The following is a 51,196-nucleotide window of genomic DNA, read 5'->3' as shown; positions in this document are numbered from 1 at the left end:
ATCTCAGCTCACTGCAAGCTCCGCCTCCCGGGTTCACGCCATTCTCCGGCCTCAGCCTCCCGAGTAGCTGGGACTGCAGACGCCCGCCACCTCGCCCGGCTAGTTTTTTGTATTTCTTAATAGAGACGGGGTTTCACCATGTTAGCCAGGATGGTCTCGATCTCCTGACCTCGTGATCCGCCCGTCTCGGCCTCCCAAAGTGCTGGGATTACAGGCTTGAGCCACCGCGCCCGGCCTTTTTTTTTTTTTGAGACTGAGTCTGGCTCTGTCGCCCAGGCTGGAGTGCAGTGGCCGGATCTCAGCTCACTGCAAGCTCCGCCTCCCGGGTTTACGCCATTCTCCTGCCTCAGCCTCCGGAGTAGCTGGGACCACAGGCGCCCGCCACCTCGCCCGGCTAGTTTTTTGTATTTTTTAGTAGAGACGGGGTTTCACCGTGTTAGCCAGGATGGTCTCGATCTCCTGACCTTGTGATCCGCCCGTCTCAGCCTCCCAAAGTGCTGGGATTCTCTTTGGATTTAACTTTCCTAGTCCATATTCTGGCCCATGAGGACATGGAAATCAGGTTCATCCAAAAGGGACTACCCACAGGACAATGAGGTGAAATCTAGAACTAGAAGCAGTTATTTCAAGCCTCTCCGTAGATTGTCTGGATTGGTACTTTCTAGGACACAGATTTCAGGTGAGCTGGCTTATGGCTCTGGCTTAGTTTGCGTATTTCGTGGCCCTGGGTGGCTTGACCAGGAGAGGTTTTTTTTTGTTTTTTTGTTTTTGTTTGTTTCTTTGGAGACAGAGTCTCTCTCCGTCACCCAGACTGGAGTGCTGTGGTGCGATCTCGGCCCACTGCAACCTCTGCCTCCTGGGTTCAAACAATTCTCCTGCCTCAGCCTCCCGAGTAGCTGGAACTACAGGTGCATACCACCACACCTGGCTAATTTCTGTATTTTTATTAGAGATGGGGTTTCACCATATTTGTCAGGTTGGTCGAACTCCTGGCCTCAGGTGATCCACCTGCCTTGGCCTCCTAAAGTGTTGAGATTACAGGGTGAGCCACCACGCCTGGCCTGTTTTTGTTTTTTTGAGATAAGATATTGCTTCACCCTCCAGGTTGGAGTGCAGTGGCTCAGTCGTGGCCGACTGTAGCCTCGACCTCCCGAGCTCAAGTAATCCTCCCTTTCAGTCTCCCAAGTAGCTGGGACTACAGGCATGTATTAGTACTCTGGCAAATTTTTTATTTTTTATCTTATTTATTTATTTATTTATTTATTAGACGGAGTCTTGGTCTTTCGCCCAGGCTGGAGTGCAATGGCACGATCTCAGCTTACTGCAACCTCCGCCTCCGGGGTTCAAGCGACTCTCCTGCCTCAGCCTCCCGAGTAGCTGGGACTACAGGGGCACGCCACCATGCCTGGCTATTTTTGTAATTTTAATAGAGATGAGGTTTCACCATATTGGTCAGGCTAGTCTTGAACTCCTGACCTCAGGTGATCCACCTGCCTTGGCCTCCCCAAAGTGCTGGGATTACGGGCGTGAGCCACTGATCCCAGCCTAATTTTATTTTTATTTTTATTTTTTGTAGTGATGTGATCTCCATATATTGCCCAGGCTGGTCTCAAACTCCTGAGTTCAAGTGATACTCCCACCTCAGCCTCCCAAAGTGCTGGGATTACAGACATGAACAATTGCCCAGTGATCACAAGGGTTTTCTTCAGGGTGAAAAAGATACTTTTCCTTCTCCGAGGTTACTCAAGAGTAGGAGGAATCCAGGTGCCTCCCTCTCATTCCAACCTCTAGAAGTTCCCTGTAACTTCTTTGTCTGAGGTCAGCTAGCCATCGCTAGGCATCCTGATCCTGATAATTTGTTAACGTTTCTGGAACTTGGCAGGCCATCTAGGTCTCAGATATAAGAGAAGTACCCTGAGGTTCTCGGGGATCTATCTGCATCCTCTGTTCATGTAAGGCTGACTTGGAAGTGGGACCTGGCATGCGGTGGTTGGGATTTGGCTGCACAAGGATGAGGCGGGATATTAAGATGCTTCAGTTCTCAATTAGCTCAAAATTATGTCCTTTCATGTGTAGAGGCCTATCTGCGTATCAGTTTTTTTTGAGCCAGAGTCTTGCTCTGTTGCCCAGGCTGGAGTGCAGTGGCGCCTTCTTGGCTCACTGCAATCTCCGCCTCCTGGGTTCAAGCGATTCTCCTGCCTCAGCCTCCCAAGTAGCTGGGGTTACAGGTACCTACCACCACACCCGGCTAATTTTTGTATTCTTAGTAGAGATGGGGTTTTACCATATTGGCCAGGCTGGTCTTGAACTCCTGACCTCAAGTGACCCACTCGCCTCGGCTGCCTAAAGTGCTAGGATTACAGGTGTGAGCCACCGCACCTGGCTGAGCCCATCTCTTCTCTCCAAGCCATGTCTTGTTTTATTCTGCTGCCTTTGGAGTTGGTAGTTTGGGAGGGGAAGAATTACTTAAGAGAGACAGACTAGTCAAGGTGCGGTGACTCACACCTGTAATTCCAGCACTTTGGGAGGCTAAGGCGGGCGGATCAGGAGGTCAGGAGTTCGAGACTAGCCTGGCCAATATAGTGAAACTCTGTTTCTATTAAAAATACAAAAATTAGCCGAGCATGGTGGCGGTTGCCTGTAATCCCAGCTACTTAGGAGGCTGAGGCAGGAGAATTGCTTGAACCCGGGAGGAGGCTGCAGTGAGCCAAGATTGTGCCACTGCACTCCAGCCTGGCAACAGAGTGAGACTCTGTCTCAAAAAATAAAAGGAGACACAGAATTTTTTTTTTTTTTAATACTTTAAGTGCTAGGGTACATGTTCACAACGTGCAGATTTGTTACATATGTATACATGTGCCATGTTGGTGTGCTGCACCCATTAACTCCTCATTTACATTAGGTGTATCTCCTAATGCTATCCCTCCCCACTCCCCCCACCCCACAGCAGGCCCGGTGTTTGATGTTCCCCACCCTGGAGACACAGAATTTTCAAATTTCGGAACTAGGCCGGACGCAGTGGCTCAAAACGCCTGTAATCCCAACACTTTGGGAGGCTGAGGAGGGTGGACCACTTGAGGTCAGGAGTTCGAAATCAGCCTGACCAACATGGAGAAACCCTGTCTCTACTAAAAATACAAAAATTAGCTGGGCGTGGTGGTAGATGCCTATAATCCCAGCTACTCTGGAGACTGAGGCAGGAGAATCGCTTGAACCTGGGAGGTAGAGTTTGCAGTGAGCTGAGATGGTGCCATTGTACTCCAGCCTGGGCAACAACAGCGAAACTCCGTCTCGGGAAAAAAAAAATTCATAACTAGAAGCCACCTTATATCAAAAATTCTAGGATTCAGCACCAGCTCCGAAGCTGGAGTATCGCTTGAGGCCAGGAGTTCAAAACCAGCCTTGTCAACATTGCAATACCCATTTCTACAAAAGAAAAATAAAAAAATAGCTAGTGTGGTTATGGTGTTGTATACCTGTAGTTTCAGCTGCTCAAGAGGCTGCAGGAGGTCAAGGTTCCGTGAGCTATGATCATGCCACTGCACTGTAGACTGGGGACACTCTACAAGACCCTGTCTCTAAAAAAAAAAAAAAAAAGCTAGGATTCCCTTAATGAAACACTGGTATCTTTTTTCTTTTCTTTTTTTTTTTTTTCACCCAGGCTGGAGTGAAGTGTCACTCTTGCCCAGGCTGGAGTGTAGTGGCACAATCTCGGCTCACTGCAACCCCCGCCCCCCAGGTTCAAGCGTTTCTCCTGTGTCAGCCTCCCGAGTGGCTGGGATTATACCCGCCTGCCATCACACCTGGCTAATTTTTATATTTCTAGTAGAGATGGGGTATTGCCATGTTGGCCACGCTGGTCTCAAACTCCTGACCTCAGGTGATCTGCCCACCTTGGCTTCCCAAAGTGCTGGGTTTAGAAGCGTGAGCCACCGTGCCTGGCCATTTTTCCTTTCTTTCTATTTATTTATTTATTTATTTGAGACGGAGTTTTGCTCTTGTTGCCCAGGCTGGAGTGCAATGGCGTGATCTTGGCTCACTGCAACCTCCGCCTCCTGGATTCAAGCGATTCTTCTCCCTCAGCCTCCCTAGTAGCTGGGATTACAGGCATGTGCCACCATGCCTGGCTGATTTTATATTTTTAGTAGAAACGGGGTTTCTCCATGTTGGTGAGGCTGGTCTCGAACTCCTGACCTCAGGTAATCCACCCACCTTGGCCTCCCAAAGTGCTGGGATTGCAGGCATGAGCCACCGTGCCTGGCCCTTTTTTCTCTCTTTTTAAAATTTTTCTTAGTGTACATCAGCAGCCTTTTTATTTTATTTTAATGAGATAGGGTCTCACTCTTTCACCAACAGTGAGACCCTGTCTTTATTTATTTATTTAATTTATTTATTTTTATTTTTTTTTGAGATGGAGTCTCCCTCTGTCGCCCAGGCTGGAGTGCAGTGGCGTGATCTCAGCTCACTACAAGCTCCGCCTCCTGGGTTCATGCCATTCTCCTGCCTCAGCCTCTCAAGTAGCTGGGACTCCAAGTGCCCGCCACCACGCCCGACTAATTTTTTGTATTTTTAGTAGAGACGGGGTTTCACCGTGTTAGCCAGGATGGTCTCAATCTTCTGACCTCGTGATCCGCCCACCTCAGCCTCCCAAAGTGCTGGGATTACAGGCGTGAGCCACCGCACCCAGCGCTAGATGCTGTCTTTCAAATAAATTAAATAAATAAAAACTAGCCAGATATGGTGCTGGGTGCCTATAGTCTCAGCTACTTGGGAGGTGAGGCAAAAGGATCACTTCAGCCGGGAAGTTCAAGTCTGCAGTGAGCTGTGATTGTGTCACTGCTGAAGTGCAGTGGTGCCATCTCAGCTCACTGCAGCCTTGACCTCCTGGGCTCAAGCAGTCCTCCCACCTCAGCCTCCTGAGTAGATGGGATTACAGGTGCTCACCATCACACCCAGCTAATTATTATTATTTTTGAGACGGAGTCTCACTCTTGCCCAGGCCGGAGTGCAGTGGCACAATCTCAGCTCACAGCAACCTCTGCCTTCCAGGTTCAAGTGATTCTCCTGTCTCAGCTTCCTGAGTAGTTGGGACTACAGGCTCCCACCACCATGCTTGGCTAATTTTTGTATTTTTAGTATAGACAGGGTTTCACCATATTGGCCAGGCTGGTCTCGAACTCCTGACCTTGTGGTCCGCCTGCTCAGCCTCCCAAAGTTCTGGGATTACAGGCGTGAGCCATTGCGCCTGGCCACACCTGCTAAGCTTTATATTTTATTTTTTAGTTTTTGTGGAGACAGAAGTCTCACTATCTTGCCCAGGCTGGTCTTGAACTCTGGGCTCAAGTAATCCTCCCAAAGTCCTGGGATTACAGATGTGAGCCACCATGCCCGGCCAAGTTATACAACTTTTTGTAGAGACGGGATCTCACTGTGTTGCCCAGGCTGGTCTCAGAATTCTTGAGCTCAGGTGATCCTCCTTTCTCAACCTCCCAAGTACTGGGATTATAGAGAACAGCCACCACGCCTTGTCTGTTGTGCGTGACCTTCTTTTTGAGATGGAGTCTCACTCTGTCACCCAGGCTAGAGTGCAGTGGCACGATCTCGGCTCACTGCAACCTCTGCCTCCCGGGTTCAAGCGGTTCTCCTGCCTCAGCCTCTCGAGTAGCTGGGACTACAGGCATGCGCCACCATGCCCAGTTAATTTTTGTATTTTTAGTAGAGATGGGGTTTCACCATGTTGGCTATGCGCCACCATGCCCAGTTAATTTTTGTATTTTTAGTAGAGATGGGGTTTCACCATGTTGGCTATGATGATCTCGATCTCTTCAACTCTTGGTCTGCCCACCTCGGACTCCCACAATGCTGGGATTACAGGCATGAGCCACCACGTGCCTGGCCTGTGCGAGACCTTCTAATTCCCTTCCTGGAGCATGGGTTTGTGGCTTCTGCTCCTTTCACTGAGACCCTCTTATGGTCACTTTTTAATTTTTCCTGTGGTAGTACCCATCAGGGCATCTTCCCAGGCGCCAGACAGGAATTCTCCACAGAGGTGGGAGGTTCAGCAGACCTGGTCAAGGAGGCTCCTTGGATCTTCCTTCAACAGATGGCCGTTGCCTGGGGGCTTACAGAGGGAAGCCGGAGACAGCAGGGACTTTGGAAATACCAATAGTGCTTGTTTTAGAATGCAATTCAGACCATTTTCCTTGAGGCCTCCGGGACAGAGGAATAGTCCTTTTGGGGTAAGGGGAGTGAATCCAAAAAGCTTTCCACAGAATGGACATTGAAAGTTGGGCATGATTTCTTGGCCGGGCACGAGGCTCACACCTGTAATCCCAGCACTTTGGGAGGCCAAGGTGGGTGGATCATCTGAGGTCAGGAGTTTGAGACCAACCTGGCCAATATGGAAAAACCCCATCTCTACTAAGATTCCAAAAACTTAGCCAGGCATGGTGGCAGGTACCTGTAATCCCAGCTACTCGGGAGGCGAGAGAATCGCTTGAACCTGGGAGACTGAGGTTGCGGTGAGCCAAGGTTGTGCCACTGCACTCCACCGTGGGTGACAAAAGGAGGTCTCTGTCTTAAAAAAAAAAAAAAAAAGTTTGAGCCGAACCTTGTGCTGGGTGCTGGGTTTTTTTTTTTTTTAATGTTTAAATGTTTTGGTAGGGCATTTGAGAATGATGTTTGTGTGTTTGCAGTTCAGTTTGAGTTGGCTACCCCTTTTCTGGCTTTGAGATTCTGTGATTCTCTCTTCCTTTGATCATGTATGGCAGGAATTCTTAAGTCCCTCCCTCGGGGAGCCAGCAGTGTTTGGATTATCCTTGGAGTGATTTAGGCCATGTAATAATATTCACGCTCTTTTTCCTCACCCTGTCAGCTGGAGTGTGCCTTCCTGGGCAGAATGCTTTGCTTGGGTCTCGGTTTGGCTGGGAACGTGTCTTGGTGGCCAAGGGAGAGGGACACGAGGCCCAGGGTGGCCTGCCTAGGGACCCCAGGGCTCCTACTGCAGGGTGACCAGTGGCCAAGAACTTCTTTTCACTGCCTTGGGCGTTACTCACTTGTTGCTGTACCTGCTGTGTGCCAGCTCCCTAAGCCCCCAGGCTGGAGACAGGGCAGCTATGGGGATGGGGAACTTTCCTCATGAGAGAGGGGTTTCTGGGGTACCTGGGAACTGAGGGCTGTTTGCCCCAGTGTCCTCAGTAAACTGGGGTAATTTTGAAATGTTTCTTAAAACCTCGAATGATTCCCTCAGAGCCAGTGGGTCTCCCCAGGGCAGAAACTGGAAAGCTTGCTGCCCCAGGAAGGAACTCTGTGTGGAGATACTGGTTCCACTTGCAGGTGGTTTCAGGACTAGGAGAATGCAAATTCTGATGTCTCTAAGGTATAAAGGTGCTTTGACCTGCTGAGTAGGTGCTCAGGTTCTTCCATTCTAAGGCTCATGGAGCTTGCTGATTTCGTAGGGGAAGACAAGGCCTGGGCTGCATTCCTTGCCACCCGATTTTTTTTTTTCGGGGGGTGGGGGAAATGAGAATAACTTTATTTCATTGCGGGGAGTGGGCAGACGTCCAGCCTTAGAACTTCTGGAACTGCTTCTTGGTGCCAACGGCCTTGGTGACCTTGAACACGATGAAGCGCACTGTCTTGCTCAGGGGCTGGCACTCACCCACTGTTACGATGTGGCCAATGTGGACGTCCCTGAAGCAGGTGGAGAAGTGTATGGACATGTTCTTGTGCTACCTGATTTTGTCACTTAGGTGCTTTCTGCTACTCCACATTGGCTCTCAGCTGTTCGCATCTTGGCCAGTTTTTTTTTTTTTTTTTTTGGAGAGAGTTTCGCTCTGTGGCCCAGGCTGAAGTTCCGTGGTGTGATTTCGGCTCACTGCAACCTCCACCTCCCAGGTTCAAGCAATTATTTGCCTCAGCCTCCTGAGTAGCTGGGATTACAGGCACCCACCACCACGCCCAGCAAATTTTTGTGTGGTTGTTTTTTTTTTTTTTTTTTTTTTTTGAGATGGAGTCTCACTCTGTCGCCCAGGCTGGAGTGCAGTGGTGCAATCTCGGCTCACTGCAAACTCTGCCTCCCGGGTTCACGCCATTCTCCTGCCTCAGCCTCCCGAGTAGCTGGACTACAGGTGCCTGCCACACCTCGCTAATTTTTGTATTTTCAGTAGGTGACGGGGTTTCACCATGTTAGCCAGGATGGTCTCGATCTCCTGACCTCATGACCTGCCCGGCCTAGCCCTCCCAAGGTGAAATTTTATTTTTTTTTGAGACGAGTCTCGCTTCTGTCACCAGGCTGGAGTGCAGTGGCCTGATCTCAGCTCACTCCCAGCTCCACCTCCGGTTCAGCCATTCTCCTGCCTCAGCCTCCCCGAAAGTAACTGGGACTACAGGCTCACCACCTCGCTGTTTTTGTATTTTTTAGTAGAGACGGGGTTTCACTGGTTAGCCAGGATGGTCTCGATTCTCCTGACCTCGCGGATCCGCCTCGGCCTCTCACCTCCCAAAGTGCTGGGATTACAGGCTTGAGTCACCGCTACCTCGCCTTAATTTTTTGTATTTTTATTGTGAGACAGGGTTTTGCTATCTTGGCCGGCTGGTCTTGAACTCCTGACCTCGCGGATCCATCTGCCTCTAGTTTCTCTAAAAGTGTGCTGGGATTACAGGTGTGGGCCACCGGCCAACGCCAGCCCAGTTTGTTTTTTTCTTTGAGCTGGAGTTTTCGCCTCATTGCCCAGGCTGGAGTGCAGTGGCACGATCCTGGCTCACTGCAAACTCTACTTCCCCGGTTCAAACAATTCTCCTGCCTCAGCATCTGGAGTAGCTGGGATTACAGGCGCCTGCCACCACGCATGGCCAATTCTTTGTATTTTTAGTAGGGACAGAGTTTCATCATGTTGGCCAGGCTGGTCTTGAACTCCTGACCTTAGGTGATCCACTTGCTTTGGCCTCCCAAAGTGCTGGGTTTACAAGTGTGAGCCACTGTGCCGGCCCCATCTCGGCCAGTTTTGTGAACATTCTAATGCTAGCTATACCGGTGGCTTTTTGTGGTCTTAAATTCTTTCTTAACCTCTTGGAGTCTTTGTTTCCTTGTCTATAAAGTGAAGATAATCATACCAGCTTCACAGGGCTTGTTGTGAGACTCAAGTGAGAGAACACAGAAGTGTTTGACTCACAGGAGGTGTTCCCTCCACCACCCTGTGGACGCCATGGTCATCCCTTTATTCCCTGCTCTTCTCAATCTCAGCGTGTCACAACAGTATTGGCCAGGTCACAGGAGTGGTCCCTTAGGGGTCTCAAGCCCCATTAGGGGAGCCAAGTCCATATTTACCTGACCATCAAGTTCATAGCCTGAGGCTCAGTTCAGGGATGGGAGCTGGGTAGAAGGAATGGGGCCCCAGAGGTCTTCTGAGTCACTGGGGAAAGGGAGGTTGCATATGGAGTAAGTGCAGAGCAGAGACCAGAATGCAGGTCTTGGGATTCAGCTGGGCCAGTCAGGGAAGCCCAGTGGCTATAGAACCCTCCCTGCAGGTAAAAGAGGAGGAAGGAGCCCTTAGGGTGCTGTGGGCACCTAGACCTCAGGTGACAGCCCCAGGAAAGGATTCTGTCCTGGTCAGCCATCTGGGTTGATTTCACTCCATCCTTCAGGCAGGGGAGTGGCGGGCCACACAGTTTCCATTCCTGGTTCTAGGCCTACTCCATGGTGTGGGTGAGATACCTACCTTCTTCCTAGCTGTTGACCTAGTATTCACCTAGGAACCCGTACTAACTCCTAACAGCTGGGTCCTGCTCCATACCCCATCATTTCCTCCTAACATCCTACAATTACTAATGATAGGACAGAGTCAAAGGGTCACATAACAAGGGAGACGTGGAGCAGGCTAGAGGCTAGGTTTTTGAGGGTGTGGCTGTGCCTGCTGTTCAACCACAGCTGTCTGTCACGTCACTTGGACCTTGGGAATGAGAGAGTATTGGGGCTAAGCCCCACTTGCCACATGCTACAGACAGATAGCTGGGTGGACAAGAAATAATTGTTTCCTCACAGCTTGGACAGAAGGTGTGGGTGGAGGGGAAGTGGGTCAGTAGGCCACTTGAGTGAAGTTTGCACAGAACTCACTCCTCCTCCAGAGAAGAAGGACTGGCCTCTCAGCCCAGACTCTGACACACTCATGCACTTAGTCGACAAATAGTTATTGAGGGCTGGGCCAGGTACCATGGGAACAGGGATGACTAGGGGTGCTTTGTCAAGGAGATAGACCGTAAACAAATACCAAAATGTGACAATGTCATGCAGTGATAAGTGCTAAGAAAACAATACAGGAGGCAAAATGGGTAACTAGACAGCTACTTTATTATTTATTTATTTATAAATTATTTATTTATAATTTATTTATATATTTATTAAAATTATTTATTTATTTATAAATAAATAATAAAGACTGACTCTGTCGCTCAGGCTGGCATGTGGGGTGGCATGATCTCGGCTCACTACAACCTCTGCCTCCCGGGTTCAAGTCATTCTACCACCTCAGCCTCCCGAGTAGCTGGGACTATAGGCACATGTCACCATTTCTGGCTAATTTTTGTATTTTTAGTAGAGACAGGGTTTCGCCATGTTGGCCAGGCTGGTCTCGAACTCCTGACCTAAAGTGATCTGCCTGCTCAGCCTCCCAAAGTGCTGGGATTACAGGCATGAGCCACTGTACCTGGCCACTAGACAGCTACTTTAGACCGAGCCACTAGATAGCTACTTTAGACTGAGTGGTCAGGGAAGGTGTGAATGAGGAGGTGACATTTGAGCTGGCACATATGTGACACAGGAAGGTCTAGGAAGTAGAGTGGTCCAGATAGAAGGAGCAACAGTTACAACGCCCTGTAGTGAGAACAGACTCAGCATGTTCCAGATGGAGGAAAGTGCCTGGTGCGACTGGAGAGGAGGGGAGGGAGTGGCAAGAGATGAGGTTGGACAGCCAGGAGGGCCAGGTCACCTAGGACAGGACAAGTAGTTGATACTTGAAGACAGGATAAGTGGTTGAGACTGTTCCAGTGCTGCTGCCTTGGACTCCCAAAGTGTCCGAGGGATTACATTTATGATTACGGATGTGAGCCACCGTACCCTCAAGATACTTTTTGCACTCTGGCTCCAAGGGTTTGTTTTTGTTTTTGTTTGTTTGTTTGTTTGAGACGGAGTCTCGCTTTGTCCCCCAGGCTGGAGTGCAGTGGCGTGATCTCAGCTTACTGCAAGCTCCGCCTCCAGGTTCACGCCATTCTCCTGCCTCAGCCTCCCGAGTAGCTGGGACTAAAGGTGCCCGCCACCATGCCCGGCTAATTTTTTTGTATTTTTAGTAGAGACGGGGTTTCAGCGTGTTCGCCAGGATGGTCTCCATCTCCTGACCTCGTGATCCACCCGCCTCAGCCTCCCAAAGTGCTGGGAGTACAGGCGTGAGCCACCACGCCCGGCGATTTGTTTGTTTTCTTGAGACAAAGTCTCACTCTGTTGCCCAGGCTGGAGTGCAGTGGAGCGTTCTTGGCACACTGCCACCTCCACCTCTCGGATTCAAGCAGTTCTCCTGCCTAAGCCTCCCAAGTAGCTGGGATTACAGGCGCATGCCACCACACCCAGCTGATTTTGTTTTTTCTTTTTTTTTTTTTTGAGATGGAATTTTGTTCTTGTTTCCCAGGCTGAAGTGCAATGGCACAATCTTGGTTCACCACATCCTCTGCCTCCCGGGTTCAAGCAGTGCTCCTGCCTCAGCCTCCCAAGTAGCTGGGATTACAGGCATGTGCCACCATGCCCAGCTAATTTTTTGTATTTTTAGTAGAGATGGGGTTTCTCTATGTTTCCCAGGCTGGTCTGGAACTCCTGACCTCAGGTAATCCACCAGCCTTGGCCTACCAAAGTGTTGGGATTACGGGCGTGAGCCACTGCTTAGGCCTTTTTTTTTTTTCTTTGAGTTGGAGCCTCGCTCTGTCACCCAGGCTGGAGTGCAGTGGGGTGTTCTCAGCTCACTGCAGCCTCAGCCTCCTGGGTAGCTGGGATTACAGGTGTACCCACCGCGGCCAGCTAATTTAGTTTTATTTTAATTTAATTTAATTTAATTTTACTTTATCGTATTTTATTTTATCTTATTTTGAGATGGAGTCTCACTCTGTTGCCCAGGCTGGAGCGCAGTGGCACAATCTCCACTCACTGCAAGCTCCGCCTCCTGGGTTCACACCATTCTCCTGCCTCAGCCTCCCGAGTAGCTGGGACTACAGGCGCCCGCCACCACGCCCAGCTAATTTTTTGAATTTTCAGTTGTTTTACCGTGTTAGCCAGGATGGTCTCAATCTCCTGACCTCGTGACCCGCCCACCTCGGCCTTCCAAAGTGCTGGAATTACAGGTATGAGCCACCATGCCCAGCCTGTTTGTTTCTTCTGAGGCAGAGTCTTGCCCTGTCACTCAGGGTGGATTGCAGTGGTAAGTTCACAGCTCACTGTAGCTTTTACCTCCTGGACTCAGGTGATCCTCCCACCTCAGCCTCCTGAGTAGCTGACACTACAGGAGTGAACCACCATGCCTGGCTAATTTTTAGAATTTTTTGTAGATATGAGGCTTTGTTGCTGAGGTGCTTCTAGAACTCCTAGACTCAAGTGATCCTCCTGCTTGGGCCTCCCAAAGTGCTGAGATTACAGATGTGAGCTACCATGCTCTGCCTTGGGCCTGAGGGTTTTAAGCCAGGTTGGCTATCAGTCTCCCTGTTGGAAGAGTCCTTTCTGGGCTGTGCTTCAGGGCTGTGTTTTTGGCCTCCATGATAGCATGTGTGGGGGATAGCCACGACTGGTACCGATTTCACGGCCCTCACTGCAGGTCATGCAGATCTACTGGCAATCCCTGTGGCTTCAGACACATGAGAATCTTTCTGTGTGCAATCTGGAAGGAGTGACATGGTCTTCCCAATCACTCTCCTGCCTCGGGCTAGCATCTTTGTCTGCTCTGCTTTGCTGAGATGGTAGAACAGGGTTGTGACTTTGAAGGTTTGAGAAAACTGACATCATCCTCCATGAAAACTCATGTGTTTGGACTTTGGGTTTGATGTGGAACTCTTCTGCCTGAGGCCTTTGTTTGGAGGTGGAAGCCCTGGTTCAGGACTGCCTTGCCCCTTTCTGAGAGAGCCAGGCTCAGAGGAGTGCTCTCACTGATGTGGTCTGTTTGTTTTTGTCTCCAGGCCCAAGTTGTCACTAGGAGTCCTGACTCTGGAGAGGCCTCCAAATCTAGTCAGTCCAATTCCACCACCTATCAGCTGCTGACCTAGAGTGAGTTGGAGTTGGCTAACCTCGCTGAATCTCCTTTTGGTCATCTGTAACGTGGGGGTTGACTCACAGGGTGTGGTTACAAACAAGTGCACATAAGCTCTTTGCACATTTCTATGCCTAATATGCATTGGTGAAGATGAAGTGTTCACAACCAGACACTGTTATTTTGAGTTTTGTTCTTGGAAACACTTAAAATTGGAGGATAAAAATGGGGTTTTTCTGTTGTCTAACGGGATCTCCTGGGTCAGAGGTTTTAACCTGGGATCTATGGCTAAACAGTTGAAAATTATTCACAAGGCTGGGATATCTCTGCCTCTGAGCAAATGTGTTGAGAGAGGGCCACAGTTGCCGAGACATTCTTAGAGGGTCTTTGTGCTCACAGAGACCTAATGGTCAGCGAAGGCTGGTGTTCAGAGGTCATCAGAGTCTTTTCTGCTCCTCAAGGAGCCGGGCCTCAGCCTGCAGACTGTTGGGGTGAAGCAGGAGATGGTGTGGTCAGCGGCCCTCTCACAAGAGCTGTAGGAGAAGCTGTCATGATAGTCAGTTCCCAGTCTAATGTGAGGCTGCCTCTGAGCCCAGGCTTTTTTTGTTTCTTTCCAGCCTATTACTTGTACAGTAAATGTGTTAGAAACAAGATCAGAGCTTGCTGGCTATTTTGGGAAACATCCTCCAGCCTGGCCTGGAGGATGTGAGAAGGGTGGGGATCGCAGGAGGGGACTTGCCTGTGTACAAAACACAGTGAATAGGCTTTCAGTAGGTTCTGTTGTGTCTGTGTATGTAGCTGGATTGATGTAGGAGGGAATGGCTAGAGAGATGGGGATGAGGGTGGAACTTAGGGGGTTTGGCCTTTAAGCCAAAAGCAAGGGTGTTGTAGGGGAGGAGCATGGTCAGCTTTGTGGTTTAGAGCTCAGGGATGCAGAGTTAGCAGAGAAAGAGACGGGCCTTGACCAGAGGACCCAGTGTCAGCACTGATGTACCAGATGAGCTTAGGGCAAGACCCAGCGACATCACTGGATGACGGTGGATTCTGACAATGTGGCTGTTGTGATCACTACGTGGAAATAAACACAAGACGGTGAAGCAGGCCTCAATCCACATAGTTTTGAAGGTTCCTTCTCATTTTCTGGGAGCCCCTGATCTGTCCTCTTCCTCAGAGAGCTTACTCTTCCCCACTCTGCCCTGCCCTACCAGGCCAAAGGATCCTTTTCTTCCTTTATTCCTCCACCCCATTTCCTTCTACCACTACTTCAGTCAAGGAGTTTTTGTATCAGAAAGTTATCACAGGCTGGGTGTGGTGGCGCACGCCTATAGTCCCAGCACTTTGTGAGGCCAAGCTGGGCGGATCACTTGAGCTCAGGAGTTTGAGACCAGTTTGAGCAATATGGCGAAGCCCGGTCTCTGTAGAAAACACAAAAAGGAGCCAGGCGTGGTGGTGCTTGCCTGGAGTCTCATCTCCCTGGGAGGCTGAAGTGGGAGGATTGCTTGAGTCCTGGAGGTTGAAGCTACAGGGAGCTGAGATGGCACCACTGTACCCTGACCTGGGGGACAGAGCGAGACACCCTTTTCATGCCCCAAGACATTTGCTGGTGCTGTTTCTTCTGGTTGGCATATCCTTTCTGAGGACTGCCCAACTTTGCTGTGAGCCAAGGGTAGAAGGAGACATGGCCCTTATCCATTCCTCCAGCTTTTCCCCTACCCTCAGAGCTCTTAGGCACTGGGTATGGCACCTTGGAAGCTGCAACAAGGTCAGGGCATGTTGAGTGACTAAGCATAGCAAATGCTAGGGTGGAAGGGGCAGAAATGCCAGGGGCGGGAGCTGTGCTTTGCCTTAGGTCCTCTAAGTTTGTGTGTGGGTACAGCCAGAGTCTGACCCCTTGGAAATGTGACCAAGACCACAGTGAAGACTAGATGATGGTCCTGTGCTTTCCCCACTTGTTGATTTGTTTCTTGGCAGAATGAACTAGGATACACCTTGTGTTCCTGTGTGGCAGGCATGACTGGATCCAAGCTTTCTCCCCTGCTTGCTTTAGATTTTCCTGGACATTTCTTAGTCATCCCAGCACTGAGCTTCTATTTTTAGTGCCACTACCTCCTAGGGGACCTAAAATAAAGCTGGCTTAGCTTCCTGGTCCCTCATTGGCTTGAGTGTTGGTCACAGAGTGGAGGATTGGCTGTGTTGTCACTCTTCCCCTACATAATTCCTCCCCACTGGCTCCTCTGGCTTTGGGTGAGGTCACAAGGACTGGAGTGAGCTAGCACTTACCATGTTGAGCTGAGGGCTTTATCATGTTCCCTTAGAGAAGCTTCACAACCACTGGCACTGTCAGGTTGCCATCCCCATCTTACAGTGGAGGAGGCTGAGGCCCTAAGAAGGGCAGTGACTTGCATCAGATCCCACCACTGCGAATGCTTGTCTGCTGGGATAGAACCCACGTCCTCACTGCTTTGGTTCAGAGTCCTATTATCAGGACAGAGGGGGTGGACTCCTCTACAGTCGGGGCCAACCACAGAACAACACGTGGGTCTGCAGTCAGGGGATCTGCAGCGAGATGTGGGCTTCCCTACTTGGAAGAAGCCTAGCAAAGCCCAAGCGACTCTCCCATCTGGGGCTTGGGTTTTCCATCCAGTATCCTTGCAGCCATGGTTTCTAGTTGGGCAGGGGCCTCCCCGCTCTCTCAGAGACCCAAGAGAGACAGCTCCTTAGGGTGAAGGCAATGCTGGGATGAGGGGATATATGAAGTGATGACACGTTTCCCCTCACAGCCTTCAGCCCTGCTTTCCACAACCCTCAGCTTTCCCTCTGATACTTAAACTCATGTCCCCAGTTCTGAAGTGGGTAGGAGTTACTCCAGTCAATGAAGAAATATCCTAGAAAGGGCCAGGTCAGGTATCACCTGGCCTCGGGGAAGTAAACTGCCCCCATGAGACTAAGGGGTCACTTGCTGTTTTTGTCAGAAGAGGGGCCTTGACTGGGTGCAGTGGCTCATGCCTGTAATCCCAGCACTTTGGGAGGCCAAGGTGGGTGGATCATCTGAGGTCTAGAGTTCGAGACCAGCCTGGCCAACATGGTGAAATCCAATTTCTACTAAAAATACAAATTAGCTGGGTGTGTTGGAGGGCGCCTGTAATCCCAGCTACTCCCGAGGCTGAGGCAGGAGAATCCCTTGAACCCGGGGAGCGGAGGTTGCAGTGAGCCAAGATCGTGCCATTGCACTCCAGCCTGGGCAACAAGAGTGAAACTCCATCTCAAAAAAAAAAAAAAAAAAGAAGAAGAAGAAGAGGGGCCTTGAGAATCTGCCCCCATCCTCACTGGGTCTTCTTCCATCTGTCAGCATAGCCCTGGGACAGTGTTGGGGGCCTGAGCGCTGTAATACAAAATAGTACACACACACAGATATCAGTTGTTCTGGGCTGTAAAGTGGGAAGAACAGCAATAACTCTGACCTTGCAGTTTGTTGAGAGGATTACATGGAAAGATATTGGAAGAGTGCTTAACTCCTCCCATAAGGACCCTCCCCTTACTGGGCTTTCAAGGGCCTGCTCTGACCTTACTTTGTTGTAGATCCACCCTCAGCATCCCTCCTGTGTGCTCCACGACCCTGTCATCTATGTGTCTCATCAACCAAGAACTCAAAGGAAAAGCTGGGTCTGGTCCACCTCTGGGCTCCCAGCACTGGTCTGACTTGGGAGGGGTCTCCTGCCAGTTCCCCAGGGCCTCTCCGTGTACTCTGAGAGAACAGATCTCAGCAAAGGACTCCAGGAAGGCCAGTGAGGGGTGGGGGTCAGTGGCTGGTCACCTACTTTTGTGGTACCAATGCTTCCCTCCTGGTCTCATTGGTCTTGCAGGTCTCCGTGAGGCCGGGTGACGCTCCAGAATGGGAGACAAGCCAATTTGGGAGCAGATTGGATCCAGCTTCATTCAACATTACTACCAGTTATTTGATAATGATAGAACCCAACTAGGCGCAATTTACGTAAGTTTCCAGCTCTAGGCCAGAATAGGACCTAAGGGAATCAATCTGGATGTTGGGCGAGTATGTCCAGTTCACAAGTTTTGGCAGCCCTATCTGGACTGGCTACACCTCTGTATCTGAGCTTTTCTCCATGGGACGGGTCTGAGGCCTGGCCCAACTAACTACCTGGTCTATACTTTTCCTTTTGTCAACTTCCCACAAGAGTGGGAATCCTGCTATTCTGGGCAGGGTATTCTGGACTTGCCATTCCATGTGGCCAGCACTTGTCATGGCACATGGTTTTGGGTTGGGCAGCAATAGGCAGAGGTTAGGGCTCATGGTGCCCTCTGGAGGCAGCAGCCATGAGCATCCTCAGTGCAAAGCTAAGCTCTCCTGGAGGCCTGGGGTCCAGCTTCCTTTTGGATCCAAAGCTCCTGAATGCTCATGGGAAACAAATGGGGTTAGCCTAAGGGAGGCTGATATGTCATTTGACAAACCCTTCTATGCAGGCATTGTTGACTGCTCCTTTTTTGAGATGGAGTCTTGCTCTTTCACTGGGCTGCAGTGTAATGGCTCGATCTCAGCTCACTGCAACCTCTGCCTCCTGGGTTCAAGTGATTCTCCTGCCTCAGTCTCCTGAGTAGCTGGGATTACAGGTGCCTGCCACCATGGCCAGTTAATTTTTTGTATTTTTAGTAGAGACGGGGTTTCACCAGGCCAGGCTGGTCTCGAACTCCTGACCTCATGATCCACCCACCTTGACCTCCCAAAATGCTAGGATTACAGGCGTGAGCCACCACTCCCGGTGTTTGCTGCTCTTATAGTGGTGTTCATATACACCAAGAACTAATTGTACTTGACTCTGCCTGAGATTCAGTCACAAAAGTGTGATTGATCAGGCAGGTGATCCTGATGGGAGTGATAGGAGTAATCCAGGCACAGTCTCAGAGCCTGACTGGGCTGAGTGTCCATAGTCTTCCGTGTCTGTCTCCAGAAAGTCAGGGTCCATTCAGAAATTTTGGAAAAAATAAGGAAATCTTATTAGTGGAAGACCAATTTCAGCACAGATATTATTTGATTGTCATTATCATAGTAGAGTTTTTTTTGTTGTTGTTGTTGATTTTTGAGACAGAGTCTCACTCTGTCACCAAGGCTGGAGTGCAGTGGGGTGATCTCGGCTCACTGCAGCCTCTGCCTCCTGGATTCAAGCGATTCTTGTGCCTCAACCTCAGGAGTAGCTGAGACTACAGGCATGCACCACCAAGCCTATTTTTTTTTTTTTTTTTTTTTTTTGAGATGTAGTCTCACTCTGTCGCCCAGGCTGGAGTGCAGTGGCGCAATCTCGGCTAACTGCAACGTCTGCCTCCTGGGTTCAAGCTATTCTTCTGTCTCAGCCTCCCAAGTATTTGGGACTACAGGCACATGTCACCACGCCTGGCTAATTTTTGTATTTTTTAGTAAGAGATGGGGTTTCACCATGTTAGCCAGGCTGGTCTTGAACTCCTGACCTCAGGTGATTCGCTTGCCTCAGCTTCCCAAAGTGCTGGGATTACAGGCATGAGCCACCGCGTCCAGCTACGCCTAATTTTTGTATTTTTAGTAGAGGTGACATTTCACCATGTTGGCTAGGCTGGTCTCCAACTCCTGACCTCAGGTGATCCGCCTGCCTTGGCCTCCCAAAGTGCTAGGATTTACAGGTGTGAGTTACCATGCCCAGCATAGAGTTTTTGAAAACTTGAAGTGATCTGACCTGAGATCCTGGCAATTCTGCCTCATTATCTCTCTCTTTTTTTGTGTGTGGGGGGGCGGGGGGGGTGGAGTCTCACTCTGTCACCCAGGCTGGACTGCATTTGTGCAATTTTGGCTCGCTGCATCCTCCACCTCCCAGCTTCAAGCAATTCTCATGCCTCAGCCTCCCAAGTAGCTGGGGTTACAGGTGCGCACCACCATGCCCAGCTAATTTTTATATTTTTAGGAGATGGGGTTTCACCATGTTGGCCAGGCTGGTCTGGAATGCCTGACCGCAAGTGATCTGCCCACTTTGGCCTCCCAAAGTGCTGGGATTACAGGTGTGAACCACTGGCCTCATTATCTCTGTCGCCCAGGCTGGAGTGCAGTGGCGCCATCTTGGCCCACTGCAAGCTCTGCCCCCTGGGTTCATGCCATTCTCCTGCCTCAACCTCCCAAGTAGCTGGGACTACAGGCGCCCGCCACCATGCCCGGCTAATTTTTTGTATTTTTAGTAGAGATGGGGTTTCACCATGTTAGCCAGGATGGTCTCGATCTCCTGACCTCGTGATCCACCTGCCTCGGCCTTCCGAAGTGCTGGGATTACAAGCGTGAGCCACTGTGCCCAGCCTGGCCTCATTATCTCTTAGAGCAGGCCTGAGCCAGAGAGTTAGGAAGGTCCTAAAAGAACAATTTATATTTATTATTTCATAATATTCAGCACATTACCCCTTTGAAGGTTAGGAAACTAAGACTCAGAGAAATAACTTACTAATGTCACAGCTAGTAAGTAGCAGAGGTCCTTTTGAGTTCTGCCCTTGAAAGCTGTGGAAGGGAAAATTTGAGGTGGAACTAAGCTAAGTGGGTTACATGTGAGATATTGCTTCTTGGTGGTAGGGAGGGTCCCAGACTAGGCCTTGGGAGGCCTTGTCAGCCTCTATCTCTCCCTGACCCCAGGGGTATCCAGAAGGCTAGCTAGAAGGTCCACAGTAGAACTGAGCCTGGGCCGTGGAAGGTGATGAATGTGGAATTTTTCCAAGTTATTTCTGATGACTTTTTTTTTTTTTTTTGAGATGGAGTCTCACTCTGTCACCGAGGCTGGAGGGCAGTGGCGCGATTTCGGCTCACTACAACCTCCCCTTCCCAGGTTCAAGCGATTCTCCTGCCTCAGCCTCCTGAGTAGCTGGGATTACAGGCGTGCACCACCACGCCCAGATAATTTTTGTATTTTTTACTAGAGCTGGGGTTTCACCATGTTGGTCAGGCTGGTCTTGATCTCCTGACCTTGTGATCTGCCTGCCTTGGCCTCCCAAAGTTCTGGGATTACAGCCATGAGCCACCGTGCCTGGCCATATTTCCGACACCTTTTGGGGACTGACACCACACAGCAGGATGGCTGAGCTCAGGCCACATATAGCCCTCCCGGGCCTATGCATATCAGTGGCCATATGACTTCTTAAATACAAATGGGAAGTATATTTTATTAAATAGTCTTTCAGAGCCTGGGTCCATGGGACAATGGGGTATACTTGAAGATGTTGACAGTGTAATGTTTGGGGGTTATACTCAGTCTCCCTCTTTAGACAGGGAAACTGAAGTGTGGGCACACTTCTCCAAGCAAGACCCTTTTCAGAGTCTTTCCAGGGCCTTAGAGATACCTGTACTCTGAGGTCCCAACCCTGGGGTTTCCTCTGCATTTTTCAGATTGACGCGTCATGCCTTACGTGGGAAGGACAACAGTTCCAGGGGAAAGCTGCCATTGTGGAGAAGTTGTCTGTAAGTAGGGATGAAAGCCAGGGTGCAGGTGGCTCCTTTCCCACCTCTTCGGGCTTTGGTTCTCCCACCTCCCACTCTCTCTCTTGCAGAGCCTTCCGTTCCAGAAAATCCAGCACAGCATCACCGCGCAGGACCATCAGCCCACTCCAGATAGCTGCATCATCAGCATGGTTGTGGGCCAGCTTAAGGTAATGGTGTTGTCGCAGTGGTAGGGAGGGCTGGGCAGGCAGAGGAGAGTCTTGTGTCCCTGTTTTCCCTGTGGATGTGGCCGGCTTATCTAGGGACACCCAGACAAAGTGACTGTCTAGAGCTGCGTAGTTCAGTATGCTAGCCATTATCCACATATAGGTGGCAATTTTTAAGTTACATTAATTAAGATTAAAACATACTTCTTCGGCTATACTAGCCATATAGAACATTTTTGTGACTGCAGAAAGTCCTATTGGCAGACACTGGTCTAGAGCCTTTATCTGGAAAAGGGAGAAGTATTGGAGCAGGATGGGACTGGGGTGCCAAGCCACTAGGCTCCCACCTGCCCCAAGGTCAAGGTGGACAGGCCAGCTGGGTGCTGAGAGGCAGTCCACTACTGCAGCTCTTGCTACCACTCCTCAGGCTGGCTGCTGGCTCCTCACCTGCTGAGCAAAGCAGATTCCTGGAACTCCCTCCCTCCTTCCCTCCCTCCCTTCCTTCCTTCCCTCCTTCCTTCCTTCCCTCCTTCCCTCCCTCCCTCCCTCCCTCCCTCCTTCCCTCCCTCCCTCCCTCCCTCCCTCCTTCCCTCCCTCCTTCCTTCCTTCCCTCTTTCTTCTCTTTCTTTCTTTCTTTTTCTTTCTTCTCTCTCTTTCTTTCTTTCTTTTTTCTTTTTCTTTTTTTTTTTTTTTTGAAGACAGAGTCTCGCTCTTGTTGCTCAGGCTGGAGTGCAGTGGCACAATCTCAGCTCACTGCACCTCTACCTCCCGGGTTCAAGTGATTCTCCAGCCTCAGCTTCCTGAGTAGCTGGGATTACAGCCACCTGCCACCATGCCCAGCTAATTTTTTGTATTTTCAGTAGAGACAGGGTTTCACCATGTTGGCCAGGCTAGTCTTCAACTCCTTGACCTCAGGTGATCCACCCGCCTTGGCCTCCCAAACTGCTGGGATTATAGGCATGAGCCACCGCCCAGCCTGGAACTCCTATTTCTCTTTGCATTTTCCTTTCTCCTTCTCAAGACCTGTTATTCTCAGAGACTTCCTGTGGTCCCGCAGACCTGCCAGGAACTCTCCAAGGACCTGCTGTGCTTCAGCCTATTAAAGCCAGATTCTGGGCCAGGCGCAGTGGTTCATGCCTGTAATCCCAGCACTTTGGGAGGCCGAGGCAGGTAGATCACCTGAGGTCAGGAGTTCGGGACCAGCCTGACCAACATGGAGAAACCCTGTCTCTACTAAAAATACAAAATTAGCCAGGTGTGGTGGCACATGCCTGTAATCCCAGCTACTCGGGAGTCTGTGGCAGGAGAATTGCTTGAACTCAGGAGGCGGAGGTTGTGGTGAGCCGAGATTGCACCATTGCACTCTAGCCTGGGCAACGAGAGCGAAACTCTGGCTCTAAATAAATAAATAAATAAATAAAGCAAGCCAGATTCTGTTTCCAAAAACACCCTTCTTCCCAAAAATAGCAGGACAAATTGGCTGCCCCTTGGCCTGGGCTTGTGTCTCACAATAACATGGTCACATGCTCGCTCTCTCTAGCCTAGCTGGGACAGGGCTTCCTGAGTCCAGAGTGGGTGTGAAGGTGGTCCTGTTGGCCTCTGCAGTGGACGCAGAGGCACCTGCTTTCTGGCTTGGACTTTCCTGTGTCAGTTTATCCTGCCTGTCCAAGATGTCTTGCTCAGTGCCTGCGCCTGAAGAGGGACAGAATTCAGGAGGTCCCTGTAGGGAGTTCATTGCTCACTTTCTCAGGCAAAGGTAGTAAACACTGCTCCTTCCCACCTGGCTTCACATTCTTCCTGGTGATTCTGTCCAATTTGGAGCTCCCAAACAACTGATTTGCCTCCTTGATGACGATAATTCCCAGAAAGCAGGTGATGTTAGAGACAGTGCTGGTTAGCTAGGCTCCTGTTTCAACTAGGCCTCATCCTAGTTTTCTGCAGTTTGGCTGCAGGTTTCTTGCCTTTTTTTTCATCTCAAATACTGTTTATTACATGACAGGAAACATCATCAGATGGTGAACCTATGTTTTCAATATTGTTTGCAGGTTTTTTTTGATACACTGAGTACTTGGTAAATACTATGGGATTAATTTCAAAATTGTGATCACTTGTGCCTGGAGGTATGTGCTTGGAGGCAGGTACATCCTCTGTCTTTGCTATAGCTAAGGGTGAATTATTGTGCAGTTTAAGCACACATAGCAGTAGGCGTGGCTGATTGTTGACCTCCATGTGCCCAGGGCATTGTTTCATACATTATATCAATTCACATTCACAAGTACCCCTTGGCTATACTGGGATTTGAGTTCAGGACAGTAGGGCCTGATCCTAAAGTCCACATTTTTTTTGCCCTATTCTCCTACCACTGAATTATCTTCCTGTTTCTTGATCCCCTTACTGAATCCTCTTCTCTCTCCTCACAGGCGGATGAAGACCCCATCATGGGGTTCCACCAGATGTTCCTATTAAAGAACATCAACGATGCTTGGGTTTGCACCAATGACATGTTCAGGCTCGCCCTGCACAACTTCGGCTGACCTCCTCTCAACTAGGCACTCACGCTGTTTCCTCCTCCCTCCTCTTCCCAATACTATTCCCACTCCTCCAGATGCTCCAAATATCATGCACAAATGAGCAGGGCCGCGGCGGGAGTGGGCGCAGTGCGCTGCTGCCACCGAGGTGTTGTGCATGATGTTTGGACACTAGACTAGTTGCATCTGATGGGAGAAATTTGTGTTGTACCAGCGCATGCCTTGGAAAGACTTAAGTAATGCAAAAGGTTGTCCTTTTTTTTTTTTTTTTTTTTTTTAATCTACTGACAAGTTGCTCTAGTAACCCAAAGAAGTGAAGGAGAAAGCAGCTGCCTCACCGCCCAGACATTGATTTGTTCAGATGTTTCAATGCCTCATGATACAATAAAACCACAAAAATTTTCTTAACAGTTTAAATTGTTTTAATTAGTTTACTAGTTGGCTGGGCATCGAAAGCCACCTGGACCCATTGTCTGTCTCATGTCTCACCCTCCCACTTCTGCCCCAACTCTGAATACCTGTTTCAGGGAGAAACTGCTGAAGCAGCACTCCCAGCTAGCCTCTCAGAAGCCCTGTAGGGCAGTTCTCTCCCACTCCGCAGGGCGACTGGTCTTGGGAAAGCAGGCAGGAAGAGCTCAGGTCCGACTTGAAGCTTCTCGCACTGAAGCCTGTGCTGTCAGTTCTGATACCTCCTGTGACCTCTACTCTGGCGAGGTTCAGGGCTCTAGTAGCAGGAGAGATGATCCTGAATCCTGCTGAAGCTGGAGAGGCCTTGGCAAAATGGCCCATCGCATTTAGGCCCTGTGGGCTGAGGTCTCAGCAGTATCAAGGGAGGGGTCCGCTGTATCCCCAGAAGGATCAGGATCATATCCAGGGTGCCCCACATACACCAAACCAGGCAGAGGGCAGCTCAGCTCCTGTCCCATCTGCTTTGGATATCATTACCCAAAGGCAGGTAATCCGAAGAGCCAGCCTCCACTGCCCACAGAGCCAGGCCCAGTTGGGTTGGAGTATAGGTCAAGAGCTGTGGAAGGAGGCAGTCTGTGAGGGACTCATAATTTAGGAGTCCTCACCCCTCAGACTGCTGCAGAACATTGCCAGGCCTCTCTCTATTCCCTTCCTCAGAATACAGACTTCATGCTGTCTTCAAATCCCAGGGAGTCTTAGCTATTAGGGCAGTTTCTGCTTCTCCATTTTGGGGACAAACGCCTTGCCCAATACAAATCTAGCCCCCCATCCCACAGACTTCTGGATGGTATAAACCTAGTGGTAACGTAGCAACGATAGGCCAGAACCAAACCCAAGATTTGGGTCAGTGCCCTGTTACGGGTTTTAGGATTGGTAAGGACACCACAGCTAAATCTGACGTGTAAAAGGATACCCTTCCCCCATCCCAGTGTGGGTGGACTGTATCCCCAACTCTTCAGATCCCATAGATTGCCGGGTCACATTGGGCACAGGGCTGGATGGTGTGCTGTTTGAGAGGACAGCATGCTCAGGAGATTTCAGTGGGAATGATCTCTAGACTGATGTGTATTTGGGGAAGTGGGGGTGGGGAAGAGGTAGGTGCCTGCTGCCTCAAACCACCTTGTGTAAAATCTGCAATACAGCTTCTTCCATGTACCTGTGCCTGAACTGTCTGCAATAAAGAAGAATTTGTAAACTGTGGTTTCTTTCTTCTAACCTGAGGGTGCCAGGTGGGACAAGGGGATGCTGGGGGACAGTAGGGAACAATGACTGATCATTGTGGTGGGACCATCTCTGCTCTTGCAATTCCCGAGTTTTATGACCTCGAGCGTCGCCTCAGGCCTTGAGTTATTCCCACCCATTCTCCAAAGGAAACCTGAGGCACCTGCCAATTCAGCATATTCTGGGGGTCTGAAGGACCTTAGCATGGGCGGGTGAGTTGACCCCGTCCTGGGACCATCGGAGCCATGCTCTGGGAGTGGGCAGGGACCTGGCGGCTTCTGAGTCGAGTAGGGTTCTGGGTGGCCCAGTGCGTGGACGTTTACCTCATCCCTGTGGAACTTCCCTGACCTCGCGGGCACAGGGGCGGGGCCGCCGAAGGGGACGGGCTGCGGGAGGGGTTTAGGCTTCCGCCCCCAGCCCGGAACCTTTCTTCTCCGTCCCTGGCAGGTTCCGGGAGCCTCGGCTAGTGGGGGCCGGAAGTGGAGGCGGTTGGTGGGGTTGGCGGGGCTCGGGGACGCTGCGCGGGCGGTGGTTTGCGAACTGCGGGTGGACTGAGTGTAGTGACCGGCGTCCTGCTGTCTCGCCCCGTCGCGGGTGGGCGAGGGTGGGTGGTGCGCGGCGGCGGCGGAACGAACGCGGTGCGGGCGGGGCGCCCGCCGCTGGGCTCATGGCCTCCTGCGCGAGCATCGATATCGAGGACGCCACGCAGCACCTGCGGGACATCCTCAAGCTGGACCGACCCGCGGGCGGTGAGCGGGGGTTGCGGGGGTGGGCCCCAGGCGAGCTGACAAAAGGGCGGCGCGCGTCTGAACCGCCCTTGGGGCCCGCAGCTCCCTTAGGACCAGCTCTGGATCCTCCTGGCGGGTAAGGGTGGACGGGGATTGACTGTGCCCCTCGTTTCCTGGCCCCGAGGTCTCTAGTGTTCCTGGGACTGGCCTAGCTTCTCTTCCCTTTCGCCATGGTTCAGAGGCCTGGTCTGGGCTCCGTATATGGAATTCTGGGCCTAGGCTTAAGCGCGATGCTGAAGAGCCGCCGGTCCCCGCCATAACTTGCCCTTCTCTCTGGAATAAAGACTCCAGGCCTCCCGTTCTGAAACTGATTTCCAGGAGGAAGGTGTCCAGCCTCAATTCCGTGTTCTTTCTGGGATGAAGGCAAACCACAGACCGCACCACCCTGACTGAATTAGGCTACAAATATCTCCAAGCCCTAATTTGTTCCCATTCATTCATATTTCTCTTTGGCTCTTAATGATACCTCAGAACTAATCTTGCCCCCAAAGATTCCCCAAGACACAGCTAACAGGGTTGTAATATACTGTTGTCATTGAAAGAGAGGAGTGTCTCGATACTGTGATGGGCATGGGAAGGGTGGAGGCTGATGAGTGCAGAGTGCAGGTCTGAGAGGGGAGAGTGGGCTAGGTCTGGTAATGTGAACAGGGTCTTGGGTGTCAGGAAAGGCACCCAAGGCATGTATGTAGAAGCCACCTATTAGGAAAAGGAAATAGCACGGGTGGAGGCACTAGTTTACTGACAGGTTTAGGGACCTCTGAAGTGGGCGGTGATGATGGTGTGGGTGTACAGTGGAGGACTGATGTTTCCTCAGATCTTGTTCTTACACCTGCTGGGAGGCCCAGACTGGCTGCTTCTGGAAGCAGGCACTGGTGCTCACTAGGGGTGGATTCAGCTAACCCCTACTTTCAGAAAATCCATCTGCTGCCTGAGACCACTGGGTCCTTTGTGCCAGGCCTGGAGTGTGTGCCCTCTTCACTCATGAGTTGGGCGTGGACCTCTTCTGCTGCTCAGCTGCTTTGCAGACTAGACTCTGCAGATATTTGGTAGAGCCTGGCATGGCCAACCATGTACAGCCTGGGCCTGCTTTTTGGTTGTCCTCATGGTACCCTTCATGGAAGGAAGAGTGGTCAGCTTGTCACTGAACAGCTAAAGTGGCTCTGATCCGAATGAAGTGGCCTGGAGGCTTTCCTTATAACTCCTTTGTTTATTGATTGGCACTTGATTCCCTTGTTTGCCAAGCAGCTCTTTCTTGTCTCCTCTCACTGAAGGACCAGGTCAGAACTCAGACTGTTGAGGGCTGGGCGCAGTGTCTCCCGCCTATAATCCCAGCACTTTGGGAGGCCGAGGTGGGTAGATTGCTTGAGGCCAGAAGTTCGAGACCAGCCTGGCCAACATGGTTTCCCAACATGGTGAAACCTCGTCTCTACTAAAAATACAAAAATTGGCCGGGCACAGCGGCTCACGCCTGTAATCTCAGCACTTTGGGAGGCCGAGGCGGGCGGATCACAAGGTCATGAGATCGAGACCATCCTGGCTAACTCGGTGAAACCCCGTCTCTACTAAACATACAAAAAATTAGCTGGGCATGGTGGCGGGCACCTGTAGTCCCAGCTGCTCGGGAGGCTGAGGCAGAAGAATGGTGTGAACCTGGGAGGCGGAGCTTGCAGTGAGCCAAGATCGCGCCACTGCATTCCAGCCTGGGCGACAAAGCAAGACTCCAAAGAAAAAAAAAGCTGGGTATGGTGGCTCACGCCTGTAATCCCAGCACTTTGGGAGGCCGAGGCGCGTGGATCACAAGGTCAGGAGTTCGAGACCAGCCTGGTCAAGATGGTGAAACTCCATCTCTACTAAAAATAAAAAAAAAGTAGCCGGGCATGGTGGCACGTGCCTGTAGTCCCAGCTACTTGGGAGGCTGAGGCAGGAGAATCCCTTGAACCTGGGAGGCGGAGGTTGCTGTGAGCTGAGATCATGCCACTGCACTCTAGCCTGGGCAACAGAGCGAGACTCCATCTAAAAAAAAAAAAATTAGCTGAGCTATAATCCCAGCTACTTGGGAGGCTGGTGCAGGAGAACTGCTTGAACCCAGAGGGTGGAGGTTGCAGTGAGCCAGGATCGCGCCAAAAGAACTGAAAGACTGTTGTGACTGGAAACTTGCTATGTTCCTGAATGTGGAGCCCTAGGCTCCTTGCCATTTGGGGATTTTGGAAATGGTGTCTGAGCCTATGAGAGTGTTTGAAACCCAGCCAGTTGCAAAGAACTGAAATGCTGTCTTTCGTTACTCCACACTCTGTCCCATAGTTTCTCTCCTTTTGGTCCAGCTCCTTTGTGTCCCTGCATTCTGTGTTTACTTGCCCAAGATAGCTTCTTCTGAGCCATTTCTGTGTGGGGCAGCCCCTTCCACATCTTACCAGTGCCCTTCCATGCCTTAGGAGCCCATCTTCTCTCCAGATCTTGACACTACATTGGTCTAGGCCGTGATCTCTCTCACCCAGATTCTCAACCATTCTGCCTGCTATCTTAATCATCCCACTGGCCAGAACTGACCACGTCACCTTCCCCTTTGAAACTCTTTATGGTTCTCATGGCCCACAGGGAAGAGTCTAAGTGCCACAGCATCATACCTGATGCCTCTGCAGCTTTGTTTTCCCTCCATCCTTCCTGTGTCTGTGTGTTCTGGCCACACTAACTGCTGTATAAGGTCTTTCCTGACCATTCCTATGCCCTCACTCAGAGTCCACAGAGTTCTGTAGTAACCCAGGCCTGAGTATTAACTGGCCTCAAAGGGTCCTTGATGGCTTGTACCCCTCCCCCAGGCAGAAGAGCCTCATGCTCATCCTTGGTCCTGCATACATCAGCGTTTATGGAACGAGAGATGAACACAGGGCCCTCCTCCTCATGGACATGCTTTGCTCAGTTGAGTGTTCCTAGAACACCTCATAGTTCTTGAAGGAAATTCTGCAAGGGGAGAAGCTTGTGGGCAGGTCGAGCAACCTTATCAGAGTGACCCTTTCTGTCCCCAGGCCCCAGTGCAGAGAGCCCACGGCCATCCAGTGCCTACAATGGGGACCTCAATGGGCTTCTGGTCCCAGACCCGCTCTGCTCAGGTGATGGTACCTCAACAAACAAGGCTGGTCTTCGGACCATGCCACCCATTAACCTGCAAGAGAAGCAGGTCATGTGAGTACCTAGGAGACGACAATGGTGGTGATGGTGTGTTTGGGGTGTCTTCCTAGCTGAAGCCATGAGATGGGGAGTGAGCAGGGCCAGCAGCCTCTGCTGCTTCCTCTCTAGATGACCTGGGGTGGAGCTTGAGCTTGCACTAGGATGAGAGGCAAGGACAAGCTCAAGGGTTTGGCCTGGATACCTGGTTTAAAATGAAAGTAGACTCATTCCCAAGGAAGGAGGTGAGCAAGCGGAGCTGTGGGTCTGGGGCCAGTGTACCAGGCAAAGCTGACATTGGACTAGATACCTTTACCAGGCTGGCTATGTCCTCGCTTCCTCCCGTCCCTGCCCATTGAGCCTTTGGGTGAACAAGAGACAAAGTTTTTGCACTCTTCCCCACAGCTGTCTCTCAGGAGATGATAGCTCCACCTGCATTGGGATTTTGGCCAAGGAGGTGGAGATTGTGGCCAGCAGTGACTCTAGCATTTCAAGCAAGGCCCGGGGAAGCAACAAGGTAGGTACTAGGATGCTGTGGCAAATATAATGTATAGGGGCACACCCAGCCTTTCCGGTCTCCCTCATGCTGCCAGTTCCTGTGGGGCCACCTTGACACTTTCCCAGTTTCAGGAAGCCAGGGCTGGGTGCCAAGCCTCTGTGGGAGTCTGGCTCCAGGAGGTAACAGTGGGTAGCTGGACTTGCATCTGTGTCCTCTCCCATCCCCAGGGATGTTGGGGGCCACCTAGGCTCTAGGGAAGTTCCGTGACTTTTCTCACCCTGGGTTCTCAGGTGAAAATTCAGCCTGTCGCCAAGTATGACTGGGAGCAGAAGTACTACTATGGCAACCTGATTGCTGTGTCTAACTCCTTCTTGGCCTATGCCATTCGGGGTGAGTAAAGACAGTGGGGAGGAAGGAATGTTATGCTGGATGTCCAACAGAGCCAGTTCCAACATCAGGCCACTCAGGCCTTAGGGGTACAATGGAAGGTTTGTCCATGCTGCCTCTTGGGGAGCTGGGTGGGAAAACCAAGCTTGCGACTATGGTGGTGGCAGGGAGACAGACAGGGGCAGTGCTTCTCTGCTGCTGCCTGAGCCTGGATATGTACTCATGGTCCACTGCTCTCCTGATTCCAGCTGCCAACAATGGCTCCGCCATGGTGCGGGTGATCAGTGTCAGCACTTCGGAGCGGACCTTGCTCAAGGGCTTCACAGGCAGTGTGGCTGATCTGGCTTTTGCACACCTCAACTCTCCACAGCTGGCCTGCCTGGATGAGGCAGGCAACCTGTTCGTGTGGCGCTTGGCTCTGGTTAATGGCAAAATTCAGTATCCATTCCTTCCCGTGGGTGGTGGGACTGAAGAAGGGTGGGCGGAGCTGGGGTGTTACGCCTCTTCATTCACCTATCTAGCCCTTAACACCCTGCTCAGAGAAGAGATCTTGGTCCATATCCGGCAGCCAGAGGGCACGCCACTGAACCACTTTCGCAGGATCATCTGGTGCCCCTTCATCCCTGAGGAGAGCGAGGACTGCTGTGAGGAGAGCAGCCCGACGGTGGCCCTGCTGCATGAAGACCGGGTGAGGGGGCTGGCATGGCGAGGAGGCGCCAGAGAAGCCATAGTGTGGGGATGGGCTGCACACTCACCTCTCTGTGCCTTCCAGGCTGAGGTGTGGGACCTGGACATGCTCCGCTCTAGCCACAGCACTTGGCCTGTGGATGTCAGCCAGATCAAGCAGGGCTTCATTGTGGTAAAAGGTCATAGCACGGTAAGCCTGTGACTCCCTGCCTCCCCTGCCCTCCCCTTCCTCATATCCATCCTCTGTTCCCCGTATCCACAGCTGTCCGGGCAGCTTTACTAGCATTCTGTCCATGGGGACTCTGAGCTCAAAGTGGCCCTTGCCTGTGCAGTTTTCTCCTTACCTCACAGCACCCTGCAGGTCTGGCCTTCTCTAGGGACCCTGTTCATTCAGTCAGTCACACAAGCATGCCAGTCCCACCATGAGTCAGTTCAGCTCATTACCATCCTCATTTGGGAGGGACTTGTTCTCACCTCTAGTCAGCAAAGCTTTTTGGGTTCTTTCTAGTGCCTCAGTGAAGGAGCCCTCTCCCCTGATGGGACTGTGCTGGCTACTGCGAGCCATGATGGCTATGTCAAGTTCTGGCAGATCTACATTGAGGGGCAAGATGAGCCAAGGTAAGGCAGGGCCTCAGGGACCAGGATCCTCCCGAGGTAGCCGACCGGACTGCTCACTCAGGCCCCTCATCTGCCTACCTGCAGGTGTCTGCACGAGTGGAAGCCTCATGATGGGCGGCCCCTCTCCTGCCTCCTGTTCTGTGACAACCATAAGAAACAAGACCCTGAGTGAGTGAGTGGGCAGCCTAGTGGGTGGTGGGCTGGACCATGGCTCCCAGCAGGCGGCCCAGCCAGCCAGTCAGTGCCTTGTTGCCTTGCAGTGTCCCTTTCTGGAGGTTCCTTATTACTGGTGCTGACCAGAACCGAGAGCTAAAGATGTGGTGTACGGTGTCCTGGACCTGCCTGCAGACTATTCGGTAAGGAGTAGTTGGAAGGCTGGGGGACTGGGCAGGGGCAGCAGTGTTGGGAATGTGGCTTCCTTCAGTTCTCAGCCTCATTCATTCTGCTTTGTGGCTCTCTAGCTTCTCCCCAGATATCTTCAGCTCAGTGAGTGTGCCCCCTAGCCTCAAGGTTTGCTTGGACCTCTCAGCAGAATACCTGATTCTCAGTGATGTGCAACGGAAGGTAGGCTGCCATGGGGTACCCTGGGCAGAGCTGGGATTATAGAGGAAGGCCGGGGGGCAGGTGGCGCATTGCAGCCCTTAGCCTCTGAGCTCAGCTAGGAACGTTCTGCCTGTGCAGGTCCTCTATGTGATGGAGCTGCTGCAGAACCAGGAGGAGGGCCATGCCTGCTTCAGCTCCATCTCGGAGTTCCTGCTCACCCACCCTGTGCTGAGCTTCGGTATCCAGGTTGTGAGTCGCTGCCGGCTACGGCACACTGAGGTGCTGCCTGCCGAAGAGGAAAATGACAGCCTGGGTGCTGGTGAGCTGCCCCAGGGTCAGAGCTATGTGTCCATATATCTAGGGGGTGTGGAGGCACAGAGAGGGCCAGGGGCTTCATCATCCACACTATCCTTTCAGATGGTACCCATGGAGCTGGTGCCATGGAGTCTGCAGCTGGTGTGCTCATCAAGCTCTTTTGTGTGCATACTAAGTGAGTGTTTGGGGAGGCCCATCAGTGCCCTGTCTGTGTTTGTCTCCACTCTACTGATCCTTGCCCTTGGAGCACTTTATTCTCCCCCTTATTTTCCTGCAGGGCACTGCAAGATGTGCAGATCCGTTTCCAGCCACAGCTGAACCCTGATGTGGTGGCCCCACTCCCCACCCACACTGCCCACGAGGACTTTAGTGAGTAGGGCGTGAGAGGGAGGTAGGGTAAGTTGGACTGACCAGGGTCTGAGATCTGACTCAAGTGGCAACTTGCCCTGCAGCATTTGGAGAGTCTCGACCCGAACTGGGCTCCGAGGGCCTGGGGTCAGTCGCTCACGGCTCCCAGCCTGACCTCCGACGAATCATGGAGCTGCCTGCACCTGCCAACTTCCTCAGTCTGAGCAGTGAGACCAAGCCCAAGTTGATGACACCTGACGCCTTCATGACACCTAGCGCCTCCTTGCAGCAGGTACTCTCCCAAGGTAGGGGGACCTGGGAATGCCTCAGCCATAGGCCACAGGTCTTATTCCCTGCATCTCCCCAGATCACTGCCTCTCCCAGCAGCAGCAGCAGTGGTAGCAGCAGCAGCAGCAGCAGCAGCAGCTCCCTTACAGCTGTGTCTGCCATGAGCAGCACCTCAGCTGTGGAACCCTCCTTGACCAGGTGAGGCAAGGGTGAGAGATGGAGGATGGCAGGGGCTGGTACCAGATGATGCCAAGCTCTGGCTGCTGACACCTCAAGCTTCTCCCACCAGGCCACCTGAGGAGCTGACTTTGAGCCCCAAGCTGCAGCTGGATGGCAGCCTGACAATGAGCAGCAGTGGCAGCCTGCAGGCAAGCCCACGCGGCCTCCTGCCCGGCCTGCTCCCAGCCCCAGCCGACAAACTGACTCCTAAGGGGCCGGGCCAGGTGTGTGAATGGGTGTCTGTGTGAAGTGTGGGGAGCAGGTGGGCGGCAGCAGGGAAGGTAGGTGGTGGGTTCCTCCCGACCCCCCTGCTGCTGATCCTGCTCTACCCAACATGGTCCATGTTTCCCTGAGGTCATTTCACCCTCCTGTGTTTCTTGGTGGGTGTCTTCTCAGCCTCCCTGTCCCCACCTCCTCTTCTGGGCTGTGGCCTCGTTTTTGACCTGTATCCCCACTTGACCTTTTGACTCTGCTGCCCCGTCTCTCATTACTACTAATACTAATGCTTCGTGTCTGTGCCCCCATCCCTGCCTCACCTCCTGTCACTTAAGCCTCCATCTTTGGCCCACCTCAGGTGCCTACTGCCGCCTCTGCACTGTCCCTGGAGCTGCAGGAAGTGGAGCCCCTGGGGCTACCCCAAGCCTCCCCTAGCCGCACCCGTTCCCCTGATGTCATCTCCTCAGCTTCCACTGCCCTGTCCCAGGACATCCCTGAGATTGCATCTGAGGCCCTGCCCCGTGGTTTTGGCTCCTCTGCACCAGAGGGCCTTGAGCCAGACAGTATGGCTTCAGCCGCCTCAGCACTGCACCTACTGTCCCCACGGCCCCGGCCAGGGCCCGAGCTCGGCCCCCAGCTTGGCCTTGATGGAGGCCCTGGGGACGGAGATCGGCATAGTACCCCCTCCCTCCTGGAGGCAGCCTTGACCCAGGAGGCCTCGACTCCTGACAGTCAGGTTTGGCCCACAGCACCTGACATTACTCGTGAGACCTGCAGCACCCTGGCAGAAAGGTGAGGAGCTTGGGAGGGGAAAAGTGTGTTAGCAGGAGGGACTTCAGATAGATTCATCCTCTGCTGAGTTGGCCTGTCCTTCCAGCCCCAGGAATGGCCTTCAGGAAAAGCACAAGAGCCTGGCCTTCCACCGACCACCATATCACCTGCTGCAGCAACGTGACAGTCAGGATGCCAGTGCTGAGCAAAGGTGGGTGCCACTCTACACCATTGTCCTCATGGGGGGATGGGCAGCAAGTGGGCAGAGGCTTACTCCTCCTTCCCCTTCCCACAGTGACCATGATGATGAGGTGGCCAGCCTTGCCTCTGCTTCAGGAGGCTTTGGCACCAAAGTTCCTGCTCCACGGCTGCCTGCCAAGGACTGGAAGACCAAGGGATCCCCTCGAACCTCACCCAAGCTCAAAAGGAAAAGCAAGAAGGATGATGGGTAGGGAGGAATCCTAGGGAGGGAGAGGGTGGTCTCCAGGCTGCCTGACGTAGCCTGAGGTGCTTCTCACCTATGGCAGGGATGCAGCCATGGGATCCCGGCTCACAGAGCACCAGGTAAGTGAACGAGCCCACTTTGTACTTGTGGAACTTCACCCTGCCGGGGTGGAGAAGGGCTCTGGGCCATTACCTGGTCTGGTGTGTGGGGATGGGTGGGGCAGGCATCGTGTGACTGTCAGTGCTATTGACAGGTGCCAGAGCCCCCTGAGGACTGGCCAGCCCTAATTTGGCAACAGCAGAGAGAGCTGGCAGAGCTGCGGCACAGCCAAGAAGAGCTGCTGCAGCGTCTGTGTACCCAACTCGAAGGCCTGCAGAGCACAGTTACAGGCCACGTAGAACGTGCCCTTGAGACCCGGCACGAGCAGGAGCGTATCCTTGAGACTGGTAGCACAACATGGCATAGGGATGGGGGCAGCATTCTTGGCCTGGGAAGGAGTACACGACCTGCTCCAGGCCTGTTCCTTAGCTACGGCGCAGAGCGGCGGCTGGAGCGAGCACTGGCTGAGGGGCAGCAGCGGGGAGGGCAGCTGCAGGAGCAGCTGACACAACAGTTGTCCCAAGCACTGTCTTCAGCTGTAGCTGGGCGGCTAGAGCGCAGCATACGGGATGAGATCAAGAAGACAGTCCCTCCATGTGAGTTTCGCATGCAGATTCCTTTTGGGTGGTTCAGGTGGAAGTGGGGGTACTTGTCAAGCTTCTTCTCATGGCTCCACCTCCCCCTCTTCCCCTCTGCCAGGTGTCTCAAGGAGTCTGGAGCCTATGGCAGGCCAACTGAGCAACTCAGTGGCTACCAAGCTCACAGCTGTGGAGGGCAGCATGAAAGAGAACATCTCCAAGCTGCTCAAGTCCAAGGTGCTATAGGGCCCAAGATGTGGGTGGAGGTGGTGGTTCCTGGGCCTAGTCAGGCCAGGTTGGGCTCAGGTTTTCAGGGTTTTTTTTTTTTGTTTTTTTTTTTTGAGATGGAGTCTCATTCTGCCTCCCAGGCTGGAGTGCAATGGTGCAATCTCAGCTCACTGCAACCTCTGCCTTCCGGGTTCAAGTGATTCTCCTGCCTCAGCCTGCCAAGTAGCTGGGGCTACAGGCGCGCGCCACCACACCCAGCTAATTTTTGTATTTTTAGTGGAGACAGGATTTCACCATGTTGGCCAGGGTGGTCTCGATCTCCTGATCTCATGATCTGCCCGCCTCGGCCTCCCAAAGTGCTAGGATTACAGGTGTGAGCCACTGCGCCCAGCAGGCTCAGGTTTTCAACTTGGCCCCCTCTTCTAACCCCAGAACTTGACTGATGCCATCGCCCGAGCAGCTGCAGACACATTACAGGGGCCGATGCAGGCAGCCTACCGGGAAGCCTTCCAGAGTGTGGTGCTGCCGGCCTTTGAGAAGAGCTGCCAGGCCATGTTCCAGCAAATCAATGATAGCTTCCGACTGGGGACACAGGAATGTGAGTGGGGTCATATGGCCCAAGGTGGGAGGGGTTATCCTCTTTCCTTCTGTTCCTCTTATAGTCCCTGTGGTCACCCCTCAGACTTGCAGCAGCTAGAAAGCCACATGAAGAGCCGGAAGGCACGGGAACAGGAGGCCAGGGAGCCTGTGCTGGCCCAGCTGCGGGGCCTGGTCAGCACACTGCAGAGTGCCACTGAGCAGATGGCAGCCACCGTGGCCAGCAGTGTTCGGGCTGAGGTGCAGCACCAGCTGCATGTGGCTGTGGGCAGGTGTGTGGGCAGAGTACTGGGCAAGGTGGTGGGCTTGAGAAAGGCCAGACTGGGCTCCCTGTCCACTTCACCTCACTCACTTCCCTTTGCAGCCTTCAGGAGTCCATTTTAGCACAGGTACAGCGCATCGTTAAGGGTGAGGTGAGTGTGGCGCTCAAGGAGCAGCAGGCCGCCGTCACCTCCAGCATCATGCAGGCCATGCGCTCAGCTGCTGGCACACCTGTCCCCTCTGCCCACCTTGACTGCCAGGCCCAGCAAGCCCATATCCTGCAGCTGCTGCAGCAGGGCCACCTCAATCAGGCCTTCCAGCAGGTATGATAGGCGTTAGGCCCTGGTAAGGGTCACGTGTCTCTTGACAAGGCCCACACACCATACATTCCACCCACCAGCTTTGCACCTTCTGGCCCCAGCAAACTGTTCTTGGTTCCCTTTGGCCTCCAGGCCATTGTCCCTGCTGCTTCCTCTTCCTGGACCCCCTTCTTCCCACCTAGCCCACCTTGCTTTACAACTACCCTTCTCAGGAACCATTTCCCAATCCCCTAGGGTAACTATACAACCCTGCGGGGCTCTCTGAGTCCCTCTGGAGCCCTCACTAGCGCACCCCGTTGTCTTCCTCCCTCAGGCCACACAGTTCAGATAAACAGACATTCCATCCTGATATTTGCTATAAACACTGCTCTTTTTTTCTCCTCCAGGCACTGACAGCTGCTGACCTGAACCTGGTGCTGTATGTGTGTGAAACTGTAGACCCAGCCCAGGTTTTTGGGCAGCCACCCTGCCCACTCTCTCAGCCTGTGCTCCTTTCCCTCATCCAGCAGCTGGCATCTGACCTTGGCACTCGAACTGACCTCAAGCTCAGGTAAGTGGGGGCAGCCAGGAATGGGGAGATGAGCTGGGGAGTGGGGGAGTGGGAGCGAGCAGTTTGAAGCTACACCCACTTCTGCCTGAATCCTCTCCCTAATTTTCTCCACCAATCCTCTCTGCCCTCACCCAGAGGGTTCCCTCTGGGCTTCAGTGCCACCAGGGGGCGCTCCCATCTGCTGGTGCCCACCTGTAGCCTGTCCTTTCCCCCATCCCCAGCTACCTGGAAGAGGCCGTGATGCATCTGGACCACAGTGACCCCATCACTCGGGACCACATGGGCTCCGTTATGGCCCAGGTGCGCCAAAAGCTTTTTCAGTTCCTGCAGGCTGAGCCACACAACTCACTTGGCAAAGCGGCCCGGCGTCTCAGCCTCATGCTGCATGGTCTTGTGACCCCCAGCCTCCCTTAGCTGCTAAGCCTGCCTTGCCCAGGGGTGGGATGGCACTGAAGGCCATCACACAGGCCTAGGCCGAGGCAGGGTCACGGCTGGCCTTTACCTGCTCAGGCCCCCATCTCTGGGGTGTTTTGGGGTCAGGGAGCAGGGAGCACTGGCCGTGGTCTACAGGGTGTGGTAGTCAGAAGGTTTAGGCTGGGCCCAGGGCAGGTATTGTGCCTGCTTGGGTTCTGCCATGCCTGGAGCATGACCCTGAGATCGTGACACCACTTGAGTGGAATTTTCCATGTTCCTTTTTACCTCTAATTTGGATCTTTTTGTTTTTGAAAAATATTGAGAAATTCAATTAAATGCTTTTGGAATAAAATGGAGTATGTGTGTGCTTTTGGTTTGTCTTTGGTGTGACTCTCATAACTGCCCTCTGTTCCTTCCCTGCCCCTCTCTTCCCTGTGGAGCTCTGTCTGTCTAGGCCAACCCAGCCAAGGGGCGGGGTTACCCACTCATCTGCTCCAACTGCCTTCCCAGATCTCCCTTCTCCCTCCTTTTATGGGGTGAGGGTCCAGGGGCCTGCTCAGCACCAGCCTGTGCTCCTGGGAATTTCTGCTCTCTGAGGTCCCTTCTCGCTCCTTTTCCCATTTGGGTGTTGGAGGCGGAGCCGCCGGCTGGGTTCGGAGCCCCACCCCCGGCTTCCATCCAATCACCGTCCTTCCCTCCGGGGGCTGGGCGGACGGGCTGCGCTCCAAGCTGCTAGCTCCCGCACTAGGCTCTCAGCCAGGGACGATGGGCCGCTGCCACTGCCGCTGCTGCTGCCGCCGCCGCCGCCGCTGCTGCTGGCAACCACCCCGTGCCCTGAGGCCGTTGCTGTTGCTGCCCCTCGGTGAGTGCGGGCGTCCGGGGCCCGGGCCACACCCCCTTCTCGCCCAGCCAGGCCAGACTGGGCATAGGGTGTGTGGGAACACTGGGCACCAGGGTGGAGAAGAGTTGCAAGGGCTCCAGGAAGGTGTGCTAGTGACTTCAGGACAGAAAGTGAGAGGCACAAATAGCCCTAGTTATGGGAGAAGGACTCCAAAATTTGCATCCCCTCTTATAAAGGGAGACATGCCAATGGCAGGACTTATAGATCGGTCATAGGATCCCTAAGTCCTCTCTGAGGGTCTGGCCTGGATCCCAATACCTCTGCATCCTGCCCTGTCTCTCCAAAAATACCTATCTTTAGAGAGAGTTTGGAGGGCCAAGCAAAGCTTGTCTAAACCGCAGAGAGATGCACCTGTTTCTAGTCCCGGGCCTCTGGACCACCCTCCCCTCCACCCTATCCTGATTCCTTCACGTGAACCCTCCTCATCCCACCTGGGGCCCCAGAAGCTCAGAGGAAGAGCTGATTTGGGGGACACAACATCCCCTCCCCCTGTGCAAATCCCAGTCTGGGTCTTACCTTGAAGGGGGCCTGGGCAGGTAATCCCGATTTGCCCTTTAGTTCCCTAGGGCACCCTTTTTCCGCTGAGTCACATCCCCAGAGTGCTCCCAGGTAAACAAGCCCCTGGGGGCTGGGGGACGGGCCTGGCTCATCCTATCTACCATTCCCTCACCCCCACCCCACTTCTAGTCCTTGTACCTCGCCTGGCAGCAGCTGCAGCGGGCCCAAACCGCTGTGACACCATATACCAGGGCTTCGCTGAGTGTCTCATCCGCTTGGGGGACGGCATGGGCCGCGGAGGCGAGCTGGAGACCATCTGCAGGTACCAGAGGTTGCGAGGCAGTGGCCCAACCTGTGCCACCATTGGGGACTGAACCTTTTATTTCCCAAACCAAAATCTCCTTGCCTCACCTAATCCCCCTAATCCCACTCCCTTAACAGATCTTGGAATGACTTCCATGCCTGTGCCTCTCGGGTCCTGTTGGGCTGTCCGGAGGAGGCAGCTGCAGTGTGGGAATCACTACAGCAAGAAGCTCGCCGGGCCCCCCATCCGAATAACTTGCACACTCTGTGCAGCGCCCAGGTGCATGTTCGGGAGCGCGGTACAGGCTCCGAAACCAACCAGGAGACACTGCCAGCTGCAGCACTTGCACTCCCCATGGCCCCTGCGCCCCCACTGCTGGCGGCTGCTCTGGCTCTGACCTACCTCCTGGGGCCTCTGGCCTAGCCTATCAGGTCAGGTGGCAGTGCCTGTGCCTCCAGCCCTGCCCTGGCGGTGGTTGTCCAGGCTTTGCAGAGCGCAGCAGGGCTTTTCATTAAAGGTATTTATATTTGTACTAAGCTCCTTCCTTTCTCCTGGCTGCGGCCTTGCTTGGCTGGGGCCAGGGACTCCCAGAAACTGATCCTTTGCTTGGATGGAATGGGCGGGGCTGAGGGCCACCACAGGGGACTCAATCTTCCTCCTTACAAACACTGGTTTCCCAGTGGCAGCGCAAAGCTTTCCATTTCGTGCAGGTCCCAAGAGCTCCTCCAGTGGAGACCAGAGATCTGCCGGAATGCACAGTCTTCCTCTACTTTCCTATGCTGGCTTGGGGTCGGGAGGGCGGGGTCTCAGCCCTGCACTCCTAGCACTGCCTACCCCTTCTATCCCGGCCCCTGGGGGCCAGGTGAGCTGGTGAAGTGCCCTTGATCTCAGCTCCACCCCCTCCCCAGCCTCTGGGCTCCTGACCATTTCACCTCCTCCTCTCTCTGCCTGTCACCTCAGCCTTCAAGGCACAGCACAGACTGTGTGCTCAGTCCCTTCCTCTGGCTTTCTGGTCTGTCTGAAGGAGGCCTGTTCTAGAAGGTGGGGAGCCTCTGTTGAAGTCCACATTCAAGCCCCTGATATGACCTGAAGTGGCAAAAACTGGGGTTACTGTAAGGGTTCCTCTGGCCTCTGCTCTCCACAACCTTGTTCTTTGAGAAAAGGTAGGCGGTGTGTTGTCAAAACAACTGCAGAAGGCTTTCTGGAAGCCGTGGAATGACAGCATGTGGTGTGCGAGGAGCCCCTCTTCATACCGGTGGAAAGGAAGAGCAAAATCAGCTAGGCAGAATCTGAGGAAGGAGGAAGCCTTCTGGGGGTGGGACCTTCTGATCAGCCTTCTCCCACCACTGTCAGGATCCTATTCCAAGCCATCACCCCACGGTTTATAGAGGCACTGCCATAGTCTCCTCATTGACGTATATTATCGCTCCCTCCACTTTATTTTTATTTATTTATTTTTTTTGAGATGGAGTCTTGCTCTTGTCACCCAGGCTGGAATGCAGTGGCGCAATCTTGGCTCACTGCAACCTCCACCTCCTGGGTTCAAGCAATTCTCCTGCCTCAGCCTCCCTAGTAGCTGGGATTACAGGTGCCCGCCACCATGCCCAACTAATTTTGTATTTTTAGTAGAGATGGGTTTCACCATGTTGGCCAGGCTGGTCTCGAACTCCTGACCTCAGGTGATCTGACCCCCTTGGCCTCCCAAAGTGCTGGGATTGCAGGCATGAGCCACCATGTTCGGCCTTATTCTTTACTTTCTAAATTGAAAAACTCAGCCGGGTGCAGTGGCTCACTCTTGTAGTATCACCTCCTCTAGGAACTATTCCCTAACCCTGACTACAAGCTGAATCAGAAGGCTCCTCTAGGTCCACACAGCTCCTGGATTCCCTTCTGCCTCAGTACTGATAGCACTAGCTTGTTATTGTCTAGGTACAGGTCAGAATTCCCCACTGTGGATTCCCCAAGGGCAGGAAGTCCTTTTTGTCAGAATCCTCGTTGTGTCTCTAGCATCCATCCTAGGGCTGGATATAAAGGGTGCACTTGTGGGAGGGTGTGGAATGAAAGATAGAGCTCTTAAGTCCAGCATGGGTAGTGCTACAGTCAGCAAGAGCTTGGACTGAGAATGACCCCACTGTGGAGGTGTGTCATTTTAGGGTGGCACCTTTACCCTGGGCATACTGCTAGGAAGGATGGTGCTGGGGCTGTATATCCCAGAAGTCTTCCAGAGCTGGGCTTGGATGACCAGGAGCAGGGGCCTGGCTGTTCTGGCCAGCCATCAGGGAGATTACCATCCTCCTGCTGTGACCTACTTTTCCCCTGGTTTTTGCTCTCTAAGTCCCTACTCTTCCATGGAATAGAGTGGGGCTTGGGGAGGGGGGAAAGAATCTGCTCTCTGGCCAGGGGCTTAAGGGCTTTGTGTGTTTTATCCTAGAGCTGGAGGAGAGGGGTGGGCTGATAGCCAAGCTGGCTGGGCCCTGGGCACAGCTGCCCAGGCCAGAGCATCATGGTGATGGTGTTTCGCACATTTGTTTATTTATTTATTTATTTTTTTTGAGATGGAGTCTCGCTGTGTCGCCCGGGCTGGAGTGCAGTGGCCGGATCTCAGCTCACTGCGAGCTCTGCCTCCTGGGTTTTTACGCCATTCTCCTGCCTCAGCCTCCCGAGTAGCTGGGACTACAGGCGCCCGCCACCTCGCCCAGCTAGTTTTTTTGTATTTTTAGTAGAGACGGGGTTTCACCGTGTTAGCCAGGATGGTCTCGATCTCCTGACCTCGTGATCCGCCCGTCTCGGCCTCCCAAAGTGCTGGGATTACAGGCTTGAGCCACTGCGCCCGGCGTTTCGCACATTTGAAGCACTGTGGACAAGGAGTACCTTATTGTTCTGAGAGAGCCTGAGGGATGGATGTCCTGAATCCAGTCCCCTCTGCATTAATGTATCTCTTCACCTAAGGACCTCCCTCCTGCTCTTCTCCAGAGCCCAAACCAGCACACAGTAAGGGTTCAATAAATATTTGTTAATTAATGCACTGAATGTCTGTAAAACAGGAGTGTTGTGTAGATTTCTGAGTGCCATCAACCTGGAATTCATATTACTTTTAACCCTCACAACAACTCTGTAAGGTCAGGATTATGACTCCCCCGCTTATATTTTATTTATTTATTTTATTTTTATTTTATTTATTTATTTATTTATTTTTGAGACGGAGTCTCGCTCTGTTAGTGCAGTGGCGCGATCTCGGCTCACTGCAAGCTCCGCCTCCTGGGTTCACGCCATTCTCCTGCCTCAGCCTCCCAAGTAGCTGGGACTACAAGCGCCCGCCACCATGCCTGGCTAATTTTTTGCGTTTTTAGTAGAGACGGGGCTTCACCGTGTTAGTCAGGATGGTCTCGATCTCCTGACCTCGTGATCCGTCTGCCTCGGCCTCCCAAAGTGCTGGGATTACAGGCGTGAGCCACCGCACCCAGCCTTTATTTTATTTTTTGAGACAAAGTCTCATTCTGTCACTCAGGCTGGAGTGCAGCAACCCAATCCTGGCTCACTGCAGCCTTGACCTCCTGGGCTCAAGCGATTCTCCAGCCTCAGCCTCTTGTGTAGCTAGGACTATAGGTCTGTGCTATCACACCCAGCTAATTTTATATTTTGGCAGAGACAGGGTCTCATTATGTCACCCAGGCTGGTCTCGAACTCTTGGCCTCAAATGATCCTCCTCCCTCAGCCACCCAAAGTGTTGAGATTACAAGCACGGAGCTAACCTTATTATATAGCTAAGAAAAATAAGGCTTATGGGCCAGACGTGGTGGTTCATGCCTGTAAGCCCTGCATTTTGGGAGGCCGAGGCAGGTGGATCACCTGAGGTCGGGAGTTCGAGACCAGTCTGACCAACATGGAGAAACCCTGTCTCTACTAAAAATACAAAAAATTAGCTGGGTGTGGTGGTGCATGCCTGTAATCTCAGCTACTCAGAAGGCTGAGGCAGGAGAATTGCTTGAACCTGGAAGGCAGAGGTTACGGTGAGGCAAGATCGTGCCATTGCACTCTAGCCTGAACAAGAGTGAAACTCCATCTCAAAAAAAAAAAAAAAAGAGAAAGAAAAATGAGGCTTATGGCCCAGCACAGTGGTCCATGCCTGTAATCCCAGCACCTTGGAAGGCTGAGGTGGGAGGATCACTTAAGGCCCTATGTCAACAAATAGGCCAGGCGTGGTGGCTCAGGCCTGTAATCCCAGCACTTTGGGAGGCTGAGGCTGGCAGATCACCTGAGGTTGAGGAGAGTTCGAGACCAGCCTAACCAACATGAAGAAACCCTCTCTCTACTACAAGTACAAAATTAGGCCAGGCACGATAGCTCACACCTGTAATCCCAGCACTTTGGGAAGCTGAGGCAGGAGAATCGCTTGAACCTGGGAGGCAGAGGTTGCAGTGAGCTGAGATCATGCAATTGCACTCCAGCCTGGAAAACGAGCAAAACTCCGTCTCAAAATACATAAATAAATAAGCAAGTCAGGCATGGTGGTGCGTGCCTGTAGACTTAGCTATTTGGGAGGCTGAGGTATAGGGGGATTTTAAGGAATCAGAGAGACCAATGGGGTTCAGGAGGATATTTATTAATTATTTAGGTTCACCGGTCCAGTCGGATTAAAATCTGAAGGACTGAGCCCTGAACAAAGAGTTAAGTTACCTTTTAAGCATTTTGTGGGGCAGGGGGAGCTCTTTGCAGGGGGAAGCATATTACAGAAGCAAGAAACAAAGCCTGTTATTAAATTAATTGAGACATGCATTACATCATTTCTTACTTTTCAAGGAGAAGCATGTTTTACGACTTGAGTTTATCTGTCTAGTGACCTTGCAACTGCACAGCTAGGGAAACGGGGTCTTCACAATGCCTGGGAAAGGAGGAGAGATAAGGCTCACTAGCCGCAGAAAAACAGGCAGTTAATTTTTAAAGGACTCCAGCTCTTTCTCTTTCTCAGGGGGAATTGGATTTTCTTATATACAACTGAGTTTCTGCTTACACATTCTTCAATTTCTTGTAATTCCTGTTCCAGAGGCAAAGGATCCCTTGAGCCTAGGAGTTCGAGGTTACAGTGAGCTTTGATTGATGCCACGCACTCCAGCCTGGATGACAGAGCAAGACCCTGTCTCTATTAAAAAAATAAAAAAGGCTGGGAGCAGTGGCTCACGCCTATAATCTCAGCACTTTGGGAGGCCGAGGCCAGTGGATCATCTGAGGTCAGGAGTTCAAGACCAACCTGGCCAAAATTTAAAAAATAAAATGAGGCTAATGAGGTATATGTCTTGCTTAAAGTCAAACAGCTCTGGAAGTGTCAGAGCTGGGATTTGATCCCAGGTATGTTTGGCCCCAAAGTCTATACCCTTAATTATTGCACTAGACTTTTGGAAACAATTTTTTAACTTTTTTTTTTTTTTTTTTGAGACGGAGTTTCACTCTTGTCGCCCAGGCTGGCATGCAATGGCGCGATCTCGGTTCACTACAACCTCTGCCTCCCGGGTTCAAGCAATTATCCTGCCTCAGCCTCCCAAGTAGCTGGGATTACAGGCGCCCGCCACCACACCTAGCTAATTTTTGTATTTTTGGTAGCAATGGGGTTTCACCATGTTAGCCAGGCTGGTCTCGAACTCCTGACCTCAGGTGATCTGCCCACCTGGGCCTCCAAAAGTGCTAGGATTACAGGCGTGAGGCACTGCGCTGGCCACCATTGTTCTTTTTAAATGAAATCTTGTATGAAACCTTACTACGGCTGGGCGTGGTGTCTCACACCTGTAATCCCAGCACTTTGGGAGGCCGAGGAGGGCAGATCGCCTGAGGTTAGGAGTTCGAGACCAGCTTGGCCAACATGGTGAAACCCTGTCTCTACTAAAAATACAAAAGGGCTGAGCATGGTGGCTCACGCCTGTAATCCCAGCACTTTGGGAGGCTGAGGTGGGTGGATCAGGAGGTCAGGAGATCGAGACCATCTCGGCTAACACGGTGAAACCCTGTCTCTACTAAAAATATAAAAAATTACCCGGGCGTGGTGGTGGGCCCCTGTAGTTCCAGCTACTCGGGAGGCTGAGGCAGGAGAATGGCATGAACCCAGGAGGCAGAGCTTGCAGTGAGCCGAGATTGCGCCACTGCACTCCAGCCTGGGTGACAGAGCGAGACTCCATCTCAACAACAACAACAAAAAATTAAAATTAAAAATAAAAATAAGAAAATTAACCGGGCATGCCTGGATAATTTTTGTATTTTTAGTAGAGACGGGGTTTCACCTTGTTGGTCAGACTGGTCTCAAAATCCTGACCTGAGGTGATCCACCTGCCTTAGCCTCCCAAAGTGCAGGGATTACAAGCGTGAGCAACTGCACCCAGCCGACGACAATGTTTTATTGGTGTTAATTTATTTTTAGGTTTAAAGTATAACATTAGCTTATACAGTCAATCAAAGACAGTTCCATGTGCAAAGTACATACTCAATAAAGATTTGAATACATGAGCCACTGAAATGGGGAAGATGGATGGAGGTTACAATGCACTTACCATCTGCAGCACCTATTTTTCCCCCTCCAAGTTGGGTTGACTGTAAAGTGAACCAGTTCTGATCCTATAGAGAAGTCATCGTGAATGGTAACAATTTTTTAAAAATCCGCTTGCTTTTCAGACTCGGGATATAAATTAAATTAACAACAACAAATAACCATGAGTCCAGAAGTTGGCCCAAGATTGACTTCACCAATCTACAAGTTAACCATTTGCACCTCTTCTTTGATAGAGGCCAAATTCAACACATGGAGTTCTGAAATTATTCTAATTGCAGTTTTCAAAAATATATTTTGTTAATGAAATTTAAGTCAATCCTTTGCGGAGTTCCAGAGGCACTTCCAGAAACCTCTGTTGGAAAGCATTGTTTACCCAAGCTAGCACTACAGAGTCCCCTTTCCCCCAACCAGAAACTTGAAACTTTCTCCTTATTTCCCGCGATCCCTCGTTTTTCTATCAAGGATCTGTCCGGCAGACAGCGGTCAAGTTTCTTTGAGCGACAAATAGATCCACCCGCTCAGGAGAGTGCCTGTCCCCGCCCCGGAGAGTGCCTGTCCCCGCCCCGAACAGGTTGATTGGCAGGCCACGCTCGGAGATCCGCCAGCCGCGTAGCCCAGCTTCGTGAGAGTCCGCCCCGTCCCGCCCCGTAGGTTTGTTTTGGCTTCAGCTGCGCGCTGTGATGACGCCACGACGCTAACGCCCGAGAATGGCGGCAGCGGCGGCGGCGGCGAAGTCGGTGGCCGCGGCCACTGCCTGGAGATGGCCCACAGAGCCACCGAGACGCCGAAGAGCCCGCCGTCCGCGCGAGGTGAGGCGGCCCGGCCCAGGACGACGGCCCGACGGGCGGGAGGGGCGGCCGAACTGTGGTCGTGGTCGCTTTCTGGCGCACTGGGGCCTGCCCCTGGTCAGCCCGCAGCGTCGGCCCGTGTCCCATGCGCCAGGGCCTACAGGGTTGGAGAGCAGGTCGGGCGATGGCTGCTCGGGTCCCCGGCGTCCGAGTTCGGACTGGCCTCGGAACGTGCTGTCTTGCTGGGTATCCCGTCTCTAGGCCCGCGTGGGCCTGGTGGACGTGGTCGGTTGCCCTGCCTGCTTGCTGTTTAGCCGCCCCGCGTCCAGAGCGGGTCAGGTTTATCCAACCTGGTTGTCCTTGTCCTTACTGCCTTCTCGCGCCCGGCGCCCACTCCACACTCCTCCTTTGCATCTGCCAGGGGCCGGCGGGGCAGCTGATAGCTTCCTTGTGCAGGCTGGGAAATAGCAGGTTTGAGCCCAGCTGGATTGCCTGCTTGGCAAGCTTGTCATTCCTCTACCTGCAAGGGGAAGCCTAGCCCCTCACACTTAGTCCCCCTCCATAAAGCGGCTGAAGTGATAATTCCCACCTGAAAATCTGAATAAGTCCGTCACTGCCTGAAAGTGGTTCCTTAGTGCCTTCAAGACAAAGGCCACGCTTCTTAGCAAGGCATTCAGGGCTCTTCATAATCTGGTGAAGGCTTAACGAGCCAGTCAACACCAGAGCGCTTTTGTGCTCCCTTTACGTAGTTTATTGTTGTTAAAGCGTGTGGTGCTCCTGTTAGCTCTGGTTTCATATCTTTGTGCTTTAGTATTACTAATTTTGAGACAAGGTCTCTTGCCCAAGCTGGAGTGCAATGGCTCATTCATAGCTCACTGCAGCCTTGAACTCCTGGATTCAAATGATCCTCCCACCTCAACCTCCCGAGTAGCTGAGACAACAGGCGCTCCCCTCCACGCCTGGCTAAGTTTTAACATTTTTTGTAGAGCCTGGGAGTCTGGCTTTGTTGCCAGGGCTGGCTTCAAGAGACCCTCCCGCCTAGGCTCCCAACGTATTGAGATTATTAATACAAGCGTGAGCCACTGTGCTTGGTCCCCTTGTGCTTTAGATACGCAGTTTTCTCAGTTCGCAATACGCTGCCTTCCACCCCACCGACCACCTACCAGTGTTGGAAACTTACATCTGTCCTATAAAATCCACCTGAGATGTCACTTCCTAGGAAAAAAAACCTCCCTTGCTTGACATATAACCATTAACTCCTCATATCCATGCTGCTACTATTGAGTACATCCTGTTGTGTCACATGGTGGTCTTCTGTGTGCATATGTCTGGCACTGTGCCTGGCATAAAATAGGGGCTAGCCTCCAGTAGCATTTGCTGAATGCTGACTTATGAATGGATAGATTCAGCTGTATTTTTGAGCACCTATCAGGGCTAGGATCTGAGATGAGCACAGCAAATGCAAGCGTATGTGTGTGGTAGGTGGTACAGCCTCTTAATCCTGGATAGTCCAAAATCTCCTGGGATAATTTTGTGATACAAATTCAAAAGCCTCACTGTCTGAGGTTTTTTTTCTTTTTGAGACGGAGTTTCGCTCTTTTCGCCCAGGCTAGAGTGCAATGGCACAATCTTGGTTCACTGCAACCTCTGCCCCCCAGGTTCAAGTGATTCTCCTGCCTCAGCCTCCAGAGTAGCTGGGATTACAGGCAAGCGCCACTACACCCAACTAATTTTTGTATTTTTAGTAGAGATGGGGTTTTACCATGTTGGCCAGGCTGGTCTCGAACTCCTGACCTCAGGTGGTCCACCTGCCTCAGCCTCCCAAAGTGCTGGGATTACAGGAATGAGCCACTATGCCCGGCTGAGATTCTTTTTCTTTTTTTTTTTTTAAACAGAGACCATGTCTTGCCATGTTGCCCCAGCTGGTGTCGAACTCCTGGGCTCAAGCAGTCCTCCCACCTTGGCCTCCCAAAGTTTTGGGGTTACAGGCAAGAGCCACTGCACCTGGCCCACTCCTTGAGATTTTGATGAAGAAGATCTGGGGTAGAAATCTGTTTTTTTTTTTTGAGACGGAGTCTCGCTCTGTCGCCCAGGCTGGAGTGCAGTGGCGCCATCTCGGCTCACTGCAAGCTCCGCCTCCTGGGTTCACGCCATTCTCCTGCCTCCACGCCATTCTCCTGCCTCAGCCTCCCTACCAGCTGGGACTACAGGCGCCCACCACCATGCCTAGCTAATTTTTTATATTTTTAGTAGAGACGTGGTTTCACTGTGTTAGCCAGGATGGTCTCAATCTCCTGACCTCGTGATCCGCCCACCTCGGCCTCCCAAAGTGTTGGGATTACAGGCGTGAGCCATCGCGCGCAGCTGGAATCTGTTTTTTTTTTTTTTTTTTTTTTTTGAGATGGAGTCTTGCTCTGTCACCCAGGCTGGTAGTGCAGTGGTGCAATCTCAGCTCACTGCAACCTTTGCCTCCCAGGTTCAAGCGATTCTCCTGCCTCAGCCTCCCGAGTAGCTGGGATTATAGGCATGCACCACCACACCTGGCTAATTTTTGTATTCTTAGTAGAGACGGGGTTTCATCCTGTTAGCCAGGCTGGTCTTGAACTCTTGACCTCGTGATCCACCCGTCTCAGCCTCCCAAAGTGTTGGGATTACAGGCGTGAGCCACCTCGTCCGGCAAGGTATCTGTATATTGAAAAAACTTCCCAGGTAACTTTACTGTGCTTTCTTGTTGAAGATCTTTGTCATTGCCTAAGAAAACTGTTGTCTCCTTTGTCCAGTGAGAAGGGCTTGCCTTGTGAACTCCTGTTGTCATCTCATGCCTAGAAGCATGGGCTTTGGTGTCAGAAAGACCTGGATTCAGTTTCTGGCTTTTCTGAAATCTTGAGGTTCTCTAAGTCCTAATTTCCTTATTCCAAAATAGGAATAATCGTGCCTACTACATGTGCTTGTAGAGAGGAGTGAGATGGTACATATAAGATCCTTAGCATAGTTGGCACTCAGTTAATGGAAGCCACTTTTATTGCTAATGCTCCTCTTCGCAGAGTTTCCCTTGTCAAAAGAAGGACTTGTCTTCTTTTTTCTTTTCTTTTTTTTTTTTTTTGGGACGATACCTCGCTCTGTCGCCAGGCTGGAGTGCGATGGCGTGAGCTCGGCTAGCTACAACCTCCGACTCCCAGGTTCAAGCCGTTCTCCTGTCTCAGCCTCCCGAGTAGCTGGGACTACAGATGCCTGCCACCATACCCGGCTAATTTTTTTTTTTTGAGACGGAGTTTTGCTCTTGTTGCCCAGGCTAGAGTGCAATGGCGCTATCTCAGCTCACCGCAACCTCCACCTCCCAGGTTCAAGCAATTCTCCTACCTCAGCCTTCCCAAATAGCTGGGATTATAGGCATGCGCCACCAAGCCCATTGTATTTTTAGTAGAGATGGGGTTTCTCCATGTGGGTCAGGCTGGTCTCAAATTCCTGACCTCAGGTGATCCACCCACCTCGGCCTCCCAAAGTGCTGGGATTACAAGCCTGAGCCACCACAACTGGCTAGAAGGTCTTGTCTTAATAAGCCTGTTTGTTCTTCAGGCTTAGTTGTGTGTAGGAAGTGCTTTGTATTATATGGTTTCCTCAAGGTCATTTCTGGTCATTGGGGAAAACTGATAATAGTGTGCTTGCTTTTTTTTTTTTTTTTTTGAGACGGAGAATCTGAAGTAGGTGCTGGAGTTCTCTATCAATCACAAGTTCATAGTTAAATGAGTGAGACTTTGCTTTGGCCTTCTGTTTTACTTTGGAAGTGTGAGTTTGTAATATGGGCAACTTAGGTCCTCTTCACAGCTTCCCAGCTGTATGATGTGAATGGGCTATAGGTGTGCCAAAGTATCAACCCTTAAGCTTCACGATAGCTGAGAACAGCTGTCTCCATTGACTCCCGGGTGTTATGCAATAGTATCATTCTATCATTCTCTGTGTATATCTTGGCATGGAGAAAAATTTTTGAGAGAAAGAAGTACAGCACTGGAAGAAAGGAAGCAGTTTTGCTTGTTGAGAACTGGAGAGAGACTTATTTATTTGAACTCCCTTTCCTTCCAGGAATCTTACTCAATGAGCATTAAGCTAGTTTGTGTTGGCTAGGTCATCACTGAACTAATTCTTGGTACAGCCCTCTGTTGCCATGGTGTCTGATGTGATGCTAAGGTGGAAAAATGTGATGTTTTCATTTGCTGGGAGAACGTTTTCTTTCCAAGCTGCCAGCCTTGAAATGGCCTCTCAGGGCATCCCTAAGAGTCATGGATCAAGGGACTGTTGGTGTGGAGCCATCCAGGCTGTAAGTTCCTTGAGAGTAGAGACTATGGCTACCTGCTTTTTGTTTGTCACAACCTCTGGCAGAGTTCCTGACCCACAGCAGGAATTCAGTAAATATTTCTGGGTTGAACATGGAATTTTGGAAGGAGAACCCCAGGTGCATTGCCAGGGTCTATATTTCTGATGATGGCATGGTCTCACTCTGTTGCCAGGCTGGATTGCAGTGGCATAATCATAGCTCACTGCAACCTTGCCTTCCCATGTTCAAGTGACTCTCACCTCAGCCTCCTGAGTGGGACTACAGGCACACAGCACCACACCCAGCTAATTTTTTTTTTTTTTTTTTTTTTTTTTTTTGAGACGGAGTCTCGCGCTGTGTCACCCAGGCTGG

The 51,196-nt window shown here is 52.0% G+C and overlaps 3 protein-coding genes across 5 annotated transcripts; all 3 read left to right on the top strand.

Moving 5' to 3' along the window:
- The first annotated feature begins 13,192 nt into the window (after positions 1-13,192).
- On the top strand, positions 13,193-25,127 carry LOC116271226 (nuclear transport factor 2). Its single transcript, XM_031657918.1, has 5 exons — positions 13,193-13,294; positions 17,141-17,268; positions 20,680-20,751; positions 20,841-20,939; positions 23,357-25,127. The coding sequence occupies exons 2-5, from the start codon at positions 17,170-17,172 to the stop codon at positions 23,468-23,470; spliced, it is 384 nt and encodes a 127-aa protein (XP_031513778.1). The 5' UTR covers positions 13,193-13,294; positions 17,141-17,169; the 3' UTR covers positions 23,471-25,127.
- A 458-nt stretch (positions 25,128-25,585) lies between these two features.
- Positions 25,586-37,842, top strand: LOC116271224 (enhancer of mRNA-decapping protein 4). Of its 3 annotated transcripts, XM_031657916.1 has the most exons (30): positions 25,609-25,902; positions 28,758-28,857; positions 28,965-29,121; positions 29,509-29,620; positions 29,893-29,992; positions 30,238-30,427; positions 30,530-30,677; positions 30,762-30,866; positions 31,185-31,294; positions 31,379-31,462; positions 31,555-31,650; positions 31,756-31,858; positions 31,976-32,156; positions 32,255-32,327; positions 32,430-32,521; positions 32,605-32,792; positions 32,868-32,986; positions 33,078-33,231; positions 33,558-34,015; positions 34,101-34,205; positions 34,290-34,442; positions 34,522-34,558; positions 34,693-34,870; positions 34,979-35,134; positions 35,238-35,353; positions 35,777-35,942; positions 36,027-36,213; positions 36,306-36,525; positions 36,909-37,072; positions 37,294-37,842. In XM_031657916.1, the coding sequence occupies exons 3-30, from the start codon at positions 29,087-29,089 to the stop codon at positions 37,484-37,486; spliced, it is 4,023 nt and encodes a 1,340-aa protein (XP_031513776.1). In that variant the 5' UTR covers positions 25,609-25,902; positions 28,758-28,857; positions 28,965-29,086; the 3' UTR covers positions 37,487-37,842. The 3 variants fall into 3 exon arrangements, with proteins under 3 accessions (XP_031513775.1, XP_031513774.1, XP_031513776.1); XM_031657915.1 differs by lacking the exon at positions 28,758-28,857 and having other exon boundaries at positions 25,586-25,902; positions 33,582-34,015; XM_031657914.1 differs by lacking the exon at positions 28,758-28,857 and having other exon boundaries at positions 25,586-25,902.
- A 308-nt stretch (positions 37,843-38,150) lies between these two features.
- Positions 38,151-39,721, top strand: LOC116271225 (neuritin-like protein). The gene is made up of 3 exons (XM_031657917.1): positions 38,151-38,348; positions 39,075-39,207; positions 39,327-39,721. Exons 1-3 carry the CDS (start codon positions 38,252-38,254, stop codon positions 39,610-39,612), a joined length of 516 nt encoding a protein of 171 aa, XP_031513777.1. The 5' UTR covers positions 38,151-38,251; the 3' UTR covers positions 39,613-39,721.
- The last annotated feature ends 11,475 nt before the right edge of the window (positions 39,722-51,196 follow it).

This window comes from Papio anubis, chromosome 18 (assembly GCF_008728515.1).
Source record: "Papio anubis isolate 15944 chromosome 18, Panubis1.0, whole genome shotgun sequence".
NCBI classification, from domain to species: domain Eukaryota; kingdom Metazoa; phylum Chordata; class Mammalia; order Primates; family Cercopithecidae; genus Papio; species Papio anubis.
Note: the sequence above shows the minus strand (reverse complement) of the source record. Positions and strands in the feature narration are given on the sequence as shown.

Bases quoted from the DNA above. Each gene is read 5' to 3' on its own strand.
- LOC116271226 (XM_031657918.1), top strand. From the start codon at position 17,170: ATGGGAGACAAGCCAATTTGGGAGCAGATTGGATCCAGCTTCATTCAA. The intron at 17,269-20,679 runs GTAAGTTTCCAG...TGCATTTTTCAG, and splicing joins CCCAACTAGGCGCAATTTAC to ATTGACGCGTCATGCCTTAC. The intron at 20,752-20,840 runs GTAAGTAGGGAT...TCTCTCTTGCAG, and splicing joins CCATTGTGGAGAAGTTGTCT to AGCCTTCCGTTCCAGAAAAT.
- LOC116271225 (XM_031657917.1), top strand. From the start codon at position 38,252: ATGGGCCGCTGCCACTGCCGCTGCTGCTGCCGCCGCCGCCGCCGCTGC. The intron at 38,349-39,074 runs GTGAGTGCGGGC...CCCCACTTCTAG, and splicing joins GTTGCTGTTGCTGCCCCTCG to TCCTTGTACCTCGCCTGGCA. The intron at 39,208-39,326 runs GTACCAGAGGTT...CTCCCTTAACAG, and splicing joins GAGCTGGAGACCATCTGCAG to ATCTTGGAATGACTTCCATG.
- LOC116271224 (XM_031657914.1), top strand. From the start codon at position 25,821: ATGGCCTCCTGCGCGAGCATCGATATCGAGGACGCCACGCAGCACCTG. The intron at 33,232-33,557 runs GTGTGTGAATGG...CCTGTCACTTAA, and splicing joins CTCCTAAGGGGCCGGGCCAG to GCCTCCATCTTTGGCCCACC. The intron at 35,135-35,237 runs GTGAGTTTCGCA...CCCCTCTGCCAG, and splicing joins CAAGAAGACAGTCCCTCCAT to GTGTCTCAAGGAGTCTGGAG.